The 71,493-nt window shown below is 46.5% G+C and overlaps 1 protein-coding gene across 1 annotated transcript; it reads right to left on the bottom strand.

Annotated features, from left to right (window-relative positions):
• Positions 1-18,640: 18,640 nt before the first annotated feature.
• Positions 18,641-22,743, bottom strand: LOC119432028 (uncharacterized). Its single transcript, XM_037699475.2, has one exon. The coding sequence runs from the start codon at positions 22,741-22,743 to the stop codon at positions 21,526-21,528; it is 1,218 nt and encodes a 405-aa protein (XP_037555403.1). The 3' UTR covers positions 18,641-21,525.
• Positions 22,744-71,493: the final 48,750 nt, after the last annotated feature.

The raw sequence follows: 71,493 nt of genomic DNA, 5'->3' as shown, positions 1-71,493 counted from the left end.
CGATAAATGTTCTAGCTACATTTCACTGAAAACCAATTTGAGCCGTGCATATTACAAGAACTTGGGAAAAAAATCTGAAGCCCAACGCAGTTTCAACAATTTTCTCCCCCGACCTGTCGTGAAGCACAGGAAGCCCCCTCGACAGCGGCATGAACCTCGAACTGACAGTATTAAGTGATTGCAGCTGCTTGCTCCTTGTCCTGCCTCTAATAATTTCAGCAATAATGATCTCGGTCGCTTAACGACGCAGCCAACGACACTATGATCTTTTATGCAGAGCCTGTCGCCACCGCATGCTTGCCCGCAATCTACAATGCGTCGGCAATAGGGCCCACCGCTAATCAAAATCACAATTTTAACTATCCTAGCTACTACATAATTTAACGGTATGTCGGTGTGAACTATCAAAATACCTTATCCAAAGGCGTTTCTTTTGCCCAAAAATATAGAATTCCTTCTCCCATATGTATACCGAGTATTTTTTAAGCTTCATTGACACCGGCGCCTAAAGAATAATTTGTGAATACATTTCCTCAGCTTCTGGTATTGTGGGCGATGAGTGGTTGCCGGCACTGCTTCATCGCACTGAAATTGCGCAACCGTCCCATTCAATGCAGAAACCACAGCGCAAAAGCTACTTTGACATTGAGACAAACACATGAACGGACGATGCACTCGCCAGTTATTCATTATAAGAAGGCACGCTGAATATAATAACTGCGGTTCACATACGCGCACATGCAAGAAAAGACTGCCAAACACAGAGCGGTTTGCCAGAAGCAATACTAGATCAGATGCACAAAGTAAAGCAGCGTATCATGTGGCAGAAAAAATAACTGGAGTATAGAACTCGCCTCAAAGCTCCTTTTACATCAGTGTGTGTTATTCATACGGTTTTAAGATGAAACCAACCTCCTCATAAACGTTGTCTTCAGCATTCTTCATGCTGTTATCACCATTTTTCAAAATTTTCTACGCCACTGGGGCGCGCAACTGGCCCAAAATCATGCGCCTCCATCGATTTCAGCGGCGGGAGCCCAGGCGCAATAGCGTGCCGTGCGCAGCGCGCGCAGCCGGCGGGCGAGGAGAATCGAGAAGGAAGCGCGGCGGGGAGGAGAGTGTCGCTATTTTCAAATTATCAAGGGGTTTTACGCCTTCTAAGCTCACAGTGCGGTTCAGCGGCAGCTACGAGAAGCATTGCTCATGCGCAGTGTGTCCGGCGTGAGCAAATTCTCCCGCCGCGCGCATTGCATGCCTCACGCAAGCAAGTGCGTGTCGTCTGCTGCGCACGTACCGCAATAAGGTAGCCATACGGTTCGGGATTGGTGACGATGCTGAACTTCTCATTACGCTGCCCACGATGCATCAATAAACTTGAAAATATATGTAATGTTTTGCCGGCGTTCTCAAGATCATTGTTGATCTGTAGCCAGGCCACGCATGCTAATGACACTTGTGGGCGTATTTAAAAAGCGGCTTCCGTCTTTGAGGAGCATATATATATATATATATATATATATATATATATATATTCTTGCACATTACCGCATCTGTCAGTGCAGCAACTGAATTTCAGCATGGCCCGCGTTCCCGAAGAAGAGAGGTGGAAAATCGTACAATATTCGCTCAAGGGATATTCACAGCGCTCCATCGGTGCTCTCGTGCACAGGCCGCTAAAGACTGTCAACAGGATTATTCAGGCATTCAGCAAGGAAGGCCGACTCTGTGATGCCCCACACAGGCGTCGACCAAAGGCAACGACGGGGGATGAAGACGCGCTTATGGTAGCTGCTGTCGTCGAGAACCCGTTCCAGTCCGCGAGGCAAGTGCGGGAGCAGCTAGACGTGGACGCTTCCCTTGCTACGGTCCGGCGACGCCTCCTAAGCGCTGGACTGCGAAATTCGTAGCTGCACGAAAGCCAGTCGTCACTGCTTCGAACAAAAAGTCACGTCGCCAGTTTGCCGAAGCACACGCCTCATGGATGGCCGGGTGATCTTCTCGGATGAGTCGACTTTTACAACTCGCCAAGACCAACATATGCGAGTTTGGCGAACCAGAGGCACACGGTAAGAAACTTTTCTTAATGCACGTTTGATTTTGCGAAGGATGGTCAAAAATGCGATTTCCATGCAGTTACGAGCCAGCCAATGTGCAGGGAGTCGCCGCGAGTGGCCGAAACTGCGTGAACGTGTGGGGCGCGGTGTCAAGGCATGGTCTCGGGCCTCTGCGTCGCATAGAAGGTGCCCTTACATCGCAGCGATACCGCACAGAAATTTTGGACAATGTGTTGCTGCCCTACGCCCACAGCGTCTTTCCCGATGCCGACTTTATGTTTCAACATGACCTGGCGCCGGTTCACACGGCAAAAGTTGTCAAGGAACAAAATCGCAGAATCAGCATGCTTTCCTGGCCGGCCAAATGCGCTGACATGAACATCTGCGAAAATATATGGGGGTACATCAAAGCAGCCATGTTGCGAAAACCTGTCCGCCCGACGACTGGGGACGAGCTGTGGGCAGCCGTTCGACAAGAATGGGAGCACCTTCGAGCGCATCATGACTTTGTGCCAGCGCTGTACGCGTCACTGCCCTCTAGGATGGCAGCAGTCGTTTCCGCAGAGTTGTATGACAAAATACTAACATCATCAAAGAGAAAATTATTCCTGCTTACTAATACTACTTCTAAACGGATCAATATTTTGTTGAACTTGCACCAAATAAAATTCGGATGTTTGTGTTCCCTTGCCTGTTCGTTGTACGATGAGAACACAGCAGAAGGAAAACTAAACAAAGTGAAAAGTTGAAGTAATTACAATAACGCCAAGCATAATAATCACAACGTTCTGAATTAAAAGGATCAAAATCGTGGTTTCTGTCATAATTTGGTTTCTGTTGAGGGGAAAAAACTGATAGCAGATGACACACGCGTGCTACGATGACGTAATGCGCACGAAAGGAGCCTACCCTCCCCGAGCATGCGCGCAGATATTGTGGCTGCCGTCTGACGGCGCTGGTGATTGAAAAAAAAAAAAAAAACGGGAAAGCAAGATATTATGATGAGAGAAATAACAAGAGATATCATAGCGCGAAAGACTTGTTTTAGCTCATAAACAAGAAGCCGTGAGCACGTCGCAGATCGCTGGACACCTGAACTTCTACGTCGTAGGCAGAGGCACGGTGTTAGAAGTACAGGTGGAACGACGGAGCGCCGCCGCCGTGCACTCGCTGCGTCGAACTTCGGTACCTCCGCTCCATCACGCCGCGAGATGGCAGGAGCGGTTGCGGGGCCGACAGCCGGGCGAGCGGCCCCTCTTGCGCATTTGTGGACGAGCGGTCGCCGTCTAGTCGAAGCAGTTGTCGCGACGTTGCGCCCTTGTTTTCATTCTTTGTGTGCGATGACAAGCTGTGCTTTTCGTGCGAGCAAGCCGTGAAATGGGCAAGGTTTTTTTTTCCTTTTTTTTTTGCCACGGTGCAAATCTAGCTACGAGACCTGCACTGAAAAAGTGTCGCTTTTTGCTGCACCCCGAGAAACGGACCGCCTGAAGATATGGCGCCATGCGATTCCGCGCAAGGACCGTGGGCTGCAGTCGACTGACTACGTGTGCGAGAAACACTTCGAGCCGAGGTACGTGACGAAGATGTGGGAAGCAGTTTACAAAGGACTCGTTCTTGTGAGTGCACAGCAAAAGGCGGCTCTGGTAAAAGACGCCGTGCCGACGAAGTTTCCCGACTGCCCTGCTCATTTGGCAAAGACAGAAAAAAAGAAAGGCGCCTGCGGACCGTTCGCACCCTCCTGCCACCAAATGTAGCCATGTCAGACTGGAAATTTTTCTCTCCGTGCGAGAGCTACGTTTGTAACAATGAGAATGTTCTGGGTTTATATTTGTCTAACTAGGTAAGCATTACTTGAACAAACAGAACTAATTTCTGCCATATATCAACGCGACGTCACTGTCATATGTTAATATTGACTCGTATACATGTTTATCCTTTCACCGGTGACCGCTTTTCACCGGCTGTTAAACGTTATCGCTAGGCACAGGACGCGCCTGCATGTATCGGAAGTTTCTGGAACGTTATCGATGCTTCTATCCGTTGTCTCTTGTCACCGACGCTCATGTAATCTGATTGTGTGAGTGACGCGCAGGCACGGATCCAGGGGGGATGTCCGGATGTCCTGACCCCCCCCCCCCTCAGATTTCTGCATCGCCCCCTCGCTGACAGGGGGATGGCCCAGTCGCAAAAAAAAAAAAAAAAAATATGGCCACCAGCATTCTTCAAAAGTATTTTTCCCGAGTACCAGTGATATCAGCCATGTAGAAGTAAAGCTAGCTCGCTCACAAGCTTAGTTGTATTCCGTCGGGGTGTGGTGTCGCGAAGTTGCCGTAGTTATTTTTCCTCATGAACACCTTGGACCTCCTGGCGCCGGCGGTGCCTTACTCGTCCCGTCGGTGGCGTCGAATGAACGAGGGGACGTCCCTTTTGCCAAGCACGCCTATGTCCGCGCGAGCGCCTTCGCGCCTGATCAACTTAGTTGCCCCTTGGGGTGTCATCGGTTGCCTCATTGGCTGTCATCAGTTCCGCGACCAACCTGCTTAATGAAAGAGATCATTTGCTGAAGTGTTCATATAGAGGGTTTGTCCGAAAAGCAATGTGAGTGATTATATTGTGAAGCGACTATACGTCGCAGCGCGCTAAGACCAGTTGGGTTTGGTGGAGGTGGAAGTTAGCTAACGCACGCGTTGTCGCTCAGTCGTCTGCGACCAACTGGAGAGTAAGGACAAGGTTTTTCGTCAACTCATTTTCATTTACCGTGCAAGCCGTAATGCAGCGCTCGTAGGAACAAAGGATTGCCATCGAGGTTTGTGTGAAACTCGGCAAGTCTGCAGTGGAAACTTTTCCTATGATAAAGACAGCTTTTGGTGATAATTGTTTGTCGGAACGTCAAGTTTACCGGGGGCACAAGGTCTTTTTAGAATGTTGTGAAGAGGTCAGCGATGAAGCCCGCGCTGTATCGCCATCAACGACCATCACCGACGAAAATGTGACGCGCGCGAGAGATCTTTTGTACTCAGACCCTCGTTTGAGTGTCCGTTTAGTGGCACAGACAGCAAACATTCCAAAAAGTACCGTTCACGAGATTTTGACGAATAATTTTCAGAAGCGAAAAGTGTGCGCGAAGATCTTGCACAAAATGTTAATGGACGACCAACAATCGAGCCGAGTTGAAACGTGCCAGGAGGTTTGGGACTTGTGCGAAAGTGACCCTCACGTTTTGGACAATGTTATCACAGGTGACAAGACTTGGGTGTTTGAATACGACCCCGAAACAAAAAGGCAAAGTGCCAAGTGGCACAGCTCGGCGTCCCCTCGCCCCAAGAATGCCAGAATTAGCAAGTCAAAGGTCAAGACCATGCTGATTGTGTTCTTTGACATCAGTGGCCTTGTCCACCATGAGTGTGTACCACATGGCACAACCGTGAACGCCAAATTCTACGTGAAAGTGCTCAAGCGACTCAAACGAAGGATTCATCGCACCCGTCCTGATATCGGGGGTGATTGGAAACTTCACCATGACAACGCACCATGCAGCCTGCACCGCCTTCCTCGTGACACGCTTTCTGGCCGATTGAAAGATGCCAACGGTTCCCCAGCCGCCCTACAATCCTGACGTGGCTCTCCCAGGCTTCTTCTTCTTTCTGCGCCATGAAAGGACATCATTTCGCGACTGTTGGCAAAGTCTAAAAGGCTTGCACCAAGACTCTAAAGGACATTCCTAAGGAGGCCTACCGTGACGCCTTCGATGGTTGGAAATCTCGCTAGAAGCAATGTAATGACGCAGGAGGCAGTGGCGTAGCCAGAAATTTTGTTCGGGGGGGGGGGGGGGGGGGGGGCTCAGGTTTCAGCGCGGCCTCCTCCTTATAGAATTTGTCGTGGGATCAAATGCATGAATAATAACTGCATTGCCAATTTCATTGTATATTAGATGCTGCAAACGAATTATTGAACGCTATGCACTGTCCATTAAAATATGTATGTTTTCATAAAGAATACATTCGTATGCCCCAAAAATTGTGGCAGAAATAACTGCTATCAGTGCTTGCGCGTTTTTTTTTTTTGCCTAATAAATCAGTAAAGAAAACAACACATGAACTTTAGAACTATTGACCCTTTTCGCGGAGCAGTTTGTTTTAGAGAAACGAGATGGCGCTCACGGTGGCGCGCCATACCTCTCCTCAGCGACCGCGCACGAATACGAAACCATTACCGCTTCTACCTTGCTTCTGTGCGATCAGCTGTCGGAAATGCAACTGAGTTTTCGCTAACACTGTACTCCAATCATGCTAGATTGAATAATGTGGATTGAAGACGTGTGCAGTAGTTGACTGCAAAAATAGTGACTGGCGTGTTAAGGAATAGAATGAATCGGTGTGGCGAAGTTCGTGGAGCGCTGCTGCAATTGTTTAAACGTGTTACCGGCACTTCGTGATGTACGGTTTTCCTCGAGGATACAAAAATTTACTCATCCGCCAGCCTTCTATCGCTAACCTTCAAAGACGGGACTTCATCCCCATAACGTCGGCAAGAGTGAGTACCACTCGTTAAACAATGACAAAGGGAGTAGCGCCGCTTCCTGTCATAGTAAGTTTCGCGCACGTTATCTATACACATCTGTCCAAATGGCAGGAAAACTTACGCCCACTCTATCGCCGACATATCAAGAATAAGTGAATGGACGCACACTTGAATATATGCGCACTGTATACACACAATAAATGACGGACTACACCTATGGCGCAGCAGTGGTCGAAGCTGAATGTTTCGTGACGGTCCACAAGAGTAAGCAAGTTACTAGCTGTAATATATATTTGCTACAAGGTATTACAATGTACAAAACAGCTGCGTTGCAAGCCTTGTGCGCAGCAAGAACAAATCTATCGGATTCAGAACTGAGCACACCTGCGAGCGATTAGGCAGAAAATAATCAGATAGCGGCCACACCGAGGAACTTCACTGAGTCAGAAACTGACAAGCCACTGCTTCAAAATATTTGCCGAATAAAGAACAAAGAGCAAAACACACTAATCCTGACTGAATTCATAATCGCAAAGCTTGAAATGCATATTTAGCCCCGCTTTTAGAAGAAGCACCATATACACTGCTTGCGCCGTTTGGACATAGCTTAATCAGCTCCGAAAGCGCTTTTGCATGTTCTCTGAAGCTGCAGGTGATCAAAGCTTCGTGTCGTCCACCTTGTCACCGTCTACGATATCTCCGAAAAAAGAGGTTTTCTAAGCCGCGCCGGCGTCATGCACTTCCATTGTAAACAAGGAGGCAACGGAGGCAGTTGAGGCATGCAATGGACGCGTCATCACGTGATCAAATATGGCAGCGCCCACGAGATCGCCGCGAAAAGGGCCAATATCAGTTCGAAACCAGCAAAGCACTGCATGCAGCTTATATGAAAAACGTAAAGGCCATGAAATGAATAAGTTGAGGACAAATATTTTGATGAATCTTTGTCATTCAAGAACCTTGTTTACATTTTTCTACATATGCAACGGCCAGGAAGAAACCTCAATGATGCTATCCCTCGTTGCAGTCGATTGCGCAGGAGCAGCTGTAATTCGTCGTGTATTGTAATTTTACACCGAGATAATACTCGCAGCAGTGAGTACAAATGAAAAGTGGGAGTTCTGCAAAATATATATTAGAAATGCGAAGATAGAATAGAATATACAAATGCGAAGATACAACTCGCTAAAGGGCAAAAAAAGAGTCGCTGGAAACAAAGTTCACTGCTTGTATACACAAAACCTCGCAATAAGATATTTAAGAATACGTATGAGTCTTCAATAAAGCTACGTATTTAAGCAAACGTCAGTGTATATAATGCGTCAAATAAGACAAATAAACATGTTGCTCAGTCACAGATAGTAACTTTGCGCACAGAAAGACAGATGATCTAGGCAAGAACACAACTATGATCGCATAAATCGTGATATGTACTTGGGCCATGCAGCGGTCGCGACAGTGCCATGTGGGTAGAATAATAAAGTAATAATGCATAAATCAGTACGAAAATGTGTAATTTAACTGCCTGCACAACGCCAACAATTATTCTGCACCAAAAATAAAAGTAGGTATTCCTTCGTTTCAAAAAATAAATAAAAGCAGGTAGCTGAAAAGGAAAGAAAAGGACAAACGAAGGCCACAGATGATGCGGTAAGTTGAACTACACAATATCCGAGTGTGTTTTTGGCGAACGGCGCGTGGGCCGGGCTTTCAATGAGCAAGGTCGGTCAAAATTGGTTATTGGTATCCTCGTAATTTTTCTATTCGCGTGATAATTGTGATCATGATGTTAACTGCTAGAATAAATGGCGAAAATATCTGCGTTTTTTTAAAGCTAATGAACGGTCATACGTTTTCATAATTAAGAAGTTATGGACCTGAAGGAACAGTGCTTTTTACTTGCATTGATTTTTGCTGCTTCGCTATCTAAAGGACAAACTTCTCACGGCGGGAAAGTTGAGCGAAGCGGTCAATGACTTCGGACACGCTGATGCCGACGTCTCTGTCGGTGTATAGAAGCTCTAGCCTAACCATGCGTTCCACAGACATTGTAGAGCGCAACTAGTTTTTATTGCGATAGCAATTATATGGACACTTCCACCGGATTTCTGCCGTCGCCGTCGCCGTCGCCGTCGCCGTGAGGTTCCGTATAGATAAAATCTTCGCCGCGCGCCGTATGCCCGAGCGGAAGCGTGCGGGGACGCACGCTGTCACGGAGAGCGAACGCACTCAATCTTCCACGCGCAAGCAAGGAAGCGAGAAGCGAGCGCCGGAGGGAGCGTAGGGGGGCGGGGGGGGGGCGCATTTCTACTCTGCCAACAAGGGGCTAAATGCACAGGAAGCACGGGACTGGAGACAGCTCCAAACCAACACCTTCCCCAACTTACACAAATACAGCATTATCTTCTCAGAACACTACAAAGACGCATGCCCATGGTGCAACGAACGACCCACCGCCTACCACGTCACGTGGGGGTGTACAGGCCCCAAACCGCCAGACATACAAACACAACAACCGGAGGAGCAGTGGGAGGCCACTCTGTCCAGCCCCGACCTAGCAACCCAGCGCGGACTGGTAATCCAGGCGAGAGCGGCAGCCAAGGCCACTGGGGTCTTGAAATGAAGACTCCACTCGATGTACATTTTCCTCCGTATTTATTTTCTGTGTGAATAAACGTTTTCTACTACTACTGCCAACAACCGCGCTCGTCGCTCGCTCGCACCGTCTCTTATCTCCACACGACTCTGACCTTTACATTCGCCGCTCAGTTTCCGTTGAAGCGATAGACCGCACGTACCTTCCCCGTTGTGGCGTATATGCGCTTGCTGCCAGCGTTTTGACAGTCGTTGTCTGCAGTCATTCAGTGTGATCTATTCATGTTTGTTTGTGCGCGCTCACACCACAGTTAGTAATAGTCGGGCCACATTTTCCAACGCACGCTACACATGCAATGCTGCCCGGATCGGCAGTGCAGCGCTAAAGTGTGTCCCTTCGCACGCGCTGCCCACGGGCAGCGCTTCTCATCAACACCACCGTTTCACACGCGCCTTCTCGTGGTCATCGAGTCTCTCTTCATGTCGGTCTACTTACGCCGCAGCACACCTGCTTACTTAATCAGCTCATGTTTACTACAATTCATATTGCTACCAAAGCCGCTCACCTTACTTCGTATGACATTGCTGTGTTGCTATCGCATTCATTGCTTCGCCCTTAGGGCGAAACTGTGACATTTTTTTTTAGTAAACTATTGTTAACAAAATATTCTCTCTTTGCTGGCAGTGGTCACTGGAAGGGTGAGTAGAAGCTGCAGCAGTATTTACACATTTACAAAGAACCTGCTGTCGCAGTGGGAGATGGGCATCTATTCCGGTGCTAAAACCTGAAACACTCCCTTGATGTCGTTGGCATACTTGTTTAGGTACCTTGCAAGAACAGCAGGCTGTTCGATTCCAGCGATGTCCGTCGTTTAGTCAGGACGTATGGACAAGCAGCCTGCTTTTGAATCTAAGCTTTCTTTGATAATGTCACCACAAATTTCTATAATTTGGTTTTGTGCGTCTGGGCTTAAATACGAGGCAATACTGGGGCAACTTTACAAATGGTTCTACAGATATGTATCTCCACGATCAGCTCGCATGCGAAGAAGCACTCTGAAAATGCCTGTATTTTCAGCAGGGGCATTGCTTAAATCCATAGGGCCCCTGTCCCTGTGGCCACGGCGAGTCAGACCTTGTCGCCGCAAAAAAAAAAAAAAAAAAAAAAAAAAAAAAAAAAATCCTCAATATTTGGCCGTTCACTTTCTTCTGTTTTCTCATATTTTACTTTGCCTGCCCTGGTCAAGCTGATCAATCACATTGAGCACGCTTCCTGAAAATGTTTGGAGAAAATTATCAGCTGCTAGCTGACAGTCACGGTGATATTTAGTATTTTCGTGTGTGTGGGAGATTGCGAGCGTGCGCTTCCATTTATGGAACGGCTTGGACACGAGCGTACCAGTGCGCGCATGTTGGCCCAAGTTTATAAGAACATTAACCCCATAAAGTTCTAGAATTGAAAATCTTTTAAAGCATGCCTTTGGAAATGTCAGCGCACCTTTCGCGTCAAACGTTTATGAGAACTTTATACCCACAAACTTTCGTAATTGAAATCCATGCGCTCCGTTTATTCCGCGGCCGCTGCGAGATGCCGCAACGCGCCCGCTCGCTATCGAAAAGCCGTTGAAAGGTTGTGCTCGGATGGGGCTCCTTGCGTTACGTGACTCCAGGTGCAAGGGCGTTGTCATGAAATCCAGCCCGAGTTCGCAATGTTCATGCCGAAATGTCTTTTCGAGCGTGAAAAGGACATTGTAGACAAAATCCAGCATGATTGCCGTCGTCGGTGGTAGTTTTGGTCGGCGGTGCATGCCAAGCACGAAAAAACTTCGGGGGGGGGGGGGGGGGGGCTGAAGCCCCATCAGCCCCCCCCCCCCCCCCCTGGCTACGCGCCTGGCAGGAGGAACCTATTTTGAAACATTTTATTGTGTTGTACCGATCTGATCAATAATATCTTTTTAATCGACTCACTGACATTACTTTTCGGACAAACTCTGTATAAATAATAACAACTAACAGCTAAACTAACTACGCATGGGCAACTTTTCTTTAACTGTAGCCCTCATTGTGATCACAGTTCCACGTCGACAATATCCAGTACGAGCACAGTACCGTTCGTACGCTACAAGTTTTTCATTGTAACTTCGCAGTTTTATTACCGTACATTAAGCATAGTAGGGTCAAAGTCGCTGGATCCGTTTATCTGAGTGGGCGTTCTCGCGGAGCGGGGCGAAGTCTCGAGCAGCGGCTGCGAAGTGGGGGAGCGTGCCGTCAGCGGCCAACGCCAGCGCGCGGGCCAAGGATGGCGTCGCGTGGTTAGAGAAACGGGAGCAGATGCGCGCCTTGTGTAAAAGGATGGCGTCGCGTGGGAAACAAAACATGAAGACGCTGGCTCGCGCTCTCGGCTACTATAACACCACATCGTTCTTCTTGTAGGTGGCGTCGTGAGTCTTCATACGCGGTGATTCGCATATCGTGAACAACCAGCGTAGTGGTTGCCACGTTGGAGCTCCAAAGCAAATGAAGTTGTCTCAGCCGAACACAAAGAATCTCCTTAAGGAAAACAAGGTGTCCCAACAGAACTCCAAAGACGTGCCAAAACCAGTTCTGATTACGAGGCAAGCCGTAGTGGAAGGCTCCGGATTAATTTTGACCACCTGGGGTTCTTTAACGTGCACTACAACGCAAGCACACTAGGCGTCTTTGCATTCCGCCTCCATCGAAATGCGGCCGCCGCGGTAGGGATTCGATCCCGCGATCTCGTGCTCAGCAGCGCAACGCCTGAGCGGATTGAGCCACCACGGTGGGCTACAGGTGTTGCTCTATACGTATAAAACGCGGGTTTATCGCGAGCAGAAACGGTGAATTTCGGTAAATAAGAAAGGCTACTATCATCATCATCATTGACAGAAGCTGACCCCCCCCCCCCCCCCCTCTCAGAAAAAACCTGGACCCGCCCCTGGCGACGCGAATTGTCTAGAACTTTCTGGAAGACACGCGGGTACCAGGGAATAATCTGGAACCTTTGATGACTCTTGTACAAAAGCCGATGCGTTTCGCCGCTGATCAGATTTTCGACGATCGCCGACTGTGTTCGCCGCTTTCGTTGTGCTTCGAGTGTAGCTTGCTTTTGTGGGCACAGGTTCGCCCAATAAAGAATCAGTTTCGTCATACACAGTTTTATGACTGTTTACTTCAGCGTCACTACTACGTGACGTCTGGTGGAGGTGCACAATTTCACATGTCCGAATGCGAAGGCATCCTCCTATCGCGAACCTTCTAGGTGGGTAACTGAACATATTCAACAGATATCTACGACGGTATCGTGAAAATGTCGTATTTTCCGCTATTTTTATGTTTTTGCGCTCGTTATAGCGTGAAGGATGACTTTTTTATTTATTTCGAGCGGCGTTCGCGGCCCCGTAGCGACCATGCATGATACCTCGCCTCGGCCACGGGTACTGTGGCGCCATATCGGGCCCTCTGCACAAAACGCGGACCGAAGTTCTCCCTTCCCGGAGGCGCGGTTCGTACACATAATATACTTCTAACACCGTGGGCAGAGGTGACGTGAGAGATCGGTGATGCTAAACATTATTTTGCGTTCACGACAGCTAAAAAGCAAACTTTGTAGTTATTATTACTGTAAATAACTAAAAATAATAACTTAGTACTATCTGGCATAAAATAAAAGCACTGATTTCGCCCTCTGCAGTGATTCGCTGGAACTTAAGAGCCTCCTGGCCCAACCAAACAGTGTTCTGTGCAAGCATGATGTCGCTCTTGTTTATGTCAAAAGCCGATCGATCGTCACGGCGGCACGGACATTTTGCTACGACGGGTTGTGCAAAAAAGGGTTGCCGTAGTCGAATGTGAAAATGTATACACAAGTAAAGCTGCAAATAAAAATGGCTATATTTGGCTACGAACTTTTTTGCACTTTTTTGTGTTTGGCTACATTTGGGCTACAACTTCTCTAGCTTTTGGCTACGCCGCCTCGTCGGACCTGGCAACACTGTCTCCGACCCGCGGCAGAAGAGGCGGAAGCCGCACCCAACACTTATTCGGCGATATTACAACACTATAGGCTCGAGCGCCGGGTGTACCCTCCACCGCACCCAAAACTCAGCAGAGAAGAAAGCGTGATCCTCAGACGCCTACAAAGCAATACGTACACTCACGGAACTATACTGCACCGCCTCTACCCAACGCTCCACGGCTACCTCTGCCCACTCTGCAACGTTCCCGACACCCTGGCACACTTGCTCCTGGAATGCCCGTGGCATCAAGACAGCGAAATACAGCTGGAAACGGACGCGAACCGAGCTCCACAAGAAAACGAAAACCACCTAGTCGAAACGTGGGAGGCCAAGCTCGCCCTCGGGGAACTGGAAGACCAACGAAAACTTGTCGCCAGGGCCAAGAGGGCAGTCGACGCCAGAGTGTCTTGGACTAAGGAACCTTCCCACCTCAGGGTGATACCAGGCCTCGCTCGGGACACTGTTTCAAGAATAAACGTTTCTTTCTCTCTTTTTTTTTTCCATTTCTCATTGTAAAGTATAGAAATTTAGTTTATCGGGCTGTCACTGCCATAAATTTGGCGCTGTTCAGAACCATGACGCATAAAGCACAAACCTTCAATTGCTGTTGTTAACTGTAGGAAAAGTACGATAACTTAATATTCGATAGCTTCAGCTCTGCAGCTTTTCTGTATCTGCCGTACTGTAATACGGTATAATCCTTCCACTTGCTCTGCTTTACCTGATGGATTTGCAGTATGACAAGGTGTTTATCTGTTTGCATGTGCTACTCCCTAGATGTTGTTTTGAGCTACGTACATGGGTGTAAGTGCCTTTATGTGCGCATAATTTGCTTATTACAGCAAAGTGGGAATTTTTAAGGTTCGGAGCTGCGTGTCCAAAGATCATTATGCAAGCAACGTGGACTTTTAAATGAATGATTTGGTCACTTTATTGCCTCGGTCGCTCTTCCTCAAAGAGTTATTTTCTTTCATTGAGGAATAAATATTAGAAACTTTATTTTTGAACCAAACAGTAGCAGCAGTTCCACAATGGCTAGTTATAGCACCAACCTAATTAAACTTGGCACTCATAAAACGAGCACGGCGACTTGCAAAGGTCTGGGGGCTCCGTTCTACCATATATGCAGACGACGTTTCACTCTGGACCATTGATGGCACTCGGACGCAGCAGCGACAAAATCCTTCAGAATGCTCTAGACATCGCGTAGGTATATCTTCCAACTATAGGCCCGACTCCACCCGTTGAGAAGACCAGCAATACCGTCGTCACTAACAAACACGGAAGAAATGTGCGAGAGAGGCACCCTCTCCTACTTCGCCCAGGGGCACACACCAACCATCACACCCAAGAGCTTAACTTTCTCAGATTTATTTGACACCGAACACCTCAGCATAAAAAATGCCTATAGCGGTCACGGTCAAGAGCAAAGCAAACCGTACACATCATTAGGAGAATAGCACAAAAGGCAGGAGCAGCAGCTGAGATCGAACGCAGGCTCGTGAAAGCAGTGTTGCAACTCCGCTTGCTCGGCTGTGCTGTCCACTATCGGCTCACCAAAACACAACTTGAAAAACTAGAAGACGAGAACAGGGAAGCATCCAGGGCAATTACCGGTATTTCTAAAATGGTGTTAACCAATCTACTGATTCAGTATGCCCAAGCGAACTGTATCGCTGACTTAGTGAAGCAGAGCTAGGAGCTAAGTTGATTAAAGATGACGGCATAAATATCCAAATCTTCTAGGTTCCTGTGCACAGTGGCATTCCAGGGAATGAAAAAGCACGCACCCTGGCCACAATGCTACAAATTCCAGAATAAACGAAAAAAAAAAACGTCCTACCTAGTACCCACTAAATGGAACTACCAGCTCGAACTAATGGAAGCGACAGAAAAGCAGAGGTAAATAGATAAACGGCGTATTCCATCCTATCCATCCACGATACCTCCAGTCCTCACACGACGAGACTCTGTCGCACTTAAAAGCGCTAGTACAAACTGGAACAGCAGTAACCCCAGTGGTGACTCATCGATGGCGTCAAGTACATAGCGCGCTGCAACTGATCCCCAACCAGCGAGAGAACGACCGAAGTGGCCCATGTGTGGCCATGAAATAGCACCACATTTACAGAACATTTTGTGGGAGTGCCGAACGTTGACCGCCCAGAGGCAGCAGGCCCTCCAGGGACTGTCTCTCTGTGGCGCAGACGACGAAGTATATAAAGAATAGTGCACATCGAACACCAAACCCGCCAACACGTGGGTCCTTGGTTTGATAAGAAGCACCGAGCTTTGTGAATTGATTTATTGCCTAGGCCCTGAGCCCATGTGTAAATTTATTTTCTCGTTCTTTTTTTGTTTTTTATTCATTTAGTTTTTACTAAAGACGTTTCTTTCCTCACTCAACTATTTATTGACGGGATGCCCCTTCAGTGAGCTTTTATGCATATCTACCTGCCAATCTACTAAGAAAGCCAAACTTACATTTCTTGTCTCAGTGGTCCCGTGGCTATGTTATCAAGTAGAAAAAGCAATATGTACATAACAAGTCGCAGTTTCGCCCGAAAGGCGAGGCATCGATTGCGATATCACATTATTTTACAGCTATACGAAGTAAGGATAGTGGTTTTACCAGGCGTAAACTTGTAAACATTCGCTTACGAACAAAATTATCAAGCATGGTGTCACGCGCGCACCGAAGAACATATCTCACTCGATGACCGCGGACACTCGCTGTCGAAACGCTGGTGTGAGGAAGAGCCGTAGCAGCAGCGAGCCAATTGACCTTGGTGCTGCCTCTCGTCTCAAAGCGAACTAAGCGGCGAGAACACAGCGCACACGAAACTATCAGCCCTCGGCGCACCTAGACTATGCACGCATCGCAGATCCCTTTCAAGATAGGACCCGCGTGACCTCGGTAACATGTCATCGCCGCGACGCCACGTAAACAGCGCGCCTCGACGGAGCACAGCGGCGACGCGACGTCACGGGGCAAGACGGGTTGTCGTCGGCGAGGCAGTCGCGTGACGCGCGCGTGCGGGTGCCGGCGTCTCGCTCTCGGAAGCCAGCACGAGGTCGGTATCTATCTCTCTCACCCCCGCTGGACTTAGCTGCTCCGCGCGCCTGCCGGCCTTGGTGGCCGCTGCTGCTTCCTCGGTCTCTCGTCGCGCAGTTCGCCGGTGGCATGCGGCGTCCTTGATTTCTCAGCAATATCGTCCAAATGCTTACGGTCTACAGCTAACATGCTAACGTAGCAACTGTACAAAAAGAAAATAACCCGCATCAATTTAATCGCAAAGTTCGATAACATACCCCGCAGCAAAACTCGAAAACATATTACTCGCAGCGCAAAACTCTAAGGACCGCTCAGCGGCGTTCGATTGGGCGTTAATGCTTTCGCATTCACAACTGATAAGGAGTGCTTAGGTGTTCTTGGATTTTTTTTACAATTGCCGGAAATCGATAAATGTGAAAAAAATAGAAGTACGAAGTTCACCAATCCGTAACATAGCATCAAAGACAAATACCGCATTTCTATAAATTGCATCCGTTGGAGCATCTAAATCGGACAAATTTTATGTGTAAATTTACGACTTATGTGACTTTGTTACAACGTTTCAAAAGGTTTTGCAAATGTCATATTCACAAGTTAGTGTTATATTTCAGGGTGGCGTACGATTTATAATTTTTGTCCCCTTTAGATGCAATATTATGTACAGTTTACAGAATTGCGATATTGTGTTTAGTTGCTGAGGTACAGAGTTGTATACTTAAAGTCTTATTTCTTGAAATTTCGCAATTTTTGTGAATTTCTGTAAAAAAATAAAGAAGGATGCCATCCTAAGCAAGAAATTCGCCTTCTGAAATCAATACATTTTAACTTTTATTGCGATAGCAATTATATGGACACTCCAGGTCCATTTCTGCCGTTGCTGTCGGCGTCGCGGTGATATTCAGTATAAAGTCCCAGACCGATAACATCGTCGCCGCGCCCCCTATGCTATATGTGCGAGTGAAAGCGTGCGAGGGGTAGCCGACGATGGCGGCTCAATCTCGCGCGCGCAAGGGAGAAAAGCGGGGAGGAAGCGCGCCATCTTCCGTCGCGCGCAAGGCACCGAGGGGCAGGGTAAGGAGGGGGCGTTCTACTCCGCCGGCTGCTGCGTATAGCATGGCTACGCGGGCCATATTTTGAAAGCGATCTGCGATGAGTACAGAGTCCTGGTGTGCCGAGGGCTCGCGTTGTTCGAAAGGCAGCAAAAAGGTCAATTCGCTCGCTGCTGCAGCCACGCTTCCTCACTCCAGCGTTTTCATAGCGACATTCCGCGGTCATCGAGTGAGATGTGTTGATGTTTGCCTGTGTGCGCGTGACACCATGCTTGTTAATTTACTTAGTAAGCGAATGTTTACAAGTTTATACGGACGATAAAACTATCATTACTTCGTATAGCTGCCTAATCATTTGCTATCGCAATCGATGCTTCGCCTTTCAGGCGGAAGTGCGACATTTTTGTTGTCCTCAATAAATAACGGTTTGACTGCACGAGGATGAACCACCTTGTGAAAACAAGGTAGTTCATCCTCGCGCAGACAAAGAATGTTGGATTCTTCCAACGTTGGAGAGCAGCCTCAATCTCGACAATGCCGAGACAAATTGGTAACTTTCTAAGAAAGCATGTGTTGTCATAGGCGCTTACTGACGCATTGACCTTTCTGTACTATATCTCTTGCCCCACATTTCATACGAATGTCGTACACAAAAGGTTTCTGGTAGGGCGTAAAACATGTGACGTGGTTAACTGTGCACGAACAACGCGTGCTGTTTTTATCCACTTTTCATTGTACAGTTGCACACTTTTTCTAACGTGTTACGTGCCCTAAACACGACGCCGACACCATACTTGCCTGCAATCATCTGCAGTCTGTGCGAATTTCGAAAGCCACAATGAATGCACACCAGCTCGCCCAGTTACCCATTTTGATACATACTTGAATACATACATACATACATACATACATACATACATACATACATACATACATACATACATACATACATACATACATACATACATACATACATACATACATACATACATACATACATACATACATACATACATACATACATACATACATACATACATACATACATACATACATACATACATACATACATACATACATACATACATACATACATACATACATACATACATACATACATACATACATACATACATACATACATACATACATACATACATACATACCCTTTTTTTCAGTGTCCCATTAATTCAGAAGGTTAATATCCGTTAAAATAAGTATAGAATTCGCATTCGGGTGCCTCATATTCAGGAGACAAAACAAACAAGGAGTTTCAATAGCAAAAACAATTTATTGCTATGGTTTATGGTATTCACAAATAATCTGCTCTGTTTCTAAACCATCTTGGCTCTCGCGTTTAGCCACCATCAAATCAGGGTTGATTTCCTGCGCGTATGGAGAAGGAGAGTGCAAAGCCTGAAGTGGGGTGGTTCGATACTGTTCGAATACCAGAGGTGGTTAACCACCGGTACGTACCGTGGCATACAGTTATGGTAAAGGTGTCATATGCGTTGTACGCTGGGTGCTTTTTTTTTAAATAAAACTTTTTTGAAGCACTAAGCACATGCAAAAGAACCGGACTAAACAGCTTTCCGAATCCACATGCAGCGTCCAAGACCTGTCTTTGAGGGAGGAATTATTATGCCCCGAAAATGGCGAAGCTGTAAACGTGTGACCATATATAACTGTATGGTGAAAAAACTTGCCGACTTCATTTTCGTAATAACGACACTTCCCTGCACGCGTAACAACTTGTACCGTAACTCTTGTATCCGGACGAGATCGCTATTTTCTCGCCTTTCTCATTTCAAGATTTATATAGCCGAAGGAAAAAATAGCGTCCAAGTTATGCAGAAAGCTCGGCGGAGTTCAAGAAATAAATTTTTAAAAGACAATGCCAAAGAACAAGCTTTCTTATTGATCTGGTAACTCTGATGATGACACCAGTATGATAAAACAAAACAAAAAAATCAGAAAAGACAAACATCTAAACGTTATCCACCGTTTGGGCAGAAGAGACAGTGTGTCGACACTCATGCCTCTCCTCCTTGTCATCCAAGCTGCACTGCGCACGTTAGTAAAAATGCTCGCTTCCTTCTTTTGTGCATAGTGACCGGTCAATCAACAGCGTCAAAAAAAGATAACAGCGTACATGATCGTTGTATAAACCGACGGGAACATTTGAAGAACGTTATTGCATTGAAGCTGAATTATCTACATAGCGATGTGATTGAGAATTTGGCCACAGGCTTCGCGGCAGGGTAATTAGAAGTGACTACTACGCTGTGGTCATCATAGTGGGAAAAGGAAAAGAAATAGTATTTGTAATTTGCTTCCCTATAGTGCCTTTCTCAAGAACCTATGCACAAGTTTTCAGGAACTTCTTGAACCTCCAACTGGAAACTAGTTCGATGACAAAGAGTGCGTCAAAGCTGGTGTCTACATCTTCTGCAGTGATTAAGGGGATCTGTTGCTCACACGATATGAACGGCAAATTTCGGCCGCGAAATCCCATTGTTAAGAGTTCCCGGAGAACTTGTTCGAGTGCAGGAAGTGATTAACCACGTAAGAACACAGCTTTTTCTCCTTTTTTCAGACAGAATGATAGCATCGCAGTCATTTCTCGTTCAATCAGGCCTGTGGACAGCCACTTGCCATCGAGAAAAGCGAGGAATTGGGCTAGTTTGCGTTCATTCATCTTGTAATGCGCTGAGTGAAAGTGAATACTAGTACGTTCTCCCGTGTTAGCAGCCGTACTCAATTTCAATTAGCGCATTAGAAGATGAACAGCTGCCATCACTTTCTAGCCATTATAAGCTGTGGGAGAATCACTGTGTTTGCACGTGAAGTCCCAACGACAAGCCATTTCGAGGAAGGCCGAGCGCAATATTCTTATTTGGTAGTAGCGAATATTGCCCTACACAGTCTCAAGCACACTGGCAAGCTTGTAACTCACTGGTCAGCTTTCTTTTTCTTTTTCCCTCTTTGAGTCTTGCTGGCACAGACACAAACCAACTTTCCTCAACGCTAGTTCACATTTTGCTTCTTCGCAGGCTGTCATGCCCTCTGGCATGCGAAAAGCTCCGTAAGGCTATAATTAACACGTGAATTTAACAAAGTGGTGGTGAAACATGAGCCACAGTAAAAAAAAAAATTCATTTAGGCTGCCTAACTGCATCAGAAGCTATCGCCCATCCTATCCTACATTACCATTGCATTTGCCTAGCAATTAGTTGTTGTTTTATTGAAAGGAGAGCAATCAATTCCGAAAAAAAGTGATCACGTTAGAGCCAATACTATTTGACCATCTGAACTCCATTACGCCTACAGCTCCTCAAGAATTTAAAAGGCTTGTTTAGATTTTTTATGTAATCTACCAGCTCTTCCAACGAGTATTTCGCCGAGATAAATCACGTGCATACTCTGTGCAATATTGCTAATGCTGCCTGTAAGGAGCATAAATCATCTGTTATTAAAGTGTTATGGAAGTGTGGCTGTTCCCTTACACCACCGATAAAAAAACCGCGAACTGTTCATTCGATAGCTGAGTACTGCTTTTTATTTGGCTCGCTGCCTCTCAACAACTCTCACTATTGCAAGCGTAAATTGCTCCCTCTATCGCTAGAATGCTCGAGTGCTCTGCGTCGAGCTTCGTTGTGCATTTCTCGCGGCACATCGCGAAGGCGCATTGTGGGTTGACGCACTCATTCAGCCCCTAACAACAGGCACGTGGCGCCAGAAGGCGAAACTCGTGGCCCGAGTCGATCATTCTTCAAGAATCGCTCGCTTTCTGTCTTCCAGTCTGCAGCCAGCCTCTTCACGCCGGTGCCAGCAGCGAGTGTCGACTGAACCTCGGGCCCCCGCAGCATATAAAGGCGGCCCGGGAATCAATGGACGCGCAGTGATCTAGCATGCATGAGCCTACTGGCGTTGCCAGGCAAGCCCTATAACCTCGTGCCGAATGGCCCGGGCATGCTGCCCGTCGATGGAATGTTCTGGGATTTAATGGGCACACAAGGTGGCTGGGGGTCCGCAGACGAGGGGTGGCCCGAAGGAGAAAAGCACGAACCGGCACCAGACCGGAAGTCGGAACGAGATTGTTCCCTGAAACTGAGTGACACACATCGAGCACCCAAGTGACACGCCACGAGTCGCTGTTTGAGCCAGGAAAGGCCGCCCTAATACGGGTCATGGGGCAGCAGCGGACATGCGCGTCAGAGAAAGTCCTCCTCTACGCGAGTCCTGCAGGTGTCTGCTCCAGCAAAACTGAGTAGGCCCATGGTTGCAGCCTTGCCGTAGCGATGCCTGCGCTCCCCGACGCGAGAATCCATGCCCACGTGCACCCTGATCGAGCTGGTTGCCTTGTCGTCACCGATTGGTGGTTTGCTGAACTCGGGGTGGCTCTTGCAGCAGAAGTAGTGGACCAAATAGAGAAAGCCCTGACGGAACGCGTCGTGCGTGAATGCGTACACGCATCCGCAAATACAGCTAAAGCATTGGGCGGTGAAGAAAAGCGTCTCGACAGCAGAGGTGCCTGGACTGGAGCTCCTCATAGACGGGCTGATGATGACCGTCAGCAGGAAAGGAAGCCACAAAAGAAGGAACAGAGCGTACGCAATGGCATTGGTACGCAGAAGGGTTCGCTGAAGTATCTCCTCGCGAGTGGCCAGGCAGTTTCGCAGCTCCAGATTGTACGTATAGTCCCGTTGCTCGTGCATAGCCTTGGCGAACACCGCGGCGGTGAGCGCGAAAGGCACGCACAGCGCCACGAACATTTTACTTTCGCGCATGTCTCGTTCGCAGACATCCAGGCCACCCGTGACCAGGGTGACGACGAGAACCAGCGAGATTGCGATCGTCCAGGCTGCCATCATCAGGAAGACGACCAGCTTTGCGCCGCACACGGACGAGTAGACGTCCCGGTCCTGGCGACAACTGCGCACGTAATTTTCGGCCGCGATGAACAGGAAGGTGAACACAGTGGTGTAGAAGCCCAACAGCGCGGGGTACCACTGCCAGCGACAGGTGATTAAGCTACCCTGGCTGCCGGCCAGAATAGCCACGATGGTGACCGGGAAGCCGACAGACGACACGAGCAGGTTGGCGAGGGCAAGGTTCGCGAGCAGCACATTGCCTTTTCGCCTCAAGTTCTCCTGGATGAAGAGCGATGAAATCTGGAATATGTTGAGCGTGGTGCCGAGGACAGCCAGCACACCGTAGAGGACGAGGCTCGTCAGGGCGTTGTGCTGGTATGGCATCCATACCAGCACAGGCTCTTCGCCGGCTTGTGAACTGGAGTTCTCTGCGGCCGGATTCGGGAAGACTGGTGCCGTGTACGTGACCGAAGGAAGGCTGTTCTGCTGCTGATGCGATGGCTGCTGTGGAACCCGTTTCAGCAGCTCCAGGAACAGTGAGGCAGAAGATGCGCCCATCAAACCCACGTCCGCACAGGAACGTCGCCAAGTGGTGGGCGCAGCTGGGAACTGCGAGAGCGAGGAAAAATAAAAAGTACTTATTCGGGGCTTAACAGGAAGTATACTATATATATATATATATATACGTCTATTTCTCTCCTTCACATTGAAAATGCTGCTCTATAGTATGCCATGTAAACTAAAATTATGAAATTACGTTCCGTTAAAACTGAATGACGAATACCTTCATATACAACCGCAACCACAATACCACAACCATTAAGGATGAGTTGAGGGCCGATAGACCCTTAAAAAGAGCATGTTGATGCTGAACACTGATATTCCACGGAAATAACACAAATTTTCATAAGAAAAGCATAACGCACTAATTATATCTGGCACCCCCTATTTCACCAAGAAAATGAATTGATCGAAAATGTTGTGTCGCAAAAAAAAAAAAAACAAAAAAAAAACGCCTGCTTCTCTGTTCTTTGTCGAATATTGAGCTGCGATGTGTGATGTTAGTGATTAATTAAGAACTAAGCAGACGAGCAGATTTTTTGCACACGAGTGAATTTACCTGCGTGAAAAGTCGCGCTGGCGCGCAATGTGTAAGAAGGTGCTTACGTCGGCGCTTAGCGAGCCACGCGCTCCGGTGTTACCGCAAAGTATTGCTCCCCCTGTGCAAAATAATTTGTTCTAGAGTAGGAAATGCTCATAGACCGTTGACCAGTGGCTTACAAGTTTTGGAAGATCGTCTTTCAGTAATAGGCATTCTGCAGAACTAGGAAGAAAAGGAGTATACAAAAAGGTTGAACAAACTAATCCGTCAGTGCCTTATTGACAAGTGAATAAGAAATTCAGAAATCAAGATAATTTAGCTGTAAGAAACTGATCAGTGTTCTCAGACAGCTGTTGAGAAAGCAGTATTACTAAACCTGTTACTTCAGAATAGTAGCAGTTAAAATAAGAATTTGTAGTGTTAAATTTTCGTGCCATATTTTTAGCGTAAATCCCACAACAAAACATACTCATATAATAAGAGTTGACGTATACATGGATTGAAAGCACTGTTTTGCGGAAAGAGAGCTGAAATTTGTTCCTGCAATTGCGTTGTGTGTAAGCATAAAGCTTATTACTTCAATTTTTTTTTTCCAGACCACAGCTCCAGCACGGACAGCTCCACCTCGTCTGTGTCATGGGTATGCGAAATGTGCTGTCTTCAGCCTTTCAACCAGTCTCACTTAATGCTAATTTTTTTAGGCATGAGTAATCACAGATAACTGTTGCGACAAATGATTTGCGTTGGTAGGATTGTCTCATGCAAAGTAAAAAAAAAAAAAAATACATGACTTTTGTTATTCAGAAATTGTAAGCAACTATATGTATATGCAACGATAGAATGTGTAGTTTCTACTGTAGATTTGCTAGATACTCAGGTCTGCAATATTCTTTTGTGTATTGTGTCTCTTGCTGTACAAAATTTGCAAATTTACAAACTTTCAATAAAATTGCAAAATAAAGCATATTTCACTGCCTGGTATTGTCCTGCCAAAACGCAGTAGCCGCGCGCTATGTCATGCTAGCTCACGTATCATAACAGAATAGGGTAACATTTCAGCAAACACAGATGTGCTGCTGGCGTTTTTTCAATACATGAAACACACACGCAAAAGGAAATGGTCATTACAAAAAAAAAGGCTGAAAATGACAGATGTTAGAATAATGCAGACTGTAGCAGCAAATGGAACTCGTGCTAATTTCCTTTTGCGTATGCCGAGAAAAACGCACACTCGTCGAGCGCATTGCAGACAAGCGGGATTGCCGCCTACCCCTCGCGCATCAGCAAAACCGTTGCAATAACAGCAGGTTTAATTTTTTTCTTTTTTTTTTCTCTCAGAAGCATGGCCTACCAAGCACCAGGGGAGAAACTGGCGCTCATGACGCAATCCCGTTTACCTGAAGGGTATACCAGCTGACATAGCCGTGCCGTAAGTACTTAGTGAGACTGGAGCGTATGAGAGAAAGGAGGCGCTGCATGGTAATTTTAACAGCGGAACTGCTGTAAATCGAGGTTGCGCCATCTGTCTGCCCGCCGGTGTCACGCAGGGGGCAGGTTCCCAGACCCACCGCTATGGGCGCTGCGTTCAATCAGAGGCCGCGCCGGCTGAGGAGCGGACCAATCAGAGCGCGCGCCGGGGAGGGGAGGGGGAGCGCGCGCCCTTTCTCGCCATGGATTGCGCTCGGCGCGAACGACTGCGGGAGCACGCCCGAGAGCGGCAGCGTCGTCGCCGGGCGACTTCTACGTCTCGAGCACGGGAATCGGCAGCGAAACGGCAGCGGCGGGAGACTAATGTGGAGCTACGCAAGAGGGAAGCGCAACCAGACGTAACCGCCGGGAGACCGCTACCAACGAGGATCGTCGGCGAGAAGCGCAAGCGAAACGGCAGCTGTGGGAGGCTAATCCGGAGCTAAGCAAGAAAGAAACGCAAGTCAAGCATACTTGGAGGAAAGTGAACCCTGGTTTGTCCCAGCAAGAGGCAGAACAAAGACGCAAGCGCCGAGAGATCCCTTGACCTACGGTGCAAGAGATTTCCTCGACCGGGAGTTAGCAGGGAATGTTAAGCAGTAAAAGTCAAAACATCACCCATAATCACACGAAAACCACTGGAAAACAAACATAATCACAGAAACTCACACACAATCACAGAAACCCACAGATAATCACACAAAATCACAGAGAAACACAAGAGAACCACAGCTTCGCTGTTTCAGCCGAATTCACATTGGGTGGAACTGGGTTTACTCTTTAAAACAATAGTCCTGTTTTATTGCATTTAAAACTATTTTTGAACATGAAAGAAAACCACGGAATGTGATCCGTTTGTAAGTAAAAAAGCTCATTATTTCGTCAGAATTACAACCATGTTGTGAAATTTGCAAGAATACCAACTAGATGTTAACAATGTTTTCTGAGCAGAGTGTGCAATGACGCTCCATCAAACACACAAACAAAACATTTGTAAGCGTCCGTTCCGGCTAATGTTTTGGCATGAATTGCGCAGCGATATGGTTCGACTAAAAATATGACTAATGGGACATTTTAAGGAACATTTTTTTACCTGTGATTATAACAATCTACGAAGAAAAAATTTTGTTTTAGGCTACAAAAAAGCGTAGCTTGCACTGGAGGCGCAATGCTGAAGAGACAGCGGAGCTGATGGGCACCTAGCTAGTCCTGGCTTTTGGGTAGGTAAGCACTACCAAGTCATCCCCAGCATTTTCCGGAATTTATTGAGTATTGATCGATTATCGATTAGTTATTGATTGGCTATCAATTGGCTATTGCAAGGTATTGGCCACGTATTTGGGCTAGGCTAAGCACTACCAAATCATCTCCAGCATTTCCCGGAATTTACTGATTATTTGTCGATTATCGATTAGCTATTGGTTGGCTATCAATTGGCTATCGCAAGGTATTGGCCACGTATTTGGGCTAGGCTAAGCACTACCAAGTCATCCCCAGCATTTTCCGGAATTTATTGATTATTAATCGATTATCTATTAGCTACCGATTGACTATCGCATGATATTGGCCACGTATTTGGGCTAGGCTAAGCACTACCAAGCCATCCCCCGCATTTCCCGGAATTTATTTATTATTTATCGATTAGCTATTGATTGGATATCGATGACTGACTAAGCTTAAGTAGTCCCAACCATGCTTAGTCATACTTAGCCAGGCTCAGCTTTGCTAGTTCACGGTGGTTTGAGCTATTGCGCGTGGACCCTTTCTGCACTACCGCCAGGATAGGCCCACATTTTGTGTTTACGCGTCACGGACTTACGGCCGGCTTAAACTAGAGCACTGCACGGGACTGATTTTTCGGCCCGGGTCCGCTTTATGAAGCCCGCGCCCAGCCCGGGCCCATGATACCAAGCCTGGGCCCGTGGTTCCAGGCCCGGCCCGGGCCCGGGCGTTCATTACTAAGCTTAGCCAGGGCCCGCGTGTGCGTGACCAGGCCCGGGCACGCTGGAGAATATTTGTTGATGATGATTATTACTATTGATACCTTGCCCTTTGTAGCGGGCGATCAGACAAAAGATACTGTGTGTACATGCATTGAAATGTTGCTTTACCCGCGGTGGTAGCTTAGCGCTTAAGCTGTTGCGCTGCTAAGCGCTATGACACGGGTTCGATTCCTGGCCACGGCGGCCTCATTTAGATGGGGGCGAAATACAAAAGCACCCGCGTACTTAGATTTAGTTACTTCCAGATACAGCGCAAAAAAGTACACATACAGGAAGAAGACACGACAGACACAGACGAGCGCTCGCCCGCGTCTGTCGTGTCTTCATCGTGTATGTGTAATTCTTTGCGCTGTATCTGGAAGTAACTATGTTGGACCAACTAGCCTAAAGACGGTCCTTCTGAGCTACTTAGATTTAGGTGCACGTTAAAGAACTCCAGGTGGTCGAAATTATTCCGGTCCCCACTACGTCGTGCTTTGTAATCATATCGTGGTTTTGGCACGTAATACGCAAGAAAATAAACGAAATGTTGCTTGTGCGGTACACGAAAAGTCATTACAATAAAAGTAAAGTGACAATACAACTTAGCCAAAAAGTTTTCTAAACCATAGTGCACAACTAAAATGAAAAATCCGATAGAAGCAAACCCAGGGCATTCCTTTAAAGGTCTTGTCTACACATGACGTTCGAAACATTAATGATTACACAAATTAAAAAAAAAAGGCTCTGTGTACACAAAGAGGCGAATTAACGAGCATACAGCTGCATACTATAGACGCACAGGTAGAAAGAGACACCCCTTACGTTAACGCTAAAATAATATAATAGAATCGAGAGTGGTAATATTGCAATCGCAAAATCGGTAACAGGGAAATGGTTTGAAGAGCGTTTTTTTTTTCTATAATTTATTTTTCGTTACGCGGGAACAATGTTAGTTTTTTGTGGAAAAGAAAGAAAAGTAGAATGCCTTGGACCATACATGCAATGCATAACGTTCGGGCGTGCTAGAAGGCCCGACTTAGGACCTTGAATGAGCGGGCCGGAGTCAGGCCCGGGCCCGTGGCTTCAAGCCTGAGCCCGGCCCGGCGCGCGGGCTGGGCCGGGCTCGGGCGCTCGGGTCGGCCCGGGCCCGTGCAGTGCTCTAGCTTAAACAGCTCCGCTGTTAAAAGACTTTTGAATACATGATTCACAACGTCGCTTGGTCTCTGCATTTCGCCTTCACTGCATAGCGCGCCCATAAATGCATTGCAGCAGCTAGCACAGTGTGCTGTTCGAACAATTTTCGGCCTCTACAACAAAATAATGTTAACTTCACGTCTATTATCTTTTTATTTTTTATTTCCAATTGGCTTGGGAGGAGTTCTGCATCGTACCCTAGGCTATACTTCCGACGCAATTCGCGCTATGCTCGACCCCTCCTTCTCCACCCTTTCGTGAACTACCTTATCTAACGTTCCGCAAGCCTAAGTTGCAATATTTTTATTCTGTTTGGGGCCTGCACCAATAAACCTTTATTGCGATAGCAACTATATAGACACCTCACGCGCATTTCTGCCGTCGCCCTCGGCGTCGCCGTGAGGTTCCGTATAAAGCCCAAGGGCGATAAAATCTTCGCCGCGCGCCGTATGCTGTATGTACGAGTGAAAGCGTGCGAGGGTGAGCCAGCGCATGTGGCTCAATCCCGCGCATGCAATGGAGGAAAGCGGGGAGGAAGTGCGCCGTCTTCCTTCGCGCGCAAGGCTCTGGGGGAGGGTAGGGAAGGGGCGGCCCGGGCGGCCGCGTGCGCCCGCCCGGGCCGCTACATCTTGAACGCCATCTGCGACGGGGACAGAGACCACCGCGCGCTTTGTTTTCGCGGCTTATTTCGCGTTGATACGAGAGGCAGCACGAATGACAATTCGCTCGCTGCTGCCGCCGCGCTTCCTCACTCCAGCGTTTTGACAGCGAGTTTCCTCGTTGACCGAGTGAGATGTGTTCATCTCTGCTTGTGCGTGCGTGACACTGTTTGTTAATTTAGTTAGTATACCTGTGCTTACCAGTTTACACGGCCGATAAGACTACCATCCTTACTTCCTACAGCGGTCCACTAATTTGCTATCGGAATCGATGTTTTGCCTTTGGGGCGATACTGCGACTTTTTTACCGATCAAGCTTATATTTTTAGACGTTCTTAAAACTGCGCGAAAAAACGAGGACGCACTAAAGAAACACACAAGACACCACGAGCGCAGACTGCCAACTATTTCTGGTAAGCAAGCAACACATATTTCATTCAGGATCCTGTACACGTGTCCGCATTGCCACTCTCACATGTGCCGATAAACATAAAAAAACAAAAAAAATTAAAAATATATCTGCTGGGTAACAGTGTAAAAGAAGATTGCGACAGGCGATCACCAAAATAACCATGAGCCGTTCTTACTGCATCATCAAAAAGAGGGAGAGAAAACCGCGAGAATGTGAAGGAAACAAAAATGGCAGATGTCACTTAACAAATAACCAGAGTAAAGGCGTAGGATGAGGCCATAAAAAAAAACTCACTAATTGGAGTGCCCATCTGTAAACGCTCAAGATGGTATGCGACACCAAATGGTGGCAAATAAACCTATGAATTTGCGGACAGCAAACGTGAGGGTGAATAGGATGAGCGTGCAGAGTAGTGATTATTGCTATTCTGCAGAGAAGCAACCCTAAGCAAACACCGCGAACGCTGTGCATATTGGGAGTGCAGAACCACTTGTTTGGAAGGCTAAAAACATGTGTTTTTTTTTTGTTTTTTCTTAGGTTTCCGTGCTTCACGACGACAAGATGCCCCGGAACATCTGGCTATTGTGCCTGGGAAAACTGGGCCCGAATTCACAAAACCTTCTTACGCTAAAATTGTTCGTAAGAAAAAGTTTCAGCCAATCCTGATGCTGGACATATTATCAGCGAAGGCAGTTGACCAACGGCAGAGAGTACTTACGAAAGAAAACCTTTGTCAATTCGGCCCCTGGTTCAAATCCCACCATCATACATACAAGCTCTTATTACCTTTGCAATAAAGTAAAAAAAATATTTTAATAAATTTTCGCGCCTCCTTGAACTGTTTGTCTGTATCCTAGGGTACTTTAACGTAAAGCTGGGCACTATATTGAAGAACTATTCCAATCTGTTTTTATTCCAATCTCCGGACGTCAGATTTACATAACCGCCGACGCAAGGATCGGGCGGTGGCCCGCAGCGTTGCTTTAACCGCGCAATCAAATACTCTCCTCATTTATAGGAGGTCACTTTTGTTTGCTTTCAAAGCGAATACCATTGCTATACCTTGACTGGTTTTTCTTATCTATTTGGCTGACAAGATGCGAAGGGCACGCAGAAGTGTACAGGGTTTCGGTGGAGCCGAGCTAGCGCACTAATAGTATACAGACAACCGAATGCCGAGGGTGGTTCTGGCTTCTGCGATTGGCCCGCTTCACCTAGCTTAGCTTGCGGTGGCTGGTCGAAAATCTCGGCGGCGTGCAATGGAACGTTAGAAATGCCGTTAAAACGCATCCTCAGCGAACAAGAGTTGGCAGCTACAGCGACGTCGCATACGTGCCGAAAGGTCTCGCCAACGTTATACTGCCACGCAAAACATTTTTATTATACTCAAATAAGTCCGTTCTGCCCGGCTAGCTCCAAGTAGCCATGTGCCAGAGCGATCGGTAGGCAGACGTTTTTTTATTCTCTTCGGAACGGGGCAGTCTCCGGCTACACCGAAAAAGTTCAGCTTTGTTAGGCACATTAATGCATCTTTAATGTGTACGCGTCACTTTGACGTCGTGAGTTTTCGCGGTTTTGTTGAGTCGCATGACTGCAGAGGAAGTGGGCGCAGCCCGAAAACATTTCGATCAATTGCGGAAGGCTAATGGTGAGAAAGGCGTAGCATTGGACAGAAACTATCTTCTTTTTTTTCGGTCTAATCATGCATAATCTGTGTGTATACGTCATAGCAGATAGGGAGTTTTCCCGGTTTTCGTGACTTCGCGTGACAGACGAGCGAAGACAGGTGGCCGGAAAAAATGTTTACCAATCGTCGAGTGCTGATTGCAGAAATGGAATAGAAACAGATGGAATAGCTTTACGTTATAGCACACCTATTCCAATGTTTGTAAGCCATTTCCGTCATTATAGCCCTCCGCGATTGGTCAACGTTTTTCGGGCCTCGCCCATTACAAAATGGCGCGTACGCACTGATTATGCATGCTCAGGCTGGAAAAATTTTTTCCCGATTCTACGCATTTGTCACCCTTAGCTCTCCGCAATTGGTAAACATTTATCGTGTCATGCCAATATCGCCTGTCACGCGACCTCACAATACCACGAAAGCTCACCACGTCAAGGGGACGTTGTGCGCACTAAACGTGCATTATGCCGAACAAAAGGCGTTTTTAAATGCGCAAGCATTTCTACGCTTACCCAACGAGGAAAACCGTCCGTCCGTCGCGTAAGACGATCGCTTTAAAGATAGGGCCTGCAGCAGCGAGCGAATTTACATTCATGCTGTCTCTCGCTTCAACGCGGCGAGAACAGAACGAAGCTATCAGGCCTCGTTGCACTATGTCCCCATCGCAGATCGCTTTCAAGATAGGGCCCGCGCGGCCGCGCCATACGCAGCCCCCGCTGAAGTACGGCTCATCACGGTTGATAATGGTTCGCATCGAGAGGAGAAAGCGTCATCGACCACATCTACGTGCGATGTCTACCAAACCTGACACTGTTCAATTACGTCACGTACTACAGCACGCATGGGCCAGTGATCATCTTCCACAAAGCAGCGGCATCCTCCAAACGCACCATCATATAACATGAATGAACATTGCTACTACTCGCCTCTTCGTCGTCTTATGCTGGCCTCGGTTAACATTTCGGTGTTGCAACCGCGCTTCTTCGTTTCACGATCATTTCGCGGTGCTTCTCGCAATTATACCAAACACAACAGCGTACGATGACGAAACAGCAGGTGATTAGTAGCTAATGCTTGCGCATCATTTAGATATTTGCAGGAGATTCTGCGTGTAATTCTTTTTTTATATTTTAATAGCCGGAGACTGTCCCGTTCCGAAAAGAATATACAGTAAGAGAGCTGCTCGCCAATAACTTTGGTGTTGGCTGCTCGAATCCGCCGGCGACAAAAGATTTACTTGCGTATAATAAAAATGAAGGTCGAAAATTAATATCAAACGACAATTACACTATATTCTGAGTGAAAAACCACGCTCTTAATTAGCCTATACTCTTAAAAACAAGGTCGTGCCAGTTACTAACTAAAATGTAGTAACGCTTTGTCACATTTTATTAAGATCCTAGTAGCCGTAGGTATAGTTACGGCACAGGTATTTACTACCCAAAGGAGCCGGTTGACGCAACTAGCACATATAGTAAGTTTACGAACCATAGATAATCATGGCAGCTGTACAGTAGCATTTGCTACCCAATTAAGTTTGTGGGGCCTGTTTTGTTTATAAACGGCACTTCCATTGCAAATAAATAATTAGGCCGCTTTTGTTCTGAAAGTGTATTATAAACACGTTTGCAAAAATAATTAAGATGTAGTAGTACCCTTTACTAACTTGATCTGCGAAACCTAGTAACTGCTTAGTAAAGGCAGCCCCTACTAAGTCTTAATTGTCGCAAGTATAGTAAACAGCTAGTACAGAGGTAGTAACGGGTGGTAAAGTTAGCAACTGCACCCGTTACTAACTTTTTACGAACATTATTTTCTAAGAATGTTAGTAACAAAGTTACGTAAAACGGCGTCTGCTCACCTCGTTCTACTCGTTCATGGCTTCTCGCTTGACTGAAAACACTCCTTGATAGCAGAGACCTCAATTCATCTCGCAGCGCTACAGTCAAAAGGAAACACGGCTCGTAGAGCCGATCAGCAGTTTCCACAGCGGCTGCCATCTTGAGGCCACCGAACGACATAGATTGGATATGTGGAATCGTCGCAGATGTCGCTACGACTTTCAATATTGGAGCACTGGCGTTCATTTTGAAATATATCGGGGGGGGGGGGGGGGCGCTTTTGTGCTGAAGAATCATAAATCAATTTTGCTTTCAGTAGCACGCAATTATTCATTCTTAGGTGCTTCTGCCCAAAATAAAGTTGCTATACGACCCCTCTAAGAAAAAAGACTTACAAATCACCGAAGGTGGTTATCTATGGGTAAGCGAATAGCTTTTTGATCCCGCTGAACGGTCCGGGGATCACTGAAATGTAACGAATGTACTAGTAAGACTTACTAGTAAGACTTAGAATGTACTAGTAAGACGAATGTAATTAAGACGTCCTACTTAAGGCTGTCATGATTTTTGGGTGATTCATGCCTTAATTTGTTGTGTAATATCTTGAACGAGTGAAGGCGAAGGTTTTAGTGCAGAAATAAATGCTTTCGGTTCATTTCTTCCTAGGTTATCGATACTGATTGTCTGAATGGAACCACAGTCAATTAACGAAATGCTTTTAGAAGTAATTGTTAGTGCAGCAGTCGAAGGTGATTGCTGACGCTCCGCTTCGCGGCGCTGTGCGTCGAACTTTCTCACCTCATCCCGACGTTGCTGCCGTTCAGCACCCGTCTTGGCAATATAACGATGTCAAGCCTTTTCGGCAAGTAGACGACGTCACTTCGTCAACTCTGCTTGGTTGAGGATCAGTTCTGGCGGCATTTTTAGCGCCCCGTTGCATGCCGCTGCGATAGTCTAGAATCCAGCGCAAGCTAAGCAAGGGGAAGTGGACCAATCAGAGAACACGGCGCCGCTCTCCTCGCCCCTGTCTCTTCTGTGTGACGCCGACTTGACGTCAGTGCCGCTCGGACCACTCGCAGACGCCGGCGCAACCCTCCTCCACCGGTCACCTACTTTCGCTCAGCTGGCTAGGACCCACCGAGGCCCTCTTTACTTCTGCACGCTCCTCGTCTTTCGTCATCCGGTCAGATAAGGAAAACCTGTCACCGTAGACAATTCTATTCTCTTTACGACCAAACAAAATGGACCTCCTGTAAACGAGGACAAAGTTTGATCGGACTGTTCAAAAACGTTGCGGGTCCCCGCCCACGCTTACATCGGCGGTTACGTAAATTTGGCGTAGAGAGATTGGACTAAAAACAGAATGAAATAAGTTGCCGTTATCGGCGCCCTTGATGCCGACGACCAGGAAGATTAAATGACTGATCGATCTGAACGCCCAGAAGTAAATATTAAGGGACATCGTAGTTGACTCCCGATTTATTCTGACCACTTCGGTTTCTTCGAGGACACCTAAATCGCAATGCATGGGCACTTTCGCGTGTGGCCACCTCGTGTGGCCGCATACCGGAAACCGAAATAATGTCGTGACCCTCATAAACCAGGCTGTATGATACTTATGCTGTATACTATGTAGGGACGTGGGCGATGCATAAGTCCTAAACATTAACGCTTCGTCGTGGATGAAAGTGTTCTGCAGGCTAACTGCCGCAATGCTTCCATTACAATCGTTACGTCACTATAGTATTTATTTACTCTCTGTCTCAAACAGCTAGTGCTTATTGTCGACTAATACAGGAAAAATATCCGCGAAGAAAAATTATAACTTCCCAAGTGTTTTCTCAGCACACGAACAGATTGAGGTAGGTAAACATCCGCAATGTCTATATCGATATTATAAATGACATTTCGTAATAGCCAATTTGGTCAGCGCGGCCTCTATGGTTATCATCACAACAAGAGATGCCCCGCTGACCACTCGGTGATACGTGAATGACATCTGTGCATAAATATGAAAGCAACACCGCTTCCTCATTGCAAACGTCCCGGGTCGGTTAGCTTTCGGCCAACACCGAACGAAGTCGTGGCTGCATTATTTACGAACGTTTGTCGCAGTCAATGATAATCTGTTACTATAAGCACGGGGCCGCGAAGAGAAGGCCACGCACTTCCGATGGGACCTCGAGAAACGCAAGGCCGCCGTGCACGCGGCGCGAAAAGGCATGAGGCAGGGGAGACAGTATCGAGCGGGCGGTGAGCGAGACCCTTCCTTCCGCGGTCCCTTTGATCGCCGCCGCGCACGTACCGACCAAGGGCTCACCGCCATTTAGCGATAAGCGGGGCAATTACGCTCAGTCGGATGCGCGGCAGTTGGTCGTGCAATGCGCAGTGCAGCGGGGCTAAACGATGCGCACTCAAGCCACGTGAAAGCAGTTTACATCGAGTGGCGTCGTTGCTTCACAACTCTTTAAAGGCTAAATCACGAGTCTACAGACTCAACGCAGCGTTTACAGCAATCTCGTCAAGTCTAGTCAATGGAAGCACCTTCAAAGGCCTTAATCCTTACACAAAGGAAAAACACTGATTCCGTATACAGGGGCGCTAAAGCGGAATGTTGTACCAAAACTATCTGCATTCCTTATGCCGAGAACGATGACTTAGTGACGCGGAAAATGAAAGTCAAACTTCTTGGATTTGATGACAGAACTGCGGGCCAAATAATGTCAATATTACGTCACAATTTTCTTTCTCTTTTTTTTTTCATATGGGTCTTTCTTTTTTCGCGGGAGAAGTACGCAAAAGAAGGACGTTCAATAATTGTTCAAATTCGTATGCACACTGTATTCATCTTTTATTATTATAGAATTAACTATAGCCTGGATTACACGTTATCAAAATACACGCCATCGCAGGGACCTGGTTCGTGAACTTGAAGGCGGCGTCGCCTCTCGTTTCGCATATTCGCGCTCTATGAAGCACGCGAAGCGTCCTCTCGTGAGATAGGATGTCTATTCTGGCTATTACAGAAGTGTATTTTGTCGCTCTAGACAGTGTTATCCATCAATGGATGGATGGATGGATGGATGGATGGAAGCGGGCCGCCCCCACGTAGGGACCAACAGGCCAAGCCTATCGGCCGCATCGCGGGCCTGCTGGACAGCCCAGAGTTGGTCAGCCAGAAGCGGGCTGCGGACGGCCGCATCCAACCTGGCTTCGTCGTTCCTGTTGATAGAGCTTGATCGGGCACACTGCCAGATCATGTGTTCTAACGTGGCTATCGCCCTACACTCGCGGCAAGAGGGGTAGATATTATGTAAAAGGAAGAGATTAGGATAAGTGCACGTCTGCACGAGGCGTAGTGTTAAAGCGTGTGCCCGGTTGAGTTTAGGGTGTGGTGGCATAAGTCCTACGTCCACGATAAAAGTGCTTAGTAAGCGCATTGTAGGTGTAGGGGGTGTCCCGATTCTCAACGGAGTCATCTATGGAGCGTGTCAGAGCCGCGCAGTAGGCAAGTTCTCGCGCAGCCGCGTGAGCCAACTCGACGAGATTGGGGGGAGCAGCCTCAATCCGACCCAAGTGTGCAGGAAACCAGTAAATAAAATGATGCATAATCGTTTTGCCTCAAGTAGTTTGAGCACCTGCTTCGAGATGGTGCCCTTTTCAAATGCCCTGACCGCAGAACGGGAGTCGCTATAAATAGCGTCTCTCGAGTGATCTAATAAAGCTAAGGCAATTGCCATTTGCTCAGCCAGTTCAGAATTTTCCACCCGAACCGAGGCAGCATTAGACACCTTTTGTTTACCGTCAACCACAACAACTGTAAATGCACGCCGACCTCTGCAGGCAGCGGCATCCACAAAGCTGACCAGTCGCTGATCACTATGTATCTGCTTGAGCAGGTTGGCCCTTCTCGCCCTACGCCGACCCCGATTATGTTCGGCATGCATATTCCTGGGAATAGGTGCAACAGTAATGTTCTCCCGTTCAGAGTGGAGAAGTATAGCTGCGTAAACGCGTCGGGCTGGTAACCGAGATCCTGCAAGGTACACCTGCCCGCCTTGGACGCGGAGAGACGAGCCAATTGCGTGCGCTCCTGAGCATCCGCACTCTCCTCTAGGGTATTTTGTATACCAAGTAGCAATAGGCGATCCGTGCGGGCATACACCAGTATACCCAGAACTCGCTTAGCAATCTTCCTGAGTTGCGTATTCAATTTGTCCCTTTCAGCCCTTTTCCACTAGTGCATAGCCGCCACATACGTGAAGTGGCACAAGACAAAAGCGTGCATCAACCAAATTAGGTGATCCTCTTTGAGTCTATGGTGCCGATTTGACACTCTCCGAACCATCCGAACGGCATTGTCCGTCTTTGCAATTAGCTTATTCACGGTCTGCCTATTCGTGCCTCCCGATTCTATAATCATTATAGCGGTTTTGTAGTACGGCTTGCAATACGGACAGACAGTGCAACAAAAACAGAGAGGACTTCTGCCCCTTCTGTTTTTGTTGCGCTTTCTATCAAAACTTTAAGCCATGTTTTACCAACAAGCCCAATCCTACACCCTTCAGAAATTGTAGTACGCTTATTTCGCTATACTATATTGACTTCCGCAATAGTGAGGAACTCTCTTTGCTGGGTGGCTGTGTGCCTGGTATGTTGTGCAGCATATCTCAAATATTACAAATGCAGCCACACGTATAAGCACAAATATAGGTATAATCACTACACGGACAATTGCCAGACCTCACAATGGCAATGTCTCGCCGTTTGTTACCGCTTTTCGTGTGACCCAAGAGTTCATGTTCAGAGTTATCTTTTCTTAGCCCGTTATTCTAATCATGAACAATTGGAAAGCTGAGCTCATTAACAATATAGCGCCTACCGCTACCGTTGGAGTTGCCCAGTAGCTGATCCGCGCTGTACATGTAACTGCCACGGATTAACTAACACGATCTAAGCCGGCATGTGGCCAGACGGCAACAGTAGCGGTAGCATTAGCACTTCCTCCACCTCTCTTCCGCAACATGTCCTTCTTTTTGACATAGCGAACTTCTCCAGCAGCAAACAATATATTACAGCGCCTACAATCAGAAATCATGATTGCTGCCCTTATTTTACCATACAGTGTAGGTCAATTTGTCGGCACGTAAAAAGAGAAAGTACAAACCTAGCACTGGAAAGAAAGAAAAAAGCAATATTTCCTGCCCACAAGAGACAAACGAACGAGAGTGTTGCGTGGCCTATTCCGCAACCCCGGAAAAAAATATATTCGGAAGCCATTCGGCTGCTCCATTCTTCGCAACCGAAAACTTAAGACGACGGCTCCATTTTGACTCGCTTTCAAAAAGAGCCACAGTGATCCGTTAAAAGCTTCCGGTTAGCCAGAGGGTTGAACAAGCGACGGGGTGTACGCCTGCTTAGTTCCTAAAATAAGACGAGGAAAGGACGACAGAAAAATCCATAAGCCAATAAAAACGCCGCTGTCCGCCAACTGCTACGGGCGCTCTTCGTCTATTTTCACAACTGGTGCTGCTGTCGCATCGATCCGGTGCCGTCCACGGGTCACATGCGAGGATGATCGCCGCGGACAAGCGCCATGGCCCAAGTAAACACACGGCACGAGCACCGCCTTCAAGAACCTTGCATTGCAAGAAGGTACAGCACTGCGCGAGTTTCCACGCTCTCGAAGCCCCGATGATTATGTGCAAGCGTTGAATCGGATTTTGCGCCATATATTCACCATTTCTTTTCTTTCTTTTTTTTTTCCTCCCCCTTTTCGCAGCGCTCCCTGCCGCGAGGCTTCCCCCGAATAAATGATCCGGCTGCGGCTAGGTCACCGTATTCGCATGCAAACATGTGCCGCACATCGATCTCTCGTTAATCGTCACGTGGAGACCTCCTCCCTCTTCTCATTCATTGTGCACCGCGACTGCAAAGCGCGCGGTAACGCATGAGGCCTGCTGCTGGGGCGCGCGCAAGTACCGCTCGCCGATTCGAAGTGTCTTAACATTTTCAAACAAAAAGTATTAGCATAACAAAACAGTGGCGTTACGAACGAGAAGTTTCCCCGGGTAACCAAAAAACAGTCATATACGCGACTGTGGGTAACCCTTGGGTTATAGTCTCTTGTCTATCACGATGATAGACAAGAGACTATACATTGTGTATTCCCAGCAGTTTAATTCGGCGGCAAATTCGAAGTTGAAAACAGTGGTGCAATGCTATAATTACTTGCCTCGAGCGTCTACTCCAATATTCAGATTTCCTGTCAGATTTGCGACAGGAATGGACACGGCGAATAAGCGACTAGTAAACAAATGTCTAAAAAAGAAAACCGACTAAAGAATCTGGCCGCATCATTTCACAAGCTTCAATGGCGGGGGAAGGTGGTGTCATTTCAGTACGTTTCAGTTATTAATTGTTATACTGCGTTGCATTTTGTCCCAACTGTTGTCAACATAGATGAATTATGCCACGAAATTATGAAATAAATAGTATCTAAAGGGTGTTTCATTTAACTTGGGTCCAACTTTAAAAATTGCCGTGCGACTGGCCGCTCGAGGCACTTCGCGTGTATTCGCGGGCTTCTTTCAAGCTCGAGAAAACACTTTTATGTAGCACATATTGGCCAACAGAAAGCTGTATCGGAAGTTTTTCATCTTGCTCTACAATTTGCTCATACTTTTCATCTAATTATAATAATTGAGAAGCTGATTAATTAATTAGGACTAATTATATAAGTAGGCGTAATGCAAAAAATAATCTGAGTATCTCCAAGCGACGACAAACATTACCTTGGTGCTGTCCAGCTACGTGGCAAGTTTGGCCCAAGTTAAATGAAACACCCTGCAGACATCAAATAAAGAAAAAAAATGTTTTAAGATGTGCAAGGATCTGTCGGGAAAGAAATACTTCTTTCTGAAGAGACGAAGTACAAAAAAAGAAAGAAAAAAAAAACAGAAACCTTCATTCTGTCCCTCCCTTTCATTCCTTCCCCAAAGGGGGGGGGGGGGGAGGATCATTCCTTCCCCCCCTCTTTTATTTTTTTATTTTTTTAATGCTGTGCAAGCGTCTGTTGGAAAGCATGTACCTAAGGTACACTATGCGCTCAGCTTAAAACTTTTAAATAAAAAAAAGCGTCATATTTTCCTGAGATGGATTAAGAGAGAGAGAGAGAGGAAAGGCATGAAGGCTAACGAGAAGAAATCTCGGTTGAATACCCTGCGCTGGGGTAGGGTGGTGTATAGTTTAAAGGTTAGAAAGAGAGAAGCAGTGATCAGCTCAGATCTGCAAGATCAACTATGGGCCATCCAGCGAACTTGAGAGGCGGCCGGGAGACAGGGTCTCTCTACCGCCCCTGGCGCGGCCTAGGCCCAGGCCTCAATCCGCTGGTCTCAATAAAGTTGTTTCACTCACTCACTCACTCACTCACTCACTCACTCACTCACTCACTCACTCACTCACTCACTGAAGGGCGCGCAGGCGAGGGAACGCCGAGCACAGTCGTAACTTCCCCGCGTTATTAACAAATTACGAGACTCTCTCCTCGCTGTTGAGAACGAACGAGATATACAGGAAATAGCCGAGGGCAACTCACGTTTCCTCCGATAACTGCGTTTACGCAAGCACTTCACAAGTTGCGGACATTTACAACGCGTTGACGCCATATTCCGATGTGTAGAGGCTGTGACAAATTGCGTTCTAAGCGTATTAGTAACCAAACGAGTAATTTTGCAGCACACACCAAGAAAGGTTCAGTCAACTTGCCCGGTTCTTCGCAGATGGTATCACTAGGCTTTTTTATTTATTAAATTCATGTAAGTAGACGTTGGCCACTGTTAAAGGTTGCTGGTTACTCCACTGTTCCTGCAGAGGCTTTCGTGATAGCCCTGATCCTATAAAGAGCATTTTTTGAAGAAACTGAGAACGCGGTGCACGCGACGCACCAGCGAGTGTGGAAAGCACCGTAGAGGCTATTTTGCGTGGAGTGAACGTTTTCAAAGTTCTAACCCAGAGTACGCGTAACAATCCTCTTTCCCTTAAGAGGCCAAGTTGAAAAAGCACTTTTGTAGCGAGAGCTACATTGGCCGTACTCTCGCCGTTTCGCTGTGGCCGGTGGCCGCACCGCGAGCTGAGCCGTTGCCTAGCAACCGCCGCAGCTGGCAGTGCCGCCCACCGCGCCATCTGGCATGACGTCAGAGGAGGAGCCGGCGTTGCATCGTATATATTGACCCTTTTCGCGGCGATCCTGTGGGCGCTGCCATGTTTGATCACGTGGTGACGCGTCCATTGCTTGCCTCAACTGCCTCCGTTGCCTCCTTGTTTACAATGGAAGTGTATGACGCCGGCGCGGCTTAGAAAGCTTTTGTTTTCGGAGATATCGTAGACGGTGACTAGGTGGACGACACGAAGCTTTGATCACAGCTTCAAAGAACATGTAAAAGCGCTTTCGGAGCTGATAAGCTATGTCCAAACGGCGCAAGCAGCGTATATGGTGCTTGTTCTAAAAGCGGGGCTAAATATGTATTCCAAGCTAGTCCAAGCTTTCCGATTATGAATTCAGTCAGGATTAGTGTGTGTTGCTCTTTGTTTTTTATTCGGCAAATATTTTGAAGCAGTGGCTTGTCAGTTTCTGACTAAGTGAAGTTCCTCGGTGCGGCCACTATCTGATTATTTTCTGCCTAATCGCTCGCGGGTGTGCTCAGTTCCGATAGATTTGTTTTTGCTGCGCACAAGGCTTGCAACGTAGCTGTTTTGTACATTGTAATACCTTGTAGCAAATATACATATATTACAGCTAGTAACTCGCTTATTCTTGTGGACCGTCACGAAACATTCAGCTTCGACCATTCGTGAGCCATAGGTGTAGTCCGTCATTTATTGTGCGTATACAGTGCGCATATATTCAAGTGTGCGCCAATTCACTTATTCTTGATACGTCGGCGATAGAGTGGCCGTAAGTTTTCCTGCCATTTGGGACAGATGAGTATAGATAACGTGCGCGAAACTTACTATGACAGGAAGCGGCGCTACTCCCTTTGTCATTGTTTAACGAGTGGTACTCACTCTTTCCGACGTTCTGGGGATGAAGCCCTTTCTTTGAAGGTTAGCGATACAAGGCTGGCGGATGAGCAAATTTCTGTATCCTCTAAGAAAGCCGTACATCACGAAGTGCCGGTAACACGTTCGGACAGTTGCAGCAGCGGTCCGCGAACTTGGCCACACAGATTCATTCTATTCCTTAACATGCCAGTCACTATTTTTGCAGTCAACTATTGCACATGTCTTCAATCCACATGATTCAATCTAGCATGATTGGAGCACAGTGTGTTAGCGAAAACTCAGTTACATTTCCGACAGCTGATCGCACAGAAGCAAGGTAGAAGCGGTAATGGTTTCGTATTCGTGCGCGGTCGCTGAGGAGAGGTATGGCGCGCCGCCGTGAGCGCCGTCTCGTTTCTCTAAAACAAATTGCTCCGCGAAAAGGGTCAATAGAAGGGGCGGCTCGGTGGGATTCGTCGGCAGATATGGAAAGTGAGTCGGAGAGCCTGAAAGAAGGCAGGCTTCGTCGTCAGAACGAAACCAAGAGGAGGCAGCGAGCCGAGTAGGCGGAGGAAGAACGAGCCGCACGCCTCGAGAAGCGTCGTAAGTACAAAGCGGCCCGGCGAGTGGATTCAGATGAGGATAGCACGCGAAGCGTGTTCAAGTCACTGGACGACAACCCCTTATCCTCCCGCCTCACTGACCATCGGGCCGTTTTCATGGCAATTGAGAAACAAGATGAAGAGTTTCAAAATAAATGCGTTACACTTTAAAAATGCCTAGTCTTTAACGTAACCATAACTTGACGAGAGGTAACAACCAAACCTAAACCCTCAGACGTACGAAGCTAAACGATAAAGATGTAGCCGTAGAGAGCACCAGGCTAAACAATAAGATTAATCGTGTAACCGTACCTCTCGCTACGCACACCCAGGCATAACTGAGTTAAGCCACAGCCAATTTCTTTAAATGATTTTTTTTTTGCTTAACCAAATGTGTGATCAATTGAAACACATTTGGTAGCAAATATATATATATGTGTGTGTGTGTGTGTGTGTGTGTGTGTGTGTTGGTGTGTGTGTGTGTGTGTGTGTGTGTGTGTGTGTGTGTGTGTGTGTGTGTGTGGTGTGTGTGTGTGTGTGTGTGTGTGTGTGTGTGTGTGTGTGTGGTGTGTGTGTGTGTGTGTGTGTGTGTGTGTGTGTGTGTGTGTGTGGTGGTGTGTGGTGTGTGTGTGTGTTGTGTGTGTGTGTGTGTGTGTGTGTGTGTGTGTGTGTGTGTGTGTGGTGTGTGTGTGTGTGTGTGTGTGTGTGTGTGTGTGTGTGTGTGTGTGTGTGTGTGTGTGTGTGTGTGTGTGTGTGTGTGTGGTGTGTGTGTGTGTGTGTGTGTGTGTGTGTGTGTGTGTGTGTGTGTGTGTGTGTGTGTGTGTGTGTGTGTGTGTGTGTGTGTGTGTGTGTGTGTGTGTGTGTGTGTGTGTGGTGTGTGTGTGTGTGTGTGTGTGTGTGTGTGTGTGTGTGTGTGTGTGTGTGTGTGTGTGTGTGTGTGTGTGTGTGTGTGTGTGTGGTGTGTGTGTGTGTGTGTGTGTGTGTGTGTGTGTGTGTGTGTGTGTGTGTGTGTGTGTGTGTGTGTGTGTGTGTGTGTGTGTGTGTGTGTGTGTGTGTGTGTGTGTGTGTGTGTGTGTGTGTGTGTGTGTGTGTGTGTGTGTGTTGTGTGTGTGTGTGTTTCTGCGCTGCCCTCTTTAAAAAGATATAGCGAAACTTGTAACCCCACCCAGTGTCTGTGAAACCAAAAATGAAACTATCGCTTTCATACGTAACGTAAAAATGGTCGATCTATGTAGCAAATGGTGTCAGGGTAATTTTGGAGGTTCTTAGCTCACATAGAGATGTTAAGGACGATAGTCTTTCTTGGGCTACCTAGACGCGAAAAACTGTCCGTCTGTCACTCGATTCAACCGCCAGGCCAAAACCGATTCAACCACCCGGTCAAAACTAACCCAGCTACTAGCACTGGTGGCACGGCGTCATACACGTCAACATTATACTGTGCAAAGGAAACCTCAGGCCTATTTGAGACAACATATACGTACATAACCGTGATCCGAAGCGTTCATTTAATTAAGAATACACATAGGACTGGTTTTCACGTTAGTAAATGAAAAATCAACGCGTTATAAATGGTGTCGAAGAGACGCTACGCGTTAAAAACAAGCCGGCTGAAGCCGCGGCTCTGTAGCCGGCTTTAAGCCAACAGTAATAAAAGGTCCCAACAGATGGCGCGAGAGTAAGGCGAACGCGGGAAATTTGAATTGAACTCAGCACTAACTCCATTGCATCAATCATGGGATGAGTGAGAGGGGAGGGGAAGAGGGGGTGGTAGGGAGGAGAAGAGAGGCTGTTACGTATCAGGGCGGCTGAAGACTATCGTATTTCTACGTCATTTGCAGCGAAGCAAGCAGATATGCGGTCAATTTTTCTAACTACAAGTCGAATGTTCTTCTGCAGGCGAAACATTTCAGACAATAAGAGGTTAACCACGGTTGCATAGTCATGGTTAGTACCAGAATTTTTTGTACTACCTCGCATGGCTTCGTTGAAAAAACACATTGCGGCTTTGTTATTCTTCCTCGTTTGTTCTATTGAATCACATTCTAGTCTCACTTTTCTTTGCAGCAGTTAGTTTCCCATGTAATGTATTTTGCACTTTCTAGTATGCGTGTGTCTAAATCTAGTTGACATTTTGCTCAACTGCGGGAGATGCGCACGTGATTCAATGCCCACCCCCGGACACCCACGGGTTTATAAGACGGGTACAAGGAGCCTCTCGGCAGGCGCCCGGCTTTCCAGAGGAGCGTTGCTCGGGTAGGTACGTTCAGATGCTTGCTGTGCAAGTACCAAGACAAACAAAACACCAAGACTCCTCAAAAAGGAGTCCTGCGGTCCCACGCCACCAACTTCCCAATAGGTGGATGTCCTTCCAACACTGTGAAACTCCCCTAGTTGCCGAGCACCAGGCCGTAGCGCGCTTGTATACTTATTTTACCAGTAGGTACCGCGGCGGCAGCGCTCGTCTGCCTCCCACAGCAGCGGCGGATGCTCAACTATTTTTTTTTTTTTGCTTTGTGTTCACTGACAATGACGATAATTCGTCGTATTTCAATGCATTCGAGCAGCTTCTCCCCATTGATGATTTTCTAATATCCTAGGAAGGCATCTTTTCACTACTTCTTAGCCTCGACTCAAATGAATGTCCAGGCTCTGAAAACATACCAAACGCTTTTCTCAGCAGATAGGCCGAATGGTGCTCCCACTTTCGGAGCATTACTTTCAAGTCACTTCCCCTAGGCGAACTTCCACGTGACTGGAAGTTCGCGAACATTATTCCAGTGCCAAAAACGAGCAACGCATTTAATGTTTCCTCCACAGGCCCGTTTAATTGTCATGTACATACATGCGCGAAAACTATGCAACAAATTATATTCAAGCACATATACATTTTTATTGAACAAAACCACCTGTCAGACACCCGGCAACACGGGTTCCGAAAAGGGGTGTGCAACTACAACACAACTGCTGGAAACCGCTCATGACATTGCAGCCGTATTAGACAAGCAAGGCCAAATCGGCATGATCTTTTTAGACTTTGAAAAAGCTTTCGACCTACGTTTTCAATCAAAAACTTTTTTAAACTTAAGGGGGAACGCGGCTTTCGCATCGCGATAAAGGGGCAAAATTTCAATTTCTTGAAAATCAAATTTTCCGTTTCTATAACTCTTGTTCTATCTGATTCCGAAATCCATTCACTGAAAACCACGCAGAAGTGCTCTAAAAATAGTTATATGAGCCGAGGTGGCGAACATTTTCGCGGAAATCACGAGAAAAAGAAAGCTGCGTTTGTCAATTAAGCCACAATATATCTCCGGCACGGTGCAACCGAGTGCCGCCATCTTGGTCTCGTCGGAGAGCGAAGTTCTGCGGCTTCAAATTTGCCGCTTCAGCTATTTACTCCACATAGAAACAAGCGCACAAAAAGCAGATTGAAGGTCGATCCGGAGTCTCCGAATGGCTGCGCCCGCCACGTGACTCCAGCGCTTTTCGCCATTGGTCCGGCGCTCGCTCCCTAGGGGCGTCGTCTGCTCTTTGCACCTCGCGATCTCTCGACGTCTGGACCACCACGATCACGACGTGTCGAAACTGGCGCGACGCGGACATCGCAGAAGTGCGGCCGATCCATCTGCTTACCGACGTCTCAGACTCGCGGTTAAAGGGACTGACAATCGATTTTTAAAGACCTATAGAGCCGGATTCACAAAGACGTTCTTACGCTAAAACTGTTCGTAGAAGCAGGTGTCAGCCAATCGTGGTGTTGGGCATATCATTAGCGAAGGCCACTGGTCAATGGAAAGCCGCACTTACGAACAAAAAGCTTTGTGAATTCGGCCCCTAGTTTTTTATGGCGCAGCGCAAAGCTCACCCTCGGTAGTGTTTGCACCTGGAGGGGTTACTTCTTGCGATAGCAATTATATGGACACTCCAACCGGATTTCTGCCATCGGCGTCGCCGTCGTCGTCACCGTGAGGTTCCGTATGAAGTCCAAGGGCGATAAAATCGCCGCCGCGCGCCGTATGCTGTAAGTGCGAGTGAAAGCACGCGTAGAGCGAGCACACAGCGGAGAGCAAACGCGACGTCTTTCGTCTCCCCTCCTTCCCTCCCTTCCCCCCTCGGAAGGGAGGGAAGAAGGGGAGACGACGTTTAGCTGCGGCACCAAATGCGTATCTTGCGACCGGGCGCAAGGGGAACTGGCGACTCAATCTCCCACTCGAAAGGAGGAAAGCGGGAAGGCAGCGCGGGACGGAGAGGGTGCGGCTCGTCTAGCAACTGCGTACTTATACTTTGCGCCGCTGCGTGCTGTCGCGCGCAGCGTATCTTGAAAGCGATCTCCACACGGCTTTTACCTTTGTATGCGATGTGCTTTCACCGCTCAGTTTCCGTTGAAGCGATAGGCCGCGCGAACCTTCGCTCGCTGCTGCTGCCGAGCTTGCTCACCCCAGTGTTTTGACAGTGGTTGTCTGCGGTCATCGAGTGTGATCTATTCAAGTTTCCTTGTGCGCGCTGACGCCACGCTTGTTAATTCAGTTAGTAAGCGAATGTGTCCAAGCTTATGCAGCCGATAAAACTAATATCCTTACTCCGTATGGCTCTCTACTAATTTGCTATCACAATTGATGCTTCGCCTTTCGGGCGAAACTGCAACTTTTTTGTAAGCAGACTTTTTCGATTTGTACCAGACCTGCATTCGTGCAGGTCTGGTACAAATGCTGGAGAAGGGGTTTGCGTTTGAGTTTCCTCGTAGCAGAATTAGGTTTTCTCGTACATTCAAATTACAATCCGACGCCGATTGGTAAACAATCCGACGGCTAATTCGACGCCGAATGGTAAAGTCATACTTTACAATTTTTCTGACGGATTTCACTAAGAGAAATTCAATTTTTGTTCACCAAAACCTTGCACCACGTGGAGGGCCTGCGCGGTCGATGTGGTTGGATGATTTTCTCCGCCACCCGCGATCATACGCCGGTTGCGCACGCCGGATTTTCTGCGACACGGGGCCCTCGCGTTAATAAAAAGTTGCTAGAATAAGTATGCGTCATTGTACTAGACCTTTCTTATGTTTGTACCGAGTTTTTCCCACGCAAAATTGCCGCACGACTGGCCGCTCGAGGCACTTTGCGTGTATTCGCGGGCTTCTTTCACGCTCGGAAAAATACTTTTATGTAGCACATATTGAGCAACAGAAAGCTGTATCGGGAGTTTTTCATGTTGGTCTGCAATTTTCTCATTGCCACTTTTCATCTAATTATAATATTTGAGAAGTTTATTAATTAATTAAGACTAATTATGTATTTAAGCGGAATGCGAAACATAATCTGAGTATCTCCAAGTGACGGCAAAAACTATTACCGTGGTTCTATCCAGCTACGTGGCATTTGCATATTTTAAATTTTGGCTTAAATTATGTGAGACACCCTGTATAATCCACTGTCTTTTGCGCACTTGATACACTGTTTCATGCCTCACTTTACATTAAGTGTATCGTGCCAGATGTTCTTGTTTTTTCGCTGTATTACCAACTCTTACTAATGGCCCCATCGGGACTAGCACTACTTCTGAATTAAATAATAACACTCATCACGGACATCTTTTCTGATATTCTAAACAACTTATTTGTTTCAGATGTTCTTGAAAACATTCAAATGGCAGAAATTTGTTGCTAAATAAGGCGAAGCGTTGTCATACGACGATTGAACGAGTAAAAATTAGCTTCATGAAGCTTGTCATAAAAAGTTAGAAAGTCGTTTGCAGTATGGAAGACAAAACGCGTTGGCAGTTTCACCTGAAGGGCGAAGCATGGACAGCGATAGCAAGGTACAGCGTTGCGCTTAATTGAGCTCCTCGGACGGTGTTCCCACTTTACGCGGGTGGGGAACTGGCGCGACAACGAACTCAGGGCAGCTGCTACTGTGCAGAAGTAACAGCGCTCTGGCAGCTACGAGGCGTCTCACAACGCTGGCGCAATGAGGAGCGCCGCCAGCGGCGTCGCAGTTACACGAGACCGACGGGAAGCCGTCAGCGCCCAGTGAAATATTAAGTAAGGCTAGGTTGGCGTTTACTGTCCGTTCAGCTCAGACCAGTGAGACAGCAGCTCAGCAGGAACGCTATAGTCTGCTTATAGTGTGCGCGTGGGCACAACGCTCATGCCTGCAGCGTGAAGCGCGTTGGAGGCGGTTGAGCGTATACCATTTGACGGGTGCGTCCACTTCAATTTGTCGTTTTTGCAGCCAAACGGCACTCCGCGTCTCTCGAGAGCCTCGCTCTATACTTTCCGCGTGCGTGTCGCGCATGCGCCCTCGAGCGGGAACGCACGACAACGGCGGCGCCGAAGGCGCGAATGCGTCTGGCGAGCGTCCGTGTAATTGCTATCGCAATAAAAGTTGAAGGGCGAAATTCACAAAGCTTCTCGTTCGTAAGTGTTGTTTGCTGATTGGCCGGCCACCTTCGCTTACGATTAGAGACCGGATGTTTAGGCGCTGAAAAAACGCTGTTTTAGGCGCCTATAACAGGCACTAAATCTGCAATTTAAGGCATACATATGCGCGCCAATTATTGTCCTTTACACCCCCCCCCTCCACGTATTGGCTCAATTAACAAGAACTTCCGCCGTGCATCTGAAGATAAGTTATGATTTTCCAAGAAACACAGCCCAGTAAACCCCTGTTTTGTGAAATTAACTTTATTTTCTCGGTAAAATGGAATAAGGCAAGTTCCGTAGACTATAGGATTTATCTGAAATTTAGCGTGACTAGACACCAAAAGGAAAGCTATGAAAGCAGTGGCAAACAAGCATCACCACAAAATTTTTGGGTTTCATGTTGCGCCTTTTTTCACGTACTAACTATTGGTTTGCATACAGAAAAGGCACGCTCAACTACCACTGCATAGTTAACGGCACATATTCGTACTTCGGAACGTTCGAAATTGCATAATGTTCGGCGATAAGAACCTTTGTCAGTTCTTTCAACATCGAAATGCCGGGTTTCTTGTCGGAGCTAGATTTGAACTAGTTTTGAACTACCTCTATAAGTACCGGGTCCATTGGGGATGGTGGCGAACCATTCCTGAACGTCCTATAAGTGAGCGCCACATTCCGGGTCAGAGTTATGCCCGAGCATTCAAGTTTCTCGGGGATGTGGGCTAAAAACTTGAAGTGAGCGCACAAGTATACACCAAGTCACCTTCAAGTGTATCGTCGCGCAGCGCAGTGTGAGTGCTTTTCACAGCGATGCTCTCGTATGCTACAAAGCTGGTAATAACAGCCATTATACCGGCAAATCGGCTGCCTTTAGCTAAGTTCCCCAGCTGGTGATAACATTATAAACAGAATAAGACTATAGGACAAAACACGGAAAATGGCTTTTTTTTTTCTTTTTTAGACTCTGAAAGTCCAATATAGGCACCAACATCGAAATAGGCACTTATAGGCACAATAAATGTGTCTCTAAAATGTGTCTATACCTATAGTTCGTGCTTATTACGTTAAATAGGCACAATATGAATGTAAGGAAAAGACAGGCATTTTGCCTAAAGTTTCGTTCTCTACTGTGACACGTCCGTCATCATGATTAATTGGCATCTGCTCTTACGAAGGGTTTTGGCGTAAGTGCGTTTTTTTTTTTTCTTGAGAATACGAGCCCAGACAAATACATGCACTGCTTACTCTTTCCATTCTGCCTTAGCCGCCATACTGCTAACACGCACAGACACGAGAGACAAATATCACCCTAATATCGCTAGTACGTACTAAACTCCATTCTATAGACGGCGCAAACAAAGCAAGCACACTCCAGAGAGCATCGTCACCGAAAGCGGTGAGGGAAACTGCACGTGCAGTGCGCAACGCCACGACACGGGACCGGCCTTGCGATTGCTACGATGTCAAATCTCCCTGGAAAATTATAGTACGAAGTTTGTTTTTTTTTCGACTACGTTTTTCGTAGTCCGAAGAACCGGAAGATTTTTTTTTCATCCCGATTTTTGTTCAGGTTCAGAGAAAACGGTTCAGTTCCCGTTGAAATCCCGAGCGAAAAAATAACGGTTCAAGCTGGTTTGAGCCAGCGAGCGTAACAAAAGAATAATGAATAATAAAAATTAGCTTACTTCGGGCAAGATAGCACACACTCGAAATCGAATCAGCACAGTGAACAAGCGGCGAAAGTTATCGAGAGTGCCTGCGCTGTGGGCTTATATGCTCCGGTAGACAAATACCACAGGTTCTTCACGCGCAGGCACTCGCGAAGAAAGCGACAAGGGGCCATATTATAGCTGAACTTCTGAAGCCTCTGTCTCTTGCTCATTTTTCTTTGTACTTGACGTACCTTTATAAAATTGAACGGCTAAAACTCCATATTGTTAAAAGAGCGCAGCATTGTCGGAGCCACAAGGCGCACTAGAACTGCCAGAAACTGCTTTTCTTTTTTTCTATCCTTTTTTTTATTGCGATAGTAACTATATGGGGAATCCAGGCGCATTTCCGCCGTCTGCGTCGCCGTCATGTTCCGTATAAAGGCCAAGTGCAATAACATCGCGGCCGCGCGCCGTATGCTGTGAGTGCGAGTGAAATCATGCGAGGGTGAGCTGAGGATAGTAGCTCGATCACGCACGCGCATGGGAGGAAAGCGGGGAGGAAGCACGCCGTCTTCCATCGCGCGCGAAGCACCAGGGACGTTTTCTACTCCGGCGGCAGCTGCGATGGCGCTGCTGAGCGCGGCTGCTTAAAAGCGATCTGCGGTGGGTACAGAGTCTAGGCGCCGATGGCTGATAGCTTCGTGTGCGCTGTGTTCTCGCCGCTTAGTTTCCGTTGAAGCGAGAGGCAGCATGAAGGGCAATTCGCTCCCTGCTGTTGCCGCTCTTCCTCACGGCAGCGTTTCGACAGCGAGTGTCCTCGGTCACCGAGTGAGATGTGTTGATATTTGCCTGTGCGCGCGTGACACCATGTTGGTTAATTTGGTTAGTAAGCGAATGTTTACCAGTTTATACGGCCGATAAATCTACTTTCCTTGTATACCTTGTACAGATATACCTTGTATAGATATCTAATAATTTGCTATTGCAATCGACGCTTCGCCTTTCGGGCGCAACTGCGCCCTTTTTTTCCCCCATTTTACGTTATAGTGTCAGCTGCCTCACTTAAAGGTAAACTGTGGAGACGCCACATGTTCTATGCGTTAAGACGGATAGGAAGCTAGCTGCGGGCATCGGCGCTGGCGCGACAGCGTGTGGCATCGCCCCAACTTTCTGTAGAAATGAAATAGGGCTGAGGTGTGGAGAAATGTCAGGGGCCTTAAACGTAAAACTATTCCAGTCTGTTTTTATTCCAATCTCCTGACGCAAGCATTAGGCGGTGACCCGCAGCGTTGTTTGAACCGCCCAATCAAACGCTCTTCTCATTTATATGCATGGAGGTCCCTCTTGCTTGCTTTCAAAGCGAATAGCATTGCCTACCTCGACAGCTTTTTCTTGCCTAATTGGTTGATCAGAAGCAAGGAGCACGCAGAAGTGGAGAGGGTTTTGATGAGGCCGAGCTAGCGCAGTGAAAGTACATAACCGGTTGAGGAGGGTGGTCCCGACGACGTCTGGGATTGGCCCGTTTCCCCTTGCTTAGATTGCTGTGGCTGACCGAAAATCGCGGCGGCGTGCAACGGCAGGCTAAAATGTGGCTAAAACGGATCCACAGCCAAGAAGAGTTGAGAGCGGTGTCTTATACTTGTCAAATGGGCTCGACAATGTTATACTGCCACGTAAAAATTTCATTTACTTAAATAAATCCGTTCTACCCGACAGCTCCAAATAGCCAGCGCCCGAACGATTGGTGGGTAGATGTCTTCTATTCATTTCGGAACGGGGCAATCTCAGGCTATTCCGAAAAAAAAAGTTCACTTTTGTTCGACATATTAATGCATCTTTAATGCGTACACGTCACTTTGACATGGTGAGTTTTCCCGGTTTTGTGGGCACAGCGCGACAACTTTTTACCAATAGCGGAGGGCTAATGGCGAAAAAGGTGTGGAATAAGAAATAATTGTTTCTTTTATTTCGTTTAATCATGCATAATCAGTGTGAACGCGTCATAACAGATGTGGAGTTTTGACAGTTTTCGTGACGTCGCGTGACAGACGAAGCAGTGGGAGCCCGAAAAATGTTCGACAAATCGTGAGGGATGATTGCAGAAATGGAATAGAAACCGCTTGGAATACCTATACGCTATAGCGCCCGATAACCCAATGTTGTTTTTGTTGAAGGCCCTCTGAGAATCACAGTGGCATTCTCTCCACACTGCCTGAAGACACCTGTATTCCGTAAATTTTTTTTTTAATTACCAGCGCGAAAAACCGACATCACGCAGAGAATACGAGATACACATGCGCTTGTGTTTGTCATATTCTCTACGTAGAGCCTGTTTTTCGTACCGTTAAAAATATGTATAGTAAACCACGTCAATTTGCCTATAGCAACAAGTCCTTCCGTTAAATGATCGCAATATTTGTCTCTCGCCTATGTGAGAGAGAAATATTTCGATTTGCGGTAAATACTGTGGTCCTAGCAAAACATCGCTATCGCTACTGAATGATAAATTAAACTGAAACATGAAAGGGAAAAAAATTGACTGCGTGGTTTCCTTCTAGTCGCTAGAGTCGTTTTACATCACTCACAGTTTACCTTCCTGCTGCACATATGTCAACTTACGTACTCAGTGCAATGAAATATGGCCGCTTAGCTTGGAAATGATTCCTTCTATGAGCGATGATATCATTCTACCACCAACCGTTGAAGCATTAGGACCCCTTTCTTCTGTCTCTCTTTGGACAGTGACTGACTTTAATGTTCACACGCGTGATTCTCTCCCGGCTGGTTATACTGAAACTCGCAACAGAAGTATCGCTTGTACAATGGCAGAAGGCCCGTGCGCATTTACAAACGTGGATAGCACCGTTGAGCCGCACGTGCAGGCAATACATGGATGAAAAGCTCCGACAAGGAACGCAATTCAAGCCGTAGAGCGTAATTTTTACCCAGGTTTGCCTCGCAGTAATAAACAAAAAGAAAGAAAGAAAGAAATGTGTACTGTGACGTTTAGGTACAGTTCAAGTTCACTCAAAATAAAGTATGTTGTTGCTGTCGTTCTTGTTGTTGTTCAGCAGTTTCGGTTCAACACCTTGATTTAGACTGTTCGTCAAAAGAAACAACTCAACTTGGCTGGCTGGCACATACGGGTACAAGTAGATTAAGTTATGAAGAAAAAAAGGTAACGCATAGCATACGTGCGCAAGCAAAGCGCGTCGGAATTTCTGGTCTGTTGAAACAGGCATAGAGACATTAGAAAGCGAAGCAGCGTGTCTGTTAAGATAATGAAAAGCCATTGTTCTGTGAAAAGACTGAAAAATCCCAGCTACCTAGAAGCGCAAAAGTTATTAGTTCGACAATCAGGTGCATTGAGAAACCCATTTGGAGTGGCATAACGATTCTCCTGGGATGATGGAACGGGAAGTGATCGGCCTAGCGTTATGAGACAAGAAGAAGGCAGTACTGATTAGAGAGCACAATATATGACTGACATTTTATTGCAATTACAGCGTATAGCAATTTGGGCGAGTTGGTCGAGGTTCCTGACTGAAGAGCAGCGAAAAGCGACAATGTGAGAAAATAAAAAGCTGAGCTATTAAAGGAAATAATTAAAAGCATAAGCGCTGACTTACTACCAACTGAATTTTATTGATCAGTGAACGTATTTATAGCACAGAAGGAAAGGGGCGGGGGCATCAAACACTGCACCATGGAGAAATGTGGCAACATCGGCCAAAAAAGAACGGTAACCATTATAACGACTAACTAGGAAACGGGGCAAACAAAAGTCGAGGAACTCCAGAGTAAAGAGAAAATAGGAGCAAAAGAGCAAATGCTTCGTCATGCGAAGTCACTCAGGCCCGCTGCAGAGTCAGTTGCGTGAGCCAACGCTCCGTGACTTTGCACGACGAGGGGAGGAAAACGTACGGCGAGAGCGACAAAGAATCGGGTGGTGTTGCGAGGTCAGGTTAGGTTACGTCAGGTGAGATTACATTAGGTTGAAAAATACACAAAACAGCACACAAAAATACAGGTGTTAACATTAAAGCTGTCGCTAAAGGCCAGTTTACCATGGAAGCCACTCGTTTAGCCTGTCCCGAACCAGCCACAAGAAACATCTGTCGTGCAGAATAGAGAGTTTAATACACGCGGACCAAAGAAGTCGTGCAGGTAATCCTAAGCCCAGAAATCTCATAAATAATAATCCGTATTCACTAGCTAGAGCGTGGTACAGTTCTGTGGAAAACCTTACAACCGCTGCGAAAGTGTCGAGAAGCGTGTCTCCGCTTCGGAAATGAACCTTTTGGAAAACGTCGATTTGCGCTACTTAGTAGAGTTTGTACACATGCGCGGCGTTACCTCTGAGGCCTAGAACACTTCGAATAGGAAAATTCTAGAAACAGCAAAATTTACCGCTGTGATAACCACGCCCATGGGCGCCGAGACTGAAGCCGACATGCTCATAAAACCATCAAGCCAGAAGGCCACTCCCCACTTTCCTTCAGCACTGCTCTCTGAGTACAACAATATAGGTCAACAAAGAAACAAACAACTAACGGTTCAGTACAACATTGAACGCTCAGCGCAAGTGCCTCGCATGTTGTCCGCCAAACTTTGCCGTCACGAACTGCAGAAAGAATCGTCCATCCCTCCGTTACCACGGGCGGCCGCGCAGCGAAATTTTCAGCGCTGTAGAGAGAACGCGCAATGCACAGAGTTGCCGTAGTCACGTTGAGCTGACTGGACGTGCTTGTGGCGCGGAACAACGCGCCTGCGTGCCACACCCTTGTTTTGGTTGCTGCTGGTACAGGACGCACTAATGGCTTAAACGCCACGTGCAGGTGACCTAGCGCTCAAAATACATGAATTTACTTACCAAGTTTATAATCATATACCCGATCCACCCGCGTTCTTTGCAATTTCTTGTTTTTAATTGTTTTTTTTTTCGTCAACTGTGACATCGCACCTTCAATATGCAAATATTGGAGCAATGATGTACATTTACGTAGACTTGCCAACGGCTTGCCTCAACCCTGCGCTCACGAACCAGCAATTACCAGCGCATCTGGTGAAATTACCACTGTACCCGCCAACCACACCGTGGCCAAGATTGATCGATGCACGTCTTCTTTGACAAACGCACGCGGGCCTTCAATGATCGATGCTCCGCAGTGCAGCTGGAATCGATGAGAGCATCCACCAATGTTCACCGATCGGCTCTCTAGACGGGCACACCTTCAAGCATTCTATTTATTTTTTTCTTCTGCTCGTATACAGCAAGTGTGCTTCGTGGCTGAGACAGGTACGTGCTTGGGACGCAATTGAGATTCGACTGGTAAGACGAAACACTACGTTACGAGTTACTCCGTCGCTTTTCTGTGTCCTTGCTCCGTTTATAGTTAATTTCCCTTTCTTTTTACCAAGCGCAGCGGTCGTTAAACATGCTTTCTCTGTCTCCTAAGCACTGTCGAGCACCTCACGTGCCAGTGCGCTTTCTCTCTTTTAAACACGTGGACATCCTTTTGGGCAAATTGTAAAGACGCTAGCACGTGTTACAACATATATGACGCATTGTAACCCCAAAAAGCCAACAGAAAATGAAGCCAAGGAAAGCACCAGGGCAATTAAGTGTGGTTGAAATTGGAATGTAGAAAATAATGAAGAAAAGGGAAATGAAAGGTGGACGAAAAGATAACTTGTCGCCGGCGGGAGCCGAACCCGCACCCTCCGCATTACGCGTGCGTTGCACTACCAATTGTGCTACGGCGACGGCCATCAATGCGGCCACTAACTTGGGTATTTATGTTTACTAGATCTAGCCCTATCTGTGTTAGCCAGCGTGTGGCGCTGGCTAACACATGCACCTAGGGCTAGAATACGAATAGTAGGTGTGTAATAGTGGATTCGCATTCGAAGCTTGGAATATTCGTCCTCCTCTAAATTTTAGTCTTTGTTGAAATGGAGATTGACGAAAAGACGGAACAAAGAATCAATTTCAAATTTCTTGCCTATCGTTATGTTATGAACTTGAAAGACACTTTTTAAAATTTAAATATCGCGGTTAGATGTCAAAAACTGCGTCTCCGTGTACGTGAACATCTCCTCATCTCCTCATGGTTGCTATGGTAAAAACCAACGTTGGTAAAAACTGCATTTTCGTTGCTTAAACACAGAGATGAAATTGGAACTACGTGTAGTACATCGCCGTGTTGCTGGTGCGTCCGGTATTTTCACGCAATCTCAGTGATTTCGAAACACACCTCAAGTTTGCTTTCGACCGTCTGGGACGACGCAAAGGTCTAGATTAATTGAGTGTCAAATTCCTCGAAAGCGAATTACAAGAATATGAGTAAACGACTTCTTTAGAGTAACACATGGCACCGCACTTTATACCCAGAATGAATATTTTGCGTAACTTGCGCGTGAATTTATAAAATACATGTAGAAATAAATGTGCAATGTATTGTACAAGGGTATTAGGATAGCTATGGAAAGGATGCCCTAAAGGAACGAAGTGTATTCAAGAGGGCCCAGCGTTTCCGGGAAGGCCGTGCAGACCCCAAGGACGATGCAAGATCAGGGCGCCCCTCCACCACGTGTGCAGATGAAAACATCGATCGTGTGCTTTGCTTTCTCTTGTGCTCATGATCGACGAATGACTGTTATAACTAAAGAAGAACCACTTGGTTTCAGAAAGCCATCAATTCACCGGATTTTGTCTGAAAATTTGCAAATGAAAAAAGTTTGCGCCAAGATGGTGCCGAAACTGCTAACTCCTGAGAAAAAGTTGCGACGAAAAGAATGTTGCATTGATTGGAAAACTTCAGACAAATGCGATGAATTCTTGCAAAGGGTCATCACCGGTGACGAAACTTGGATTTACGAATACGACATCGAGCTGAAGTCGTAGAGCAAGGAGTGGAAAAAGAAAGATGAGCCAAAGCCAGAAAAAGCGAGGAAAAATAAAGCAAAAATCAAGGCAATGTTGATCGTGTTTTTTTTTTGTTTTTTTTTTTTATACTGCAATGGAATTGTGCACCACGAATTTATACCCGAAGGTCAAACTGTCCATGCAGCTTTCTATGTGGAAGTAATGCAGCGTCTGAAAGACCCTGTGCGCCGCGTGCGAACGAATTCGTCGAAAGAGGATTCTTCACCACGATAAAGCCCCTACGCACTCTGCATTGATAGCGCGCAAGTTTTTGGCCTGCAATTCCATCACTGTACTCGAACACTATCCATACACCCCGAATTTAGCCCCATGTAACATTTTTCTTGTACCCCAAATGCAAACTGGTTTTCCGGTGGTGGCATTTTGGGGGTGTGCCGAAAATTCAAAAGGGAATGACACCGCTGCGGAAGCACTTAAGAGGAAGGTTTAGCTCGGGAGCTCCTATCTAATTACATGGGAAAGGAGAGATCGTTTTTCTTGCAACCACTACACCAAATTTGATAAGGTGTGTTGCACATAAAAGAAAGAGTTAAAATCTAGTGACTGTTGGTGGCGAAATTTTTATTTAGGCCATCAATTTTTAAAGAAAATTGTTGAAAATCGCAAGTTTTCTGGAAACGAAACTACCAAGCTTACAACTCTGTAACAAAACAATGAAAAATGATATCACAATTATGTGAATTGCATCTAATAGCACAACTAAAGCAGACAAAATTCATCTTGTATACATGGCTCTCACATAGACACACTAATGTGCGAGTAGGACCTTCGCAATACCCTTGTAAACAACGTCACATAATTCACATGATATGAATTGATATATCAAATATGTCCGCTATGGATGCTCTAATGGATGCAGTTTACAGAGCTGCGATATCTGTTCTTGGTGCCGAGCTGCAAATTCGTAAACTTCGTACTTCTGTATTTTTTTTTTTCAAGCTTACCAATTTTTGAAAATTCCGTTAAAACAGTTTAGGCCTTAAATCAGAATTCTGCTTCCAAGAGTCACTAGAATTTACCATCCTCTCTCAAATGCAGCCAATTTTATTAAAATCGGCCCAGTGGTTATCTCAGAAAAGCGCTTCTGCGTTTTACATGTATTTGAATAGGCGGCATCGGAGTTGTGCCAGAGGGCTTACAGGGGTGCTTCCAGCACCCTTGGAAGAAGAGGTGAAACCAGAGTATTGTGTCTACTGGAGAGTATTTTAAAGGTGACCACACTGATCTATCTGGTAGCTTGTGAAACTAATTTTTAAGCGAAGCTTTATAGGCTCGCAAGTGTTGGCGGTGGTGGTGGTGTCACGCTGAAAAGTTGGCCGATCCTGGTGGTAGTGCAGAAAGGTTCTAAGCCCAATGGAACATACCAAGGACAAAAAGGAAAGAAAAAGAGAGAGAGAGAGAAAGGAACAAAGAGAGAAAGAAAGAGGAATAGAGAGAAAGAAAGAGAAAGAAAGAGAGCGGGAAAGAAAGAGAGAGAGAACGAGAGAAAGAAAGAGAGAGAGAGAAAATCACCAGGAAGGTCAGATACACACACGACAAGCTTCCCTTACCCCCATTTTCTCGACAGGGGAAGGGCTGGTGACTTTTTTTTTTTTACGTACTATAAGAAGTTTTGTGACAGACCCCGTATGTGCGCCCGTCGTGCAGCTGTACTCACTGCATGTAGCGTCCACAGCGTACACTGGACGCATCTCTGACATTCATTGCAGTATTGAATTGAGACCTCTCTTTTACTTTCCTCTTATTTTAGTTATCGCAACATCCCATTAACACAATGCGGAGCAGCAGGCCAGAGACGTGTTCTTCCAGCATACATCTCTACATATTTTGTCAATAAAGATCCCTACATACATACATACATACATACATACATACATACATACATACATACATACATACATACATACATACATACATACATACATACATACATACATACATACATACATACATACATACATACATACATACATACATACATACATACATACATACATACATACATACATACATACATACATACATACATACATACATACATACATACATACATACATACATACATACATACATACATACATACATACATACATACATACATACATACATACATACATACGTGTGTGTGTGTGTGGGGGGGGGGGGATCTTTCTTGACAAAATATGTAGAGATGTATGCTGGAAGAACACGTCTCTGGCCTGCTACTCCGCATTGTGCCAATGGGATGTTGCGATAGGTAAAATAAGAGGCAAGTGAAACTGAGGTCTCAATTCAATATTGCAATGAATGTCAGAGATGGGTCCAGTGTACGCTGTGCACGCTACGGGCAGTCATGTCAGTACAGCTGCAGGACCGGTGCATATTATATATATATATATATATATATCATCAGCCTATATGTCCACTGCAGGACGAAGGCCTCTCCCTGCAATCTCCAATTACCCCTGTCTTGCACTGGCTGATTCCAACTTGCGCCTGCAAATTTCCTAACTTCATTACCCCACCTGGTTTTCTCCCGTCCTCAACTGCGCTTCCCTTCTCTTGGTATCCATTCTGTAACTCTAATGGTCCACCGGTTATCAACCCTACGCATTACATGGCCTGCCCAGCTTCATTTTTTTTCTCTTAATGTCAACTAGAATATCTGATATCCCTGTTTGCTCTCTGATCCACACCGCTCTCTTCCTGTCACTTGACGTTAGGCCTAACATTTTTCGTTCCATCGCTCTTTGTGCGGTCCTTAACTTGTTCTCGAGCTTCATTGTTAACCTCCAAGTTTCTGCCCCATATCTTAGCACCGGTAGAATGCAATGATTGTACACTTTTCTTTTCAACGACAGCGGTAAGCTCCCAGTCAATATTTGGCAATGCCTGCCGTATGCACTCCAGCCCAATTTTATTCTTCTGTAAATTTCCTTCTCTTGATCAGGGTCGCCTTTGAGTAATTGGCATAGGTAAACGTACTTCTTTACAGAGTGTAGAGGCTGACTGGCGATGCTGAATTCTTGTTCCCTTGCCAGGCTATTGAACATTATCTTTGTCTTCTGCATATTAATCTTGAACCCCACTCTTGCACTTTCTCGGTTAAGGTCCTCAATCATTTGTTGTAATTCGTCCCCATTGTTGCTGATAAGGACAATGTCCTCTGCAAACCGAAGGTTACTGAGATATTCGCCGTTGATTCTCACTCCTAAGGATTCCCAGTCTAAGAGCATGAATACTTCTTCTAAGCATGCAGTGAATAGCATTGGAGAGATTGTGTCTCCTTGCCTGACCCCTTTCTTGATACGCAACTTTCTACTTTTCTTGTGGAGAACCAACGTAGCTGTGGAATCTTTGTAGATATTTGCCAAGATATTCACATATGCCTCCTGTACTCCTTGATTACGCAATGCCTCTATGACTGCTGGTATCTATACTGAATCAAATGCCTTTTCATAATCTATGAAAGCCATATAGAGAGGTTGATTGTACTCCTCAGATTTTTCGATGACCTGATTGATGACATGGATATGATCCAGCGTAGAATATTCCTTCCTGAAGCCATCCTGTTCTCTTGGTTTATAGAAGTCAAGTGTTGCCCTGACTCTATTGGAAATTATCTTGGTGAATATTTTATACAATACTGAAAGCAAGCTAATGGGTCTATAGTTCTACATTCTTTAACGTGTCCCTTCTTATGGATTAGTATAGTGTTGGTGTTCTTCCAGCTCTCTGTAAGTTGTGAGGCATTGCGTATAATGGGCCGCAAGTTTTTCAAGCATGATATCTCCTCCATCTTTGATTAAATCGACTGTTATTCCATATTCTCCAGCAGCTTTTCCCCTGGTCATGTCTTTCAAGGCCCTTCTAACTTCCTCGCTAGTTATAGAAGGAGCCTCTGTATCCTGTTCATAATTCGAATCAAAGTAGCTTGGCAGCTCTGGCTACTGTACAGGTCAGTATAGAATTATTACGCTACTCTTAGTGTATATATATATATATATATATATATATATATATATTAAAAATAGAAGTACGTAGGAAAAAACATATAACAGGATTTTACTGACGTTTCGGCCGGGGTCCGGCCTTCATCAAGACCATATACACACCTGCTAACACAACACACACAAACCTGCCACACAACAAAACATATATATATATATATATATATATATATATATATATATATATATATGTGTGTGTGTGTGTGTGTGTGTGTGTGTGTGTGTGTGTGTGTGTGTGTGTGTGTGTGTGTGTGTGTGTGTGTGTGTGTGTGTGTGTTAAGTGGCATACGCTTTAGAGATATTTTCCTTATCTTTAAAGGAAAAGTTCACAAGTTCTTTCACAAGGAATAACACACACTCAATTGTTATTACTACGAAAAGTTTCGGTTATTATTTTTGTGCGATTTTTCTTTTTTTTTTGCATGTATGTGAGAAAGCGGAATGCTGCCATGAAAACTTCCTTTTCTACATACACATCATAGACAAATCAATTACGCTCGTCGGATAGCCGAAAAGATGCAGTTTTAAAGTAGATACTCAATTTGTAACCAATATTTGCTCCAATAAAAAATTACGGTCCGTATTTACAAAAAGCTCTTAAGCTACAACTGTTTTTTAAAAAATCCCAGCCATACTGATGTTGGAGAGAATTTCAATGGCAGAAACATGGAGAAATCAGCCTGAATGAAGTGCCTGCTGCTCCACGTTGGGGAAGGGGTTTGGGAGACACACTAATAGCGAAAACGGCCGGCCATTGGCAAAGAGCACTTACGAACAAGGACGGGTAGTCTCAAAAAGTTTCCTACGCAAAAATTGTTTGCAAGAGCAGATGCCAACCAGTCCTAAATCATGCGAGCAAATCATTACAGAAGGCGGGCGACGAAGGACAAACAGCACTTACGAACGAAAAGCTATGTGAATTCAGTCCGAGATGCATTTTCAATTCGGCCCCAGACCTTCAACGCAATAACTAATTTTTTCATGGGAAAAAATTTCTTGAAATGGCATTTGTTGTAACACGGCAGGCATCCATTATTTTAGACGATGACTTGAAGGTATTTTACTATATACAGGGTGTTTCAGCGAACGCTTTCAAAAATTCTTAAAGGTTGCCTGTGGCAGATTGCACAATTCTAGTTCCTGAGCTGGTCTACTCGAAGAGGCGGACATTACTTCCACAATAAATTGAAATGCATAATCGAATAATTAACAAAAATTCGCTAATTAAGTTTTTAACTAAGTACCTGATGGCCCATACTGCAATTTACAAATTGTAGCCGTGGAGTTTGCAAAACGGATCCACTTGAAACGAATTCTCGGGATGACACCAGTTTTGAGATATTAATTCCCGAACTTTGCGGAGAAATGCATTGGCATTCGAGTTAGTTGCTTAACAAAACGTCGCTTTATGCATTGAAGCACAAAATTAACTGGAACGCCAATGCATTTCTCCGCAAAGTGCGGGAATTATTATCTCGAAAGTGGTGTCATCCTGAAAATTAATTCCAAGTGGATCCGCCTTGCGAACTCCACGGCTACAATTTGTAAATTGCAATATGGGCCATCAGCTAGGTAATTAGTTAAAAACTTAATTAGTGAATTTTTGTTGATTAGTCGATTATGCATTTCAATTTTTTGTGCAAGTAATGTCCACCTATTCGAGTAGACCAGCTCATTAACTAGAATTGGGCTATCTGCCACAGGCAACTTTAAATAAATTTTGAAAGTGTTCGCTGAAACACCCTGTATCTAGTAAGAGTAGCGGAAGAATTCTATACTGACCTGTACAGTACCCAGAGCAGCCAAGCTACTTTGATTAGTCACAAATATGCACATTTGTCGTAAGAATAACTCAAGCAGAAATAAAATACACCGAAATTGTAGATTACCGAAATTACCCCGCTCTTTCTGTTTTCTTACGACAAATGTGCAGATTTGTGACTAATTATTGCATCTGATAAAGTACACTGAAACCGCAACAAACTGCCACAACTAAGAACGCGCGTGGGTGGGCAATAAATTCGTGAAGATACTGAGAACTTAGTTATAGAACCAAACTCTACTTTATAATTTGTGGCCCGAATCATGCGTTTGACACTGAGTACCTGCAGGACAAAAATTTATGCGCTGAGTATACTACCTGCTTCAAGGAGGAATAGCCATAATTTAAGCAAGTGCTGTAGGAAGAATAACAGGCCTTTTTCTTTTTGGTAACGCATTATTAGCAGTGGCGAACATCAGTATATATGTGATATTTGCTTAGTGACGAGACAATCAATGAATTTTACTAATTACCATTTTAATTAGTTACTTGAGCGGAAATGTTGCAACTGCGGAATCAAAGGCGGTCATGCGCTTAAGGCATGTCCGTTTACCATGTAGTTCTAAGATTAGCAGTAGTTCTGAGATATTTTCGAAATATGTTGGTGTTTCATGTAGTTTTACCTCAACTCACAAGGAATACTTTGTGCGATTAAAAGTTGAACGTCAATTCAGTTCTTGCAAGTCGAAGAGGCACATCTGGAAACTATTGGTATCACGATTCCAACAAATTTAAGTGGGCGTGCCAGGAGCACTTCGTGACGCTAGCAAAGTTCAAAGAAGCAATGTGCCCGGGGGCAAGTTGCCCCGGTTGCGCCCGAATGCAGGAAGTGCTTCCACGGGACGAAGCGCACGTGCAGTGGAAGCACTGACCAAAAGAGCAACGCTGCGCTGCCCCCGTACAATCGGCTTCAGCAAACGCTGAACCTTGAGTAGCCCAGGTAGCAAGATTTACTGGCCCTCGGAGTTTGCGTGTTGATGCAGGCTTCCTCACGGTTAGAGTTCGATCGCGTCAGGTCGATGTTATTGTTCCTTGAGAAATTTGCCCTACAATAATGCCAGGCGAAGCTGCCTTAGCGCAGGTCTGGCACGATTTATGCCTGCGGAAACGGCACCTTACATTTGATCGGACCGCGTTGGCGGGAAAAGCACGTGTAGCCATGCAGTTTTAACTTGATGGTCGTTCTCTACAACTGGTGAATACTAGCCGTACAAGGCGAACAATCATACCGCGCGGTCAGCTTCACACAGCCCTGAAGCACACCTAGCGTGCGACACCACCACCGTCCCAAGCTGCAGCTTACGCGCTCCGATCATCCCTCGAGCAGCGCGACGAGCTGACGCGGAAGTTTTACGCTGGCTGGCGCGGACACGCGCGGGGCCTGTTGCGCGAGCGCGGCGCGCAACAGTGGGCCGTCGCCTCTCCCTCAACTGACCTGCTGCTGCTGGTCGGTGGTGCTCGAGGCGGCCAGGCCGCGGTCCCCGGAGCGTCCGTCGCCATGGGCGCGCCACAGCGCGAATACTTTCGGACGGACAACCCACCACGGTGTTGCGGCCAGAAGGCTTGTCTCCAGGGCAACGCGCCGACCAACAAGCTTCGTTCGTGCTCAGCATTGTCCAGTTCGATATTCGCGGCCACAGAGCCGATGACGTGCCCGGTGTCGTTTGGCGGTCCACTGGTTCCTGGGTGATCATTCTCGTTCGGCGTTCAGCCACACGCCGGTGTTCCGTGACGCCCGTTTTGGTGGCTGACGGCATCAATAGGCGTGCCTCCCACGACGCAATAAGGCAAGCGCTGTCGCCGCTCGTGTCGAGAAGTCAATTAATCGGCGGCTGCTTTGAGGCAGCGTAAACAGAAGCAAAATGCGACGAAAAGGCATCTTTACAAAAGCGGAGTGCGACTTGTCGCTGCGATGTCACATTTGTATGTACGTTCTCATAGAACCACTCGAGTCTCTGAATCGCTCAAAGGGGGGCCACTCGACGGAATAATTAAGGCTTTGCTCAGAACGACAAGGGGAAAGAACAAAATAAGACCTTGCAATTTATCGAAAGCCAATTATGCACTCCTAGTACACTTTAAGTTATAAGGCGTATATAGGTATATATACTTAGACCTGCACACAGCAAGTGAAGCGCTGAACAGCGTTGCTAGCAGGAGAAACGGGAGATGTTGAGCATAGTGGTTGGCTCAATTACAAGCACGCGTGCACATGACTTCCGAGTATAAAAGTATGGAGGCTTCAGCGAATTCTTCATTAATAGTTTGCGGCCAGTTTCGGTTTCAAGCAGCCTGCCAAGGGGAACTAATTGTTCGCGTAGCTCCCACATGAACTCCGCTATTCAAAATTTGATCGTTGGGCTAGGTAGTGTCGAGGACGGGCCCCAAAGTACTCATTTGCTGTAGCCACCTATTGTTGTCAATTAGGAAGTTAATTAGCGTAACTTCGCTGATTACGCACATAAGTGCGGAAATTGCTCTGTATCTACAGGCCGCCAATCCGTACACTCGAATGGTAAACATAACGTGACCAAGATTTACATTTTTCTAATTTTAAAAATTTGGTGCAGCTAAAAAAAACACCCTGTATTTACTTGTTAGAAAAAATAAACAAGTTGCCAGTCAGCGTCGTATCATACTTCCTTTGTCCTTCGTCCGGGTAGCGCTGCCCAGCCCTAAGAACATGTTTCCAATAACTCGTACTTTCCAGACGTAGCCGCGTTTCTATCTCATTTGCGCTTTCTAATTAACAAGTGCAACAAAAAAAATCTAATTCGCCGTGTGAGCCTTAAACAGAACTGTTCCCTATCCCCCAACCATCGTAAAAGTAAATAAAGTGCGCACTTACAGTAGCAAGAGTACCCCTAAGTTGCGTGAAAGGCCGTCTCCGCGCACCAAAACATAGACCACTGGAATTAATACGCGCACTTGGCGGGAACTATAGTTACCTAAGGTGGCGAAAAAAAATCAGTTATTAGAATTCCTATCAAATTAAGTGCACAGGGCACAGCTGTTTGGCTCAGTGTTAAATGAATGCATTTCTTACTCAAACACAAACAGGCTTTACAGCGCTATGGATAACAGCGCCACCGCATGAGCGCGGCCATCTTTGAACACGTGATCACGCCTCACACTCCATTGAGCGCCTCCTGGCTTCCGCGAAAGCAGAGGACGTGTCGAGTAAATCCACAAAAGCGCTGTTCTCGCTTTCTGGGTGAATTATTATTCATTAGTGACGAAACACTTTCAACACAAAGCCCAAACGCAACGTTAGTGCTGGCGATAATTTACAGAGGGCCTGATTACGCTTAGTGAATGCTCCAAGTCGGCGAGTGTGCGTCCCCCGATGAGCGATACCTGATGGCGCGTACCTCTTGTTCTAATTTCTCTTTACAGCAGATAGCTCTTACCTCCGCAATACTTTGCAGTCTAACGAGACAGTGGTTATGTGTGAGCCATCTGTCGGTAATATTTTTATAAGTGTCATTAAAAATGTCTTTCTTTTTTCACTGCATGTCGCACTAATCAGTCTTTCTGAACACGCGCGGAGATAATCCCTGGATATGCATGCATAAGCACAGATAAGAGTAACAGCTATATATACATAAAGGTCTGCCCACTTTGTTACGCTACTCTTGTAGTAGCTTATCGGTCACCGATTAAGTCATTCGTGTAAAAAAAAAAGGTTAAATATAACTAGAATGTTGTGCCGAAAGTTCCTTGGTGTTTTATGATTCAACAAAACTGCAGATGGTTCAGGATATTTTGTTAGGCGCTCTGAACGAAATTTGTAGTGAACATATTTTCCTATACACATATTTCATTCCTATACCTACCACAACATATTCAGGAATGTTTAACACGACCAAGAAGACGTTCGCGGCTTATCATCACGACTGCTTGCGCAGTCAACGGCGATAGCGCGTACGTATTAGTCCTGACTAGTCGTCTCCTCCTGTTCATGAAGCGCGCAATACCAGGCCCGAAATTTTCGTTAAGAAGCACGGTGGCAGTGCGGTGACCCAAAAAATGATCGAAAGGGAATATTGTTCCTAGCTCACCCACGCTCGTAACTGCTTACAACATATTGATATCGGAGCTAACTAAGCATGCATATATATATATATATATATATATATATATATATATATATAAAAGCTCTGGAGCTAATCTCTTGAAATTAATTAATCTATGATAGACAGCCATTTATTTGCTAAAAGGCGCTGTCCACACAATACGCGAACTGGCGTTCCCGCTTCTTGATACAGCAGGGCACGCAGAGATCGCAAAGTGTCTGAGGATACTCTATTTCTCGGTGTATAACGGCACACTTCGCTTCATATGCGCAATATAATATCCTACACAGTCAACAGCATAACAAACAGATTCCCCGCTTGCGGCTGTTCAGGCATTCGGCCGGTAGCGCCACCTCTTTTGCGCTCCGCAAACTGACCGCTGTCAACGGTCTATTGACCCTTTTCGCGGAGCAGTTCTAGAGAAATGAGATGGCGCTTACGGCGGCGCGCCATTAAAACCCCTTGATGTTGGAAAGTAGCGGCACTCTTTGATCTACGCCGCAACACCCTCGCAAGAGCTGTCAACCTCCTCTTTTTCTCCCCTCTTTCGCGGAGCCAGCAAGGTAAATATACATGGTAGCGAAGCTTCCATAGAAGCCCACACGTTCAAAACATGGCGGTTCATCGGCGGTTCATTGGGCTTAGCGCCATCTGTGTAAGGAGGGAACACTTCCGGCGGTAGAAAAAATAATTTGTCGTCATATCCGTTAAAAACAGAAGTGACGTCATTTTGTTCTCAAAGGCGCGAAATTTGTTTTAGGAGGCCTGCCATTGTAGCTGTATATTCAAATGCCCCGCCATTCGACTTCTGGGCGTTTCAAGATTTCAGCGCGGAAAGCGATGCAGGAAATGATCAGCCGTACGGGTGTCGAAATCGCATCGCTGCACAGAAGATACTTTCCTTGGAGGCCGACGAGCGCTTTGAGCGTAGAGTGCTCGTCCTTCCGTCGGACGCCAAGCCCGTCGGCCAGCGCTGTCCCACGAAAACAACTAAAGTAAACAATTATCTGGCAGTCGCAACTCACTACTTTTGACTGAACACGTTAAGAAACAATGAAACTGCTCGAGTCACCAAATGCAGACAAACGTCGACAGTCAAAGCAACACGAGGGTGGGGGCGTATTGTAACAGTAAACTTTACGAGCGCGTCTTTCTGCCCACTTCAAGAGTTACATTGCATTGCAAGTGATAGCGGCGTCAACGCCCGCCGCTATCGGCAGGCGCTCTTACGGTGGGTGCCGAAAAAAAGTATTTATTGATAATGATCAAGTAAAATAGAGTTGTTCTTTTCTCTCCATGCGTATATAAAATTGATTAGGAATTTAATTTTCGTTGAATGAATTTAACTGTGTCTCGCTTTATTCAAAAAACGCGTTTTTCTTTCCCGGTGTTTGTTCTCTCCAAACATAGTCGCGCTTCAATTGCTGATCCCATAACCACCCCTGCTGATGTCGGTGACAATTCGTTCTGAACCGCTTTTCGCCCGAAGCTTCACGACCTATGTGGATCGACCTTGGAGTCAGCGCATCCGCCACGCTGAATGGCTGCGGTAGGGTGGCTAGCTGCGGCGCGCAATACAAACCCGTCAGGTGACTCTGACGTCACGAAAACGGCGCTAAACTTGTTTTCGCGGGCTTTTAACCTCGCACGCCTTCCAAGCGGTGGTCGCCCTGCCGCTCCGAACGTGTGTTTCCTAGGGTTTTCCGTCTTTCCGTAGGAACCTGAGCTTCGTTCTCCGTGGAAATTCCTTGCTGTTGCGCGTTTCAATGCAGCAGCAGGTCAGAGAAAGGGCTAGCATTATTTTCTTTCCCCGGAGAAGAACGGAATGTCGAGCGCCGAAGCAGTGGCTCCATAGCATCGGGAGTAAGGATTTCGTCTCTTCTAAGCACGTCGTTCTTTGCGAGGTGAATCTTACAGCTTTCCTTATATTTGTGGGTGAAGTTGCATGGAGATTTTATTGCTATGTGCACAACCGGACTCTTCATTCAGTTCAACACACAGCACCTATACCTGTGCATATAGTAAGTCGCTGAACTTTTTTGTTGACTCTTCGTGCCGTGACAAAGCTTTTTTTTGTGCTTTTGCGTGTGCTTTAGATTTCAAATGTACGTAAGTATGTCTGTAACTCCCAGTTTGTAATTGTGTGTATGTGCGTGCGTGCGTGTGTGGGTGTGCGGTGCGTGTGTGCTTGTGTGTCTGTGATACTTGCGCCTGATACTTGTGAAGCCAAGGAACTATTTTGCTTTTATTGCGTGCTGCTTGTATCCTTACAAAGTTTCAATACGGCGAGCATTTTTGTTTACTTTTGTTTACGTACACTTGCGAAAGCATGAACCCCAATATATAAATAGTAAGTGGCGTTTCCTTTTAGTTACATGTATAATGTACGTTTTACGTGTACGTTTTACATGTACGTTTTTACGTGTATGCTTGTGCCGTCTTCCTTTGCAAGAGTGCAAACAAATTCAAATAGAAGAGATTTGCTTCTTACCATGCGTATATTCAGAGATCACTGTCATGTTTCAGCTTCATTTTACGATCAGTTTTAGCCGAAAGTATTGCAAGCCTATGGAAAGAAAAAATTGAAGCCCGACGCAGTTCCTTATTTGTTCTCGGATCGGCCGGCGCCAAAGGGAAGAAACCTCCCGGAAAAGGGATGCGAAGTTCGCAAGAAATGCTAAAAAAAAAAAAACCGGAAGGCACTCTTCAATGATATTATACTTATTAATTATAGCATTCGTTCGCGTACCGTAACTGCATAATGAAACACAATGGACTGCGAAATACGGTTATAAACGAAACCATAATGTGGAACAGGGATTAACGAAGAAATCCACGTACAGCGCTGAAATACGGAGAATATTACAGTTTATTTGCCATATATCCCGTAGTTAACGTGGTACTTTTTTTCAAACCTCCTACCAGTCCGGTCCGCAATCTTCGGCGCCGCCTAGATCATTCTGTAGTTCAGTGCCATCAGTTATAAAACACTGGTAGCGATTTTCATCGTGGAAAAAGTGCGAATAAGAATTATTTTGTTGAATTAAACTAAACAATTATCCTCATTCCTGCATATAGGCTTATAAACGTGAGTTGGTTAAGCGAAAGTAAAAAAAAATGTCACAGTTTCGCCCTAAGGGCGAAGCAATGAATGCGATAGCAACACAGCAATGTCATACGAAGTAAGCTGAGCGGCTTTGGTAGCAATATGAATTGTAGTAAACATGAGCTGATTAAGTAAGCAGGTGTGCTGCGGCGTAAGTAGACCGACATGAAGAGAGACTCGATGACCACGAGAAGGCGCGTGTGAAACGGTGGTGTTGATGAGAAGCGCTTCCCGTGGGCAGCGCGTGCGAAGGGACACACCTGTAGCGCTGCACTGCCGACCCGGGCAGCATTGCATGTGTAGCGTGCGTTGGAAAATGTGGCCCGACTATTACTAACTGAATGGACAAGCGTGGTGTGAGCGCGCACAAACAAACATGAATAGATCATACTGAATGACTGCAGACAACGACCGTCAAAACTCTGGCAGCAAGCGGATACGCCGCAGCGGCGAAGGTACGTGCGGTCTATCGCTTCAACGGAAACTGAGCGGCGAATGCACGGCGCATAAAGGTCAGAGCCGTGTGGAGATAAGAGACGGTGCGAGCGAGCAACGAGCGCGGTTGTTGGCAGAGTGAAAGTGCAACCCCCCCCCCCCCCCCCCGCTCCCTCCGGCGCTGGCTTCCCGCTTACTTGCTTGCGCGTGGGAGATTGAGTGCGTTCGCTCTCCGTGATAGCGCGCGTCCCCGCACGCTTCCGCTCGGGCATACGGCGCGCGGCGAAGATTTTATCTATAGGGAACCTCACGGCGACGGCGACGCCGACGGCAGAAATCCGGTTGAAGTGTCCATATAATTGCTATCGCAATAAAAGTCAATTAGCAAGCTTAATAATATCTTGGCAGCAGCCTTGAAGTAAATAGCCATACACATAGAAGCGAAGTTACGTATCGGGTGTGTATTATTCGCGGATGCATAAAGTACAAGCCACGCGCTTTTCATAATCTCCCTGAATTCTGATAAACATTACATCTTGAATTCTGTCAGTTCATTATTAAGTGCCATAAGGCGCGTTAAGTTAGCGCGCTCCGAACTCCAAAGGAGCACGCTCGTGTGCGATGCCTTCGGTGCTTAACGGCAATTTTCGCCGACTGCTTTCGGGTAAAGTCCCTATATAGGGACCTTACTTTCGGGCGCACGAACGCGCCGTCTGGAGAATGTTATGTTGCTTCTGCGACCGCTATCGCATTGCGCGCGCTTTTTGAAGATGGTGCCGCCGATAAACACCCTCCTGCAGTTTTTGATAGACGATGAAGAGCTAGAAGAACTTGACGCGCGGCGACGGAAGCAGCAGCAGCGGCTTA

Source organism: Dermacentor silvarum, chromosome 1 (assembly GCF_013339745.2).
Source record: "Dermacentor silvarum isolate Dsil-2018 chromosome 1, BIME_Dsil_1.4, whole genome shotgun sequence".
In the NCBI taxonomy this organism is placed as follows: Eukaryota; Metazoa; Arthropoda; class Arachnida; order Ixodida; family Ixodidae; genus Dermacentor; species Dermacentor silvarum.
The sequence above is the reverse complement of the archived record's forward strand: the minus strand, read 5'-3'. Positions and strand labels throughout refer to the sequence as shown.

Excerpts from the sequence above, each read along its gene's own strand:
- LOC119432028 (XM_037699475.2), bottom strand. The coding sequence starts at position 22,743 with ATGGGCGCATCTTCTGCCTCACTGTTCCTGGAGCTGCTGAAACGGGTT.